Source organism: Elgaria multicarinata, chromosome 11, assembly GCF_023053635.1.
Source record: "Elgaria multicarinata webbii isolate HBS135686 ecotype San Diego chromosome 11, rElgMul1.1.pri, whole genome shotgun sequence".
Taxonomy (NCBI): domain Eukaryota; kingdom Metazoa; phylum Chordata; class Lepidosauria; order Squamata; family Anguidae; genus Elgaria; species Elgaria multicarinata.
Window position 1 is genome coordinate 27125067 of NC_086181.1, and position 71013 is coordinate 27196079.

Consider the following 71013-nt stretch of genomic DNA (forward strand, 5'->3'; position numbering starts at 1 on the left):
AGGACAGACTGGCGGAAGAGCCAGGCTGACTTCACTCTGACTGGAGAAATTGGGGTACGTCCCTGACTTCTCAGCTGCACATCTTCACCTCTTTGTCCCAAGATAGCTTCAAATCTGTAGCTGCGTCATATAACCGACGCAGTGCAGATTCAGAGCCAGCCCAAGGCAAAGACGACATCTAGACAGCCCCTTCATTAACAAACACTTACTTACAAACTGATGCTATGCATCTTTATTTCAAAGTCAGCACAACCAAATTAAGTAAGATTGATTTCCAAGTAAGTGTGTACAGAACTACAACCCTGTTTTGTTTTGTTTTTAACCGAGACTAAACCTATTCAATTCCTTCATCCCATTCTCCCAACGTTTGACTTCTGGTCCCTTTGTGCACAACCCACCAGTAAGTTCCCCTGCCCAAACTCCACCAACATGAACATTTACATTGTTGACGTGCCGTAGGTCTCTGATCCAGTTAAGATAGTCACATTACTTTCTGCCCCTGAAAACTCCACTTGGACCCCTCTTGTGCAGCTTTTAAGCTAAAATATTTTTATTGACCTTGCTGCTGGCCTTCTCGATAGGTTTTTAAATGTGATGTTGCCACTTTTTTAAAAAAAAAAAACCAACAACAACAATTTTTAACATTTTTTATTGTAAGTCACCTTACGAGGACTTGCCCTCAAAGGTAGTGTAGAAATTCAGTAAATAAATGTTAGGTGCAAGATTGCTGGGCTCCATGCCAGGGAACAGTGTGTGTAATCACACTTGCATCTCACATCAGAAACTAGTTGCTACCTGTCCAAGACCCCTTTTGGGGGGGGGGACATTAAACAACTTCGTATTAGGAAGAATACTCTATATTTACTCCGTACAGCACCATGTACACTGATGGTGCTATATAAATAAATAACAATAACAGTAATACTAACTCTCTCTTTTTTAACATATACAAGTTTTTTGAGTCCGCTGAGGTCATACAAACAAACAGTTCCATTTATAGATAGATAGATAGGAGGAGGAAGGAGGTCATTAATAATATGTTGCATGAAGTTCATATCCAACAATATGTTGGATGAAGTTCACTGGAAAGGACAGAAAAAGGACTATAGCCATGACTCCAGATCTATATCTGTTATATGGTTCAGCATTTACATACAAACTGTATTGATATAGAGCAGTGGTTCCCAAAGTGTGCGGCACCGTCCCCTTGGGGGCGGTGGGATTGCATAGGGGGGCGCTAAGAGGCAAGCTCTAAGGCAAGGCGCTAAGGGGGCACTTCAGGTGGTCTTTTCCGTACCAGGAGTTTTGGTTACAGAAGGAAATTTCTGATGGCTATCCTGCACTATGGAGAGTGGTTCAGAAGCTCCTGGTTGCATTTCCAACATCATATTTGGTGGAATGTGGTTTTAGTGTGGTCTGCCTACTTCTCTCCAAGCAAAGAAATTGACTCCAGATTACTAAACGTGGTGAATTAAGACGCATGTGAAGTGACTTTAAACCAGACATTGGGAAACTGGTATCACTTCATCAAGCCCATCCATCACATTAAGAATTTACAGAATAATGAGGTACTCTACCCTGGTTACTAAATGTGATATCTAATATTCTTGCTAAATGACTATCAGACTTTGAAAAGATGATATCACTGGACCAAGTTCATCAATTATGTTTAATTGAATAAACTAAAAAAATGTAATTGGATTTTGAATAAATATTCAATTAATTGTTACTGTTTTGAATTTTGTTATTATCTTCCTTAGTGGGTCGTTGAAAACTGCTATTCTGAATAATGATTTTTATAGGGTAGGGTAGGGGGCACTGGACATGAGTTTGTGGAACCAATGGGGCGGTGACCTGAAAAAGTTTGGGAACGACTGATATAGAGCCTTTCTACATGAGGCTTTTATTGTGTGCTTGTAATTCCTCACTCATGGCAGTTCGTGAGTCTTTTACACAACGTCATCCTCAAGGGCTTCTCCTGTGCTCTGTAACCATTTTAGTGATTTTTTTCATAGTAAGAAAAGTTTGGTATTGAGCTTTACTACTTGAGGCTTCTCACTCACCACTTCTGCTTCCAGATTCTTCGTCGAATTGAGATCAGCTCCTTTCCTCTTTTTCTTTTCTGAGGGTTTTCTTTCTCTGCCTTTCTACATGTTTTCATAGCGCCATTCACAAAAAAACACCAAACTTTCCTTGTTAGGAAAAAACAACAACTGCAATAATAGATGCAAAGCACGGAAGAGGCCCTGGAGGATGAAGCCATCATGTAAAACACCCACAGACTACCGTGAGTGAGGAATCATAAGCACACAATAAATGCCTTGTGCAGAAAGCCTAATTATCTCTGGAAGGCAGTATGAAACCCAGTGCAGTTGTGCAGTTCTGCTATACCACAGTGACACCTAGTGGTTGTGTACTGGAAGATATAGAAAGGCAGAGAATGAGAAAGGGAAAAATGGAGGGAACGTGTAAAGGAACTCATCTTAATCCCACAAAGCATCTGGAAGCAGGAGCCTCAGTAAAGGTGTGGATCAAAAGCCTCGTGTAGAAAAGCTCATAAGCTCTGTCCATGCAATCTGGAAATGGAAGTAGGGAAGTCAAAGCTTCAACATGCTCAAAGTGGAAATATTAATTCAGGAATGCAATATGCCCAATATCGCCTTCCTTGGGGGCAAAGCGATTTTTATTCTGCTTATTGTGGTGATTCATTCAAAGCGTAGGGGCAGCATGTTTTGAACAAATCACAAGTGGAAAACTCATCCGGCCAAACACAAGCCTTGTGCATCACACTTTGAGCATCATTTTGCAGCTTTGCGTCTGTCCAACCATGTGGGTTTTATTCATATAGCAGGGGGGAGGGGGCAGCGATCACAATCCTGTTCCCTGCCTCTTCCCTGCCTGCCTGCGTACACGAAGGTTAGATTGCATTAGGATTAGACTTTAATTTCTTTGGCACCTTTCCACAAAAGCAAATTCTGTTCAAGGTATAATGCATACACCAGGCTCAGTGCCAACACACATCGTCATTAGGCAAACTACTGACATTGCAACTAGACTGAGTCCTTCATCTTCCTTCCTTTTTTTGGCCATCAGCCTCCACTCCATGAAACTGAACCAGCTCCTCAATTTTCCCTAGGTCGACTGGTTTAGCAGCAAAATAACGATGCTATAGGGAGACACTTTTCTCCCTCTCTCAAAATACTCGAACCCGAGGTCATCCCATGAAGCTGATTGGTGGGAGATTCAGGACAAATAAAAGGAAGGACTTCTTCACACAGCACATAGTTAAATTATGGGATTTACTACCACAAGAGGTAGTGATGGCCACCAATTTGGATGGCTTTAAAAGGGAGTAGGATAAATTCCTGGAGGAGAAGGCTACCAATGGCTTCTAGTCCTGATGGTTATGTGCTGCCTCCAGCAGCAGAGGCAGTAGCCCTATGTACACCAGTTGCTGGGGAACATGGGCAGGAGGGTGCTGCTGCACCATGCCTTGCTTATGGGTCCCTGTTCAATAGCTGTTTGGCCACTGTGAACAGAGTGCTGGATTAGATGGACCCTCGGTCTGATTCATCATGGTTCTTCTTATGTTCTTACGTTCTAAGACTTTTGTGTGTGTTGTATTCTCAAGGGACAGCCCATTCACCAGACCATAACACACTTAAAGTGAGTTTTTAGGAAGATCCATCCATATCACTCTAATGCTGCACACACACACACACACACACAGAGAGAGAGAGAGAGAGAGAGAGAGAGAGAGAGCATTGTGGTTGTTCTGCCCCTGAGCACTCTTCTTCCATTTTATTTATTTACAATATTTATATAGCATTCCCTATCTAAAATAGATTCTGGAGTGGTGCACATAGGTATAAAGGTAGTAAAAAGAACGAAGGTTTTAAAAGCAAACTAAAACTGTTCAAATAAAAACAAAGGACCAGTAAAAACAGTGGCTAGTCAAAGGCGTTGAGGAAGCAGGATATAACACTATGGAAGTGGTATGAAAGCTGTATATGGTGTGGTGTGTGTCAATGGCCCCAACAGTTATCAGAGCACTCCAATACCGCTATAAAGCACTAATGTGGCTCCTGCCTTTTATATACCGCTTTCACACCACTTTCATAGCGGAATATCCTGCTCGGTGTAGATGAGCCCTAATTGGTAACCTTTGTTCCGGAAAGCCTGAGGGGGTAGGAAGAAATGAATCTGGGGGAAGGGTGAATCTAAGGCAAAAGAAGGGCAGCTTTTGTCTTGGGAAGAAGATCACTGGACAGCTGAGGGGAAAGCAGGGTTTGCTTGGAGTTGCGCTGCTGAAGGCCTTCATCCTGAGCACAGTGTAAATAAACCGTTTAATAAAACACCACAAGTTTCCAGTGCTCTCCTTCTTGGAAACCGAACTCTGAGTGCTGAAGCCTCTGCAAGTTCACCCCTCTCAGGACTGGGGTGCAGCAGCATAACACTGTTTTGAAATGTTAGAATTTTACTGCACCAATATTAAGTAGTACCAGTCCTCCAGGATTGTACATTGGTTTGGATGGAGATGGAAGGGGCAATTGCATAAAATGCAGCATTCTGGAATTTTGCTATTCAGTCATTTTGCTCCTCATAGTCCTTGACACCAGTGCTATGGTAACTTTTCTAGATAGAGGTAGGTCGTTTTCCATGTTGTGCCATTTCATTTTTATTTATTTATTTATTACATTTTTATACCGCCCAATAGCCGAAGCCCTCTGGGCGGTTCACAAAAATTAAAACCATAATAAAACAACCAACAGGTTAAAAACACAAATACAAAATACAGTATGGTGAGATAGGGTGACCCTATGAAAAGGAGGACAGGGCTCCTGTATCTTTAACAATTGTATTGAAAAGGAAATTTCAGCACATGTCATTTGTATATATGGGGAACCTGGGGAAATTCCCTCTTCATCACAACAGTTAAAGCTGCAGGTGCCCTGCCCTCTTTTAAATCTGGTCACTCCAGTGTAGCTCCTGCACCTTTAACTGTTGTGATGAAGAGGGAATTTCCCCAGGTTCTCCATATAGACAAATGACACCTGCTGAAATTCCCTTTTCTAGGCAACTGTTAAAGATACAGGAGCCCTGTCCTCCTTTTCATATGGTCACCCTAGGTGAGATTCTGCTATCTTTGCTTCTTTGTGTAGAAGCAACGGTCAAAAAAGATGCTGTCCCTTTATTTAAACCAGGAAGCAAATGTATTTATTTTGAGTGATCAAGGCATGATGTAAGCTCTCTTAAAGACTGAGTTTGTGAGCTTATTTTCTCTCTTCCTCTCCGGAATCAACTGCCCTTCACGGAATACAATATTTTCAGGTGTGTCCAGAAAGAGCCAGGTAACAAATGTTATGGCTAGCAAAGAATGCTTGGAGAGGGGACGCATTTGCAGTGTTGAAGACGGATCAGTAACATTTAATAGGGAGAGAGGATGGCCAATGGGGTGTCATCACGGCTGTGCTTAGTGTGTGTGCTTATTCTGAAATCAACTCCCACTATGTAAAACAATAAGTTTAACGTTTCCTCTGTATGAAGATTAAACAAATATCATCTTCAGGTTGAATATTAAACAACTTATCTGCTGCACAGGGAGGGATCAGAAAGCAGTTATCCAGAAGTTTGTTGCTTAAGGGTGGGAGGAATATGAAAGGCAGGGTCATGGGTTCTAATTCTGTTTGGGAAGTAGTATATTTAGTGGTTAAAGCACCAGGCCTGGGAGCTGCCCCAGGTGCTCCTATTTACCAGAGACAGTTCCTATTTTGGAGTATCTCTCCTTTGAAAATCAGAGTCTCTGTTTTGTCCCTAATTTTTCTTGTGGGGGATGTTAACATTTTTAGAGTGAGTTGCTAGCCATGGGCAGAATCCAACAGGACACTTACACCTCCATCAATTCTCTTGCGCCTCTCATATTCTGTTGCACACTTGGGGCTCATCTACAGCAAGCAGGATATTCCAGTTTGAAAGTGGTATATAAAAGGCAGGAGCCACACTACTGCTTTATAGTGGCTTTATAGGTGATGTTTGCCCTGTCCTGGACGGGGTTGCACTCTCCCTAAAGGATCGGGTCCATAGTTTGGGGGTGCTCTTCGATCCAGAACTGTCACTTGAGGCGCAGGTGGCAAAGAGCACCTTTTATCAGCTTAGGCTGATATACCAACTGCGCCCTTATCTGGACAGTGATAGCCTAGCTACAGTTATCCATGCTCTGATAACCTCTCGTTTGGATTACTGCAATGCATTATACGTGGGGCTGCTTTTGAAAATGGTCCGGAAGCTTCAGCTGGTACAAAACAGGGCAGCCCGTTTACTAACAGGAACTGGCTGGCGAGATCACATTACGCCAGTCCTTTTACAACTTCATTGGCTGCCAGTCCAGGTCCGGGCCCGATTCAAAGTGCTGGTATTGACATTTAAAGCCCTAAACGGTTTGGGGCCAGGCTATTTGAAGGAAGCCTCCTCCCATATGTACCTGCCCGGACCTTAAGATCATCTACAGGGGCCCTTCTCCGTGAGCCCCTGCCAAAGGAAGTGAGGCAGGTGGCTACTAGGAGGAGGGCTTTCTCCGCTGTGGCACCCCGGTTGTGGAATGAGCTCCCCAGAGAGGTCCGCCTGGTGCCTACACTGTACTCCTTTCGTCGCCAGCTGAAGACCTTTTTATTCACTCAGTATTTTAACACTTAATTTTAACTCAAATTTAAATTATACTGTTTTAACTCTGTATTTTAACCTTATATCAATTGTGCTGCGTGGTTTTATCCTGGTTGTGCTTTTTATATTGTATTTTGTATTTGTGTTTTTAACTTGTTGGTTGTTTTATGATGGTTTTAATTTTTGTGAACCGCCCAGAGAGCTTCGGCTATTGGGCGGTATAAAAATGTAATAAATAAATAAATAAATAAATTGAAATGCACTGACAGCTGTTGGGGCCCATGACACCAAGCAGGATATAACACTGTGAAAGTGGCATGAAAGCGGTATATGGTCTGTGTCAATGGGTCCCAACAGTTGTCAGTGCACTTCAATACTTCTATAAAGCAGTAGTGTGGCTCCGGCCTTTTATATAACGCTTTCATAATGGAATATCCTGCTTGGTGTAGATGAGCCCTGTACTTGCTTGTTTCTTTCTTTCCCAACACCAATGCACGTGGTGCTTTATAGCACAATGTAAATAAATACACTCTTGCCCCAAAGAGCAGGCTATCTAAGTTTCTCATGGAGTAGGAGAGACTGAAGTTCTTTTTCAGTCTTTCAAAACGGGTATAGCGCTGTCCCACATGCAATCTAGAATCCTGGGAAAGAAAAAAGTGTCTTTTTAGGAGGGAGGGAAGGACAGAGGGAGGTGGCAGTGTGAGGGATGGAGATCAAGGCCAGATCTACACAGTAGTGTAGATAACGGGCTCAAGTTAAAGGAAGCCAGATTCCAGCTGGACATCAGGAAAAACTTTCTGACTGTTAGAGCAGTATGACAATGGAACCAGTTCCCTAGGGAGGTTGTGGGCTCTCCCACACTAGAGGCCTTCAAGAGGCAGCTGGACAAGCATCTGTCAGGGATGCTTTAGGGTGGATTCCTGCATTGAGCAGGGGGTTAGACTCGATGGCCTTGTAGGCCCCTTCCAACTCTACTATTCTATGATTCCTGCACAGTTGCAAAATGGCCAGCAAGGAGAAAGTGCAGATATATCTGGAGGAGTAATAGACTATTAGAATGCTAAAGGTGGTAGGGGCCCATGACAAATCATTTACACCAAGCAGGATATAACACTATGAAAGTGGTATGAAAGCAGTATACGGTGGTATGCATCATGGGACCCCTACTGTTGTCAGTGCGCTTTAATACTGCTATAAAGCAGTAGTGTGGCTCCTAGCCTTTTATATACTGCTTTCGTACCACTTTCATAATGGAATATTCTGGTTGGTGTAGATGAGGCCTTGGTGGGTCCCCACTGACTCCATTGCGCAAGCAGAACCGCTGCTTTCACAACAGAGATTTCGCACGTCCCTGAGGAAGCCCCCAAACATGCAGAAATGCTTGCTTCTTGATCAGGACAAACTAGCAGAGCTCACCTATGCAAGCTCCACTGACCTGCCCCGTTCCAGAAAGGAGTGTTTTTGCTCATTTCTGTTTCCCCCTGCCCCTGTCTCCGGAAGGTCTAAATCTTCCAGCATGGCTCTCCTTATGTTTTTATCTAGAAGGGCAGTTCTTCAATGCGTAGGGGATTCATTTCACCCCCCACCCCTGGAAAATCAGCCTTAAGGGTGCCTTCCAGAAGAAGTTTTTATTTCGCCATCACTCTGCCTCATTCACTGAATTTTACAATGCAGGGGGGAGCTTCCAGACGACTCCACTTGTAATCTTCCATTCATAACCTGCCCGTGTTTTCCCACCACTTCTTTCCTTTTTTTTTTTTTCTCCTTACCATGGAAAAGTGGTTAAGAAAAGATGGAATCACTGCCCCGTGCCTTGCGGTTGTTAACACTCAGACCGCTCTGTCTCGAAGCCGCCTGCATTCAAGAGGGCGTTGGTTTTTCTTTTATTATTTGAAAGCTCAGTTGCGTTCATGTGCAGATGCATGCAAAGCAGATTGCCCAACTCAAACTCGGCCGATTAATCAACTAACCCTTCCTTCATCGACCATCCCTAGTTCCTCTGTGCTTCGAATCGCTGCATGGGAAACTGACAGGTGACGCTATCCCTCTATCACACACCTCTATGCCAGACGTTTAGATTGGTTGAGCTTTCTGTAGGTATTTTAAGGAAACAGAGCCAAAAAGTTGACAACACTGGGACTAGGGGCGGGTGAGGGAGCACAGGAGGTCTCAAGATTGTTGGAGAGAGCCAGAATTTAGGATTCTGCTTGGAGGCTAGAAGGTTTCAGGAATTGGCACTTTGAGATTGCATACTCAGATTCACGGAAATACCACAAGCCCTACCCTTTCACCTTTGGTATGAAATTTTATAGCACTGATACTGAGGTTGGAGCATTGCCTGAAACTGGCTGGAGCAGAGCCACTCGGACGGAACAGGGCTACAGAGGCTGAAGCTGGGGGAACGATGCCGGTGGTGCCTCCTCGATTGGCGGTGTGGCTGCTGCACCTGACTGTGCTAAACGGTGATGGGTAGTGTGGGGAGATGCGGAGGGGGCGAGGGAATGTGGGGACGGCAACACTTTTCAAGGATATTAAAAAAGAGGAGGGTACAGAAAGGGGCCTTTCAATACTAAGTCCAAGATGCAGGAGAGAAAGGGAGATGATTTGTGTAGTAAGGGTGAGCAAAGACGCCTCTTTCCTCATGCCATGTTCCAGGACTTAGGAAAAACAAGTCTGTGATGGGAGGAAAGCTTCTGCATGGTTACATCTTCTCCCCGGCCTCTTCCCAAATTTAAGGGGAGCTGGTTCTGTTGTGGATCTACCATCTTAGGCAAGGAGACACTCTGTGCATTCCCAGTGGCAACCCGGAAACAAACGGTGGCTCAGTTCAGACAACACAATAACCAATTGTGGTTTAAGTCATCAACAGTTAGTTGAGCTTTGGTTATTGTGTTGTCTGTCAGGCAAAAACCTCTCCACGGTTGACTATTTTCCCAAAATAACCAATGGGGAAAACAGCACTCTGCGGAATTGACTAGTCACACAATTGTTGGTTAGCGTGTTGTCTGTCGGGCTCCATGGACTATTTTGCACAGTTGGGTGGACGATTTCAGCTGCCTACAGAGTTCTCCAGCAAGAGTGACTAAAGCAGCAGCTGCCACTCTAGTCCAGCCAGCAGAACTTGCAATGGCTGAGGGGATACCAGCGGGAGGACTGAGGTGGAGAGAGGGTGGGGGATGTGTCAATCAAACAGACAGTTGACTAACAGTCAACTCAACACTGGGGTTAATCCACTCCACTGATTATTATAATCATGTCGTATGGGGAGTACCCCCTTGATAATCAACCCTGGAGTTGACTATTAACCCACCATTAGGGTGACCATATGAAAAGGAGGGCAGGGCTCCTGTATCTTTAACAGTTGTATTGAAAAGGGAATTTCAGCAGGTGTCATTTGTATATATGGGGAACCTGGTGAAATTCCCTCTTCATCACAACAGTTAAAGCTGCAGGAGCCCTGTCCTCCTTTTCATGTGGTCACCCTACCTACCACTGACTATTGTGTTGTCTGAACGCAGCCAGTGAAAAGAGACAGACGTGAGCAAGTGGTAGAAATAGTTTTGACATACATTTGTTGCATTCCAAAACATTTGTTTTCAAGGTAGAGAATTTGGAATGAAAATCCACGCACTTAAGAACCATGCCTACCTTCACCCGATACCGGAGCGAAACCTGGTTGAATTTAATACTTGCTTTAACTGTATTGTATGTGTAGGCATGAAAAAGTTTTGCCTTGAAAACCCAACCCTGTTTTGTTTACCGGTGGTGGGGTCATCTCTCTAGCAGACAAAAGAGGGGGGGAACACTCCTCTATTTCCAAGGTGATTTCCTTATTATATTTATATTTTACCTGTCTTTTATGGAATGTAGCACTGGTGATCTCACTGACCACACCCAGACCAGTTTGGCCTGAGCAAATGTACAGTTACATATACCTTTGAGTGATACCTGGGGAATATCCAGGGTTGTGGGAAAACTTTATAGATTTTTGGACCCATATATCCCTTATTAAAACTTCAGGACTTGGGTCTAAGGAACTCCCTGCCACATTTTTTATCTATTGGTTGAATTTGTATTTATTAATTTCATAAAAAGAGAGAAGAGCCATGCTGGATCTGACCAAAGTCCATCTAATCCACCACTCTGTTTACACAGCGGGGCAACCATTTCTATACTGCTCAATAGCCAAAGCTCTCTGGGCAGTTGACAAAAATTAAAACCCTAAAATACCACATGATCAAACATAATATAAAGCATTTATAAGTTCCAAACAAAATAAAACCAAAGGAAAAGCCAGAGTAAAATATAAACATCTAAAAATAAAAAGTTCTTCTCCTCGTGCCAAAAAGACCACAATGCAGGCACCAGGAGGGCTTGTCTAAGGAAGACTGCCTCAACTATAAAACCTTTTACTCCTGCCACCAAAATAAACCCTCTACACCTTTTAAAAACCCGGTTCCGGCATGGGGCTGACACCACCACTAGGGTGACCATATGGAAAGGAGGACCTGCGTGCCACAGCAGAGAAGGCCCTCCTCCTGGTAGCCACCTGCCTCACTTCCTTTGGCAGAGGCTCACGGAGAAGGACCCCTTGACTCATGGAGTGTGTGTGCATGATCGTTTGCTCGTTATTGTAACTCTTGAGCTGGTTATGCTAACAGTTCTAATCCATAAGAAATGTTGTCCATGTTCCTTAGCTACCAGGGCGATTGCCCATCTGCCTCGCCTCATCCATAGTGGAGAATGTGCAGCCACCGCCCGTGTCTCTTATCTGAAATACCTTCTTTTTCTTTGTATTCCCCAGGTGCTGCTAGCTCAGAAGCAGGTAGGTGATCATATTGGAAACCATTTCTGCACAGGAATTTCTCGAGCACGGGAAAGAGAAAGGGGGATTATTATTTTTTTAAAAAGCTGAGTCTCATAAAATTATAGGGCTGGTACAAACCTAAAGGCCATCCAATCCAACCTCTGTTCTAGCCTAAGACAGGATCCTCCTTGAACTATACCACATCTTAATGCCCTTCATTTAAAAAAAAATGGCCTACAGCTCTCAGAATTTCCCAACCAGCTGCAGATTATAGGCTCTTTTCTGTCTAAACATGCATAGGATTGCACCCCATAGCCACTGTAACATGATTAGTGGAACTGAAGTCAAGGACAACAGTTCCCAGGGGGAAACTATTCAAAGGAACAGCACCTAGCCTCATGGCAGCTTCCACTTTCAGTTTTGAATAAAGCACGAGTTACAGGCCTAGCTGTTGTTGCATCCTTCTATTTACACTTTAAACAGCCACTATTTACCCATATTATGCCGATTCTAGAATGTGACAAGCAGAGAGTAGGAACAAATGAGATGTTCCACCATCCTAGATGTGGCTGCATGATTCCAGAAACTGAGTTAACTATCTACGGAGTTACGGAGTCAAGCCTTGATTGGAGGCTTTATTTTACCTTTGGGGAAATGTCTTCCCATTCTATCAGCAGTTGAAGCAAGACCCAAAGAAAAGAGAGGGTGGAGCAAATCTGAATTTGCATCCTGTTCTGGTGACAATTGTTATGGGTAGAAAGGGCCAGGACTCCTGGGGTGCCTCTTCATTAGTCTGGAATTGCCATGTTTCATTCACTCACTTTTTATGGGGCATCCACACAGCAGCATTATCTAAGCGTTGTCCTCTGAGCTTTTCCCTGCGGTTGCAAATCTTCTTCTTCTTTCCTCCCCTTTCTTTGCAGGCTGTGGGCAGCCAGTGATATCTCCACGAATTGTTGGAGGGGATCCGGCTTCCGAGGGGTCATGGCCCTGGCAGGTCAGCATTTTGTACAACAACCTGCCTGCTTGTGGAGGTTCCCTCATAGACAACCAGTGGGTGTTGTCTGCAGCTCACTGCTTTCTCAAGTGAGTATCTGATAGATGTTCCTGTGAAGCTGTTGTGCAGCTTTGCTCCAGAGACAGCTGCAACCCTGGGCTAATAGTCTTGATTTCAACAAGGCAGGGCAGGGGAGATCAATGAAGAACATAGTGAGAAGGAGCAGGTGGTTGGCCGGCAAGCAGGAAGAGAGAAAGAAGGGAGTTCCAGATCTGGAGGCAAGTTGGGTGCATTCAGTCAATGAGGACAGCCAATGGTTCAAATGGAGGAGCCCAGCCAAAGTCAGCATCTTTATGGGACCAAGTGGAATGCCATTAGCCAATGGTATCACATGACATCTCCTGAATTGTTATCTGCTGCCGTATCACCCTCTGCCCACCTGATGTGGTGATACAGACATAGAGCAATAGAGCGGAAGACAGCAGCTCTCTTGTTAAAGAGAGTAAGGCACTCCATTTGAGAGGTCAGCAATGCCAAGGCATAGCAGCTCAGAGAACTGAACCAGTCCAGCTCGTGGTCTTAGCAAGACAGGATCTATGGGCCATTTCTACCTGAGGCTTTTATCCTGCACTTTTACCAAGGCTTCTCCTTCCGGATTCTTTGCAGGATTCAGATCCGCTCCTTTACACATGCTTTTTCCCCCCGGGTTTTTTTCTTTCTCTGCTGTTCTGTTTGTTTCATTATGCAGCCACTAGATGGCACTGTGACATAGCAGAATTGTGCAAATGCACACAGCATTTCATAGCACCATTCAAGATATAACAAACTTTCCTCAGTCTAAAAAAAAAAAAACCCATGATAATCGTCGCAAAGTGTGGGAGAGGCCCTGGAGGAAGAGGATGTCATGTAAAGGACCTGCAAACTACCGTGAGTGAGCAACCACAACCACACAATAAAAGCCTCATGGAGAAAGGCTCGAGGTCTCAGCTCTCAAGAAGCTCAGAGCTCCCTGCTTTGGTTACATTTCTCTCTTGTTCTTATACTTCCAGTGTTCAAGACAATTATGAAGTGCAACTGGGTGCCTTTATGCTTGACAACCCCTCTTCCAACCTGAAGATATCAGCCGTGGGACAGATTATCCCCCACCCTGACTACAATGGCAAGGATGGATCCAGAGGGGATATTGCTTTAGTGGAACTGGCATCCCCAGTGAATTTTACGGACTACATCCTTCCCATCTGCCTGCCGGACTCTTCCGAACAGTTCTCCCCAGGAACACTCTGCTGGGTCACTGGGTGGGGACAGATTCGCGAAGGAGGTGAGGAAAAGAGATGGGGGCATTTTGTTGTTGTCCTCACTTAGACTCTGAGAGCTGAACTACATGAGACCTTATTTACATTCTTTTTAAGGGTAAGGTAGTCTTCTCCTCCAGGAATGTATCCAATGCCCTTTTAAAGCCATCCAAACTAGCAGCCAACACTACACCTTGTGGTAGCAAATTCCATAGTTCAACTATATGCTGTGTGAAGGAGTCCTTTTTATTTGTCCTGAATCTCCCACCAATCAGCTTCATGGGATGACCCTATTGGCTTCTAGCATTATGGGAAAGGGAGGAAAATGTCTCCCTTGGCATTTTCTCCACACCATTCATAATTTTGTAACCATCCTGAATACTTTCATTTTGGAGAAGAAGTAGCTGTGAGCTGCCAATATGGAATGTGCCTTCGATCTGGATCAGGGCTAGTACCGGTTTTATGCTGAAACCCCCTGTTTACTGCAGGGCCCATAGCATTCAGGGAGGAGGGATTTTTCAGCAGAAAACTAGGCCCGCAAGTGCGTTTTCTCCAAAAGAAAAGTGTCGAGGCTAAACATGCTTTATTTTAAAACATGAATAAGACCTCATATAGTTTGGCACTGAGCTTCCCCTATTTTTCTTTATAGCACACACAAACACACACTATCAATGTACATGTGACTAAGGCCGTAGCTAGACCTAAGGTTTATCCTGGGATCATCCAGGGTTCGCCCCTGTCTGAGCACTGGATCCCCTGTGTGTCACCTAGATGAACAGGTTTGACCCCTGGACGATTCAGGGATAAACCTTAGGTCTAGCTATGGCCTGAATCCAGATCAATCATATTTAGAGGAGATCCATTGAAATCAATGGGATTTCAGTTAGCTATGAGTAGCTTAAATCCTGTTGATCTCAACAGGATACAACCCATGGGGCTTTACAGCATACAGGGAGGTGTGGGGGGATAGATCCCTCTAGGAACTTGTAATCTACAGCTTGCCATGGTTGGGGTGATCCAAGGTCACCCAACGAAGCAGAAGGGTGGAAGATTCAGGACATACAAAAGATAATGCTTCTTCACACCATGCAAAGTTAAACTAAGGAATTTGCTACTACAAGATATGATGTCCACCAACTTGGACAGCTATAAAGGGTGATTAGACAAATTCATGGAGGACAAAGCTATCAGTGGTTACTAGTTCTTATGGTTATATGCAACTTCCAAGATCAGAAGCAGCTGAGGTGACCATATGGAAAGGAGGACCAGGCTCCTAGATCTTCAACAGTTGTATAGAAAAGATAATTTCAGCAGGTGTAATTTGTATGCATGCATGCAGCACCTGTGAAATTCCCTCTTCATCATACCAATTATAACTGCAGGAGCCCTGCCTAACATGACCCGATACAGAAGAGAGCCGGATTCCTGCAGCTTTAACTGTTGTGATGAAGAGGGTATTTCACCAGGTTCTCCATATATATAAATAGCACCTGCTGAAATTCCCCTTTCTATACAACTGTTAAAGATACAGGAGCCTGGTCCTCCTTTCCATATGGTCACCCTACATAATGGGTGGGAAAGTGGAAGAGCTCAGAGGTGTTTGAGGAAGCAGACCTTGAGACAGAAGAGAGTGGAGAAGCAAAGTTCACAGGCATAGATAGACAGATAGATAGATCTCGAAACAGAAGAGGTAATTGGAGGGCAGTGGGAGATAAGACTATGGAGGGTTTTGAGGGTATGGAGGAAGAGTTTGTGCCTGAGCCAGGAACAGAAAGGAAAGCCAGTGTAGGGAGTTAAGGAGCAGCATTAGAGGCAGTCCGTGCAACCTACCACCACTACATAACCATTGGAGCTTTTAGTGAGGGTAAAACCTGGAAGAACAGGTTTCTCCTGAGCTCAGTCCAGGGGAGAAGGTTGCATGGTTGCTCCAAAGGTGACAAGTTTTCTTCCACACCAGGCTCATTGAAAAAATATGTACGTTCATATGCACCCAAAGCTTCATGTCCCTGTATTTCTTGTAAGCAAAGCTCTCTAATTTCTATCTTCTGCAGAGAATTTGCAATCCCCAAAAATTCTTCAGGAACTCCAGGTGCCAATCATAGACCGAGATCAATGCAACGAACTCTATAATATTAACCCATCAGAAGAATATGGCACTAATCCTGTCAAAGATGATATGATCTGTGCTGGTTATCCAGAAGGTGGGAAGGATGCCTGCCAGGTAGGAGGCTCCATAACCTACATAAGTTCTGGCCTAGCTTTATTCATAAGGATCAACAGTCCAAAAGTGTAATCCTGCTCAGAAAAGGGAGCCCTATTCAGACCTCCTCACTATTCTGAGAAGAGACCAGGAGTTAAACTGGTTGTGTGGATATAACCATTTCTTCTAACCATTTCTTTCTGTCTTTGGTCTAGCTGGGAGGGACCATCCTCCAGTCCACAAGTTCCTCCTGTGCTCCACTGGAGAAATCATAATAATAAATAATAGGGTGGCCACCTAGTTTAAGAAAACTTAGTCAGTAATCATGTGAGATTCGGAGCTTCTCTAAATGAGCGATTTATAGCATACTCGTGAATGGCCACTCACGGACGTTTGTGGGTCCATTACATGACATTGTCATCATCCAGGGCCCTTCCAACGCTATCCCTGAAAATGGTGGGGTGTTTTTTTTGGGGGGTGGGGGAAATAGAGATGTGAGAATATCTAGAAAATCATGCAATCTCACAGTGAGTAAATTCGGCGTTGCGCTAAATTATGCCACTAGATAGTGCTTTCTCATTAAAGAGAATGGAGAACACAGAGAGAGGAAGTATTCAATTTTTAACTACATGGCCACCAGCAGCCGCCTGTATAATGGTGCTGATCGTAATCCTAAAAAGAAAACAGATGCAGAGAGACCTGGTAAGGCAGCGTGGGTGGTTTTTTTACAGAAACCCCCTATCAACGAATTGATTAAGAGATCAGAGTCTGAGGCAGGGGCACAGGATACTTGGGATTCCTGGATCCGAGGCTGGAGACAGCACTCTGACCTCAGACCCAAGAGTCTGAGCTCCCCTCCTCCTCCCTCTCACAGCCAGCATGGAGAGAACTGCACTGGCTATCTTCACAAGCTCGCAAATGTGAATTTGGAAAGGAGAGAAAGGGGGTATTTCTCTGAGCGTGGAGAGTTGGAGACGGGGGCAGCTGGCTTACAAAGAATCTTCCGGTCGTCCCAGACTCCTTCCCTGCTGCTCCACAGAGCCCTAGCTACATGGGCAAAATCACAGGTCAAGTGAAAATGCAGGGCGAGAGGAACACGGAGGCCATAATTGCTTCCGCACATCTCCTGCCCTGCATAAATGCTTGTCAACCTCCGAGTTCAGAGGCTGATGGGCATCCAGATAGGATTATATCCTGAGTTATTAATTAAGTCTGCAATTAGCTGCCACTTGCGCATCACAAAGTAGTTTGCATATCATTTGCTTGTGCTAATTATATGCATAAATGCAGATTTAGAAATAATCATTAAAATGTTAATAGAAATACAATAATCTCACCCTAGTGGAGAGTCCTGTGATCAGGAGGTAACGTCTGTCCCCTCTCAATCTGCTATGTAAGTGCTAATTTTGATGGGCAACTTCTCTGTTCTCCCTTCTATTGTGTCTTTATTTTAAAACCAGAGGTGGACTGGACAGCTCTTGAACTGATAGGGGATGCCTTAAAAAAAAAAAAGGACAATCCCCTGACATCCTTTCAAATAGAGAACTGCCTTTTGTAAAGTAGGATATACAGGGTACCCAAGCTGCAATCCTATAAATACATACCTGAGAATAAGTAGACACAGATAGGATTGTGCTATAATGAGTAGACACAGATAAGTAGGACTGAGTAGACACATACTAAGGAGACACTTTTCAGTAGACACGTAATAGGATTGTACTATAAAATTTATTTATTTTCATAGGAGGAAAAACCACTGCTTCTAAACGAAAAGCCTGGCTTGCTTGCTTTTTAGCTGATGTGTGCATGTGTCACAGCAGATGTCTTCTTACAAGAGGCATTCTCCCCTCCCTCTCATACAAGAGGAAATGCATTTTATGAAACTTATTTTTAATAGCATTATCATCTTGTGCTGACTGATTAATCCGGGGCAGCTTTTTAGATTTCAGAATGTAACTGATTAAATATATCCCTCAGAGTGTCTCTACACCAGTGATATATCACATATTCATGATTGGCCACTCACAGAGGTTTTCAGGTCCTTTAGATGATGTCGTCAACCTCCAGGATGTCTCCTGCTCCTTCCGCCAGAAATCTCGCTCTAAGATATTCCAATTCTTCTGAAATAGCACGTTTTCCTGGCATCTAAAATCAAAGATGCACTATAAAGCAGCCACTAGATGGTGCTGACCCATTCAAGGCTGTGAACACCGAAAGGAGGGAAGTTTTCAATTACAAACCACATGGTCTCCCCTGTCTGCCTGTGTAATGGAGCCCATTGCAATCACGCAAATGAACAGCCCTGGTAAGGCAGCGCAATTTCCCCTAATGTAGAGACCCTCTCAGAGTATAGTAACAGTTAGTTTTTATCTAGTGTCTTAGACTATTCAAAGTATTTTACATTCAAGCCCTTTTCCTGCATTCCATATGTGTTAAGAAGGTATACATGTGGGGCTAATGGGATTGTTTCCCCTATCCTCCTCCCTTCCACACTGGCATGCATACCAATCTTGTTACCAGCCAACTTACACATTTAGCCTCATTATGCAAGAAGCCTACATGTGTACAGATGTAGTCCATGGGGTTCCCTTCACATGGGTGGAACCCTAGATAGTAGGACCTCCAATCCACCTGAAGGGAGCCTTATGCTGAATACGTGACTGGCTAGGGCATGGCCGACGTGCACATTTAAAATGGAGTGGGTGTGGCTAGCAGATGCAATCCATGTACAAAATGAGTGGAGAGAGCTCCATTATCTCAGCAGAGTTTATAATCCAGTATGGCAGGCTGTACTGCACAAGTGTTACTCCAAATATTGCAGATATTATAGTGGCTTGCCAAAGGGCCCCTTGTGAATACCAGGCTGAGATAAGACATGAACCTGATTCACAACTCCCCCATCTAACCCGTCTTCCAAATCTAATCTCGGAAGGTTTCCCATGACCACAGGCTGATTCTCGCCTCTCTTCCACAGGGTGATTCTGGAGGACCCTTGGTTTGCAAACGTGATGGATCTTGGACCCAGGCTGGGGTTGTGAGTTGGGGGGACGGCTGTGCCGAGAAAAACCGTGTCGGTGTCTACACTTCAGTGCCTTACTATGCCAACTGGATCCAAGAGACAATGACTGGTAATGGTGGAGAGCAGAACGGCAGCGTGCACAAGACCTGCATTGTGACACTCCTGATGTCCCTTGCATTAGCTCTCTTATGAGATAACCATCTCTCTGCCTTCGGCCTGACAGCTACAGGGTGGAATATTTTGGACTCAGTTTAAAAGTGTCCAGAATCAATTCATGCAAATGGCTGGAGTTTCTGGTACCTTGATTTTACTCTGGTCAAATTCATTTGAGCACATCTGAGTTAGCCATTTCAGTTGTATAAAAACAATTTAATCATGATTTAACTCCGAAGGACTCTGGTCACTGTCACTTGGAGATGGTGCTGCAAATTTTCATCCTACCATAGACTTTGGTTAGGAGTGATGATACTAAAGACATTATGACACTGAAAGTAACGTTTATCATCCATGCTTTAATTTTTTAGGGGGTGCTTCCAGACAGACAGCTGTGAGCGCTACCAATCAGAAGACATTGTGAAGCTCTTTCCTTCCTTAATGGGATTTCTTTGGTAAGGAAAAATGATGGAAGCAATAGTAGGAAAACACAGCAGGGTTTTAAATGGAAGACACACACACACACACACACAAACAAAATGTTGTGAATGAGGCAGGGTGATTACACACACACAAAAGGCCTTCTCCGGAAGCACCCAAAGAAAAATCCTTTGAGATTTCTAAATGATGTGCCAAGAAACGGTGAATAAATTAAACATTTCAACCACGTAATCCATTTTGAGATGTGATTCGATGCAGTCTGTATTTATTTGTAATACTTCAGATACAAGATTTCTGTGTCTTCTATACACAATGCTTTTACATCATCAGTACATTGCTATATTCATACACGTTGTGTTCCTTTAACATTTTGTATGCTTATGCAACCAGTGCATATCTTTTCCTTACCACTCAGGTGCAAACCTAGAATTATTAAAGGCTGACCAAAATGGGCAATTGGACCAACTTCCCAACAGTATTTTGGAACAGTTGTTGTTTCAGTCACTGCTTTTGAGAAAGTGCCTTGTTTTGGAACTTTTAATAACATTCTGTGATGTGTATTCACAAGGCATTGTGGTGTTCTTGACATGTCACAGTGAAATGTAAGGAAGGACCCTACACTTTTATCATTTCCTGGGCCAGTTCTACGCTAAGCAGGATATGACACTTTAAAAATGGTTTGAAAATTGTAGATGGAGTCCTGGACCACAACAGTTGTCACTACTGTTATAAACTGTTTTTAAAGCAGTAGTGTAGATCCTGCCCTAGTTATTGTGTGTTTCACCTCTGATGCATTCCATTTCACTGAGATAACCCCATGATCTTTGTTCTCTAGATCTGAAACTAAATCGATCCATACTAAGTTGTGCGAATTCCCTCCAGCATTTCACAGATGAAAGTGACACTAAGGCCACAGCTAGACCTAAGGTTTAACCTGGGATCATCCAGGGTTCGCCCCTGCCTGAGCACTGGATCCCCTGTGTGTCACATAGATGAACAGGTTTGACCCCTGGATGATCCAGGGATAAACCTTAGGTCTAGCTATGGCCCAAGTTACATATTGGCCCCGTTCAGAAGACACATCAAACCATGACATTAGTAGTAGTAGTAGTAGTAGTAGTATCCTGCCTTTTGCCCAATACTGGGCCTCAAGGCAGCCTTACAAAATTTAAAACATACGCATTTTAAACCTAGGAAAAGAAATGTACAAAAATTAAAATTTTAAAAATACAATATTATAACATTAAACGTTTAAAACACACGACAATTTTACAAGACCTTAACGTAGATGGAGGACCAAATTATTCTCCAAAGGCCTGTCGGAACAAACAAGTTTTTGCCTGCTTCCGAAAGCACATCAAGGAGGGAACCAGCCTACCTTCCCCAGGAAGAGAGTTCCAAAGCACTGGAGCAGCCACCGAGAAGGCCCTCCCCCATGTTCCCACCAAGCGTGCCCGTGAAGATGGTGGGACGGAAAGAAGGGCTTCTCCAGAAGATCTCAAAGCATGGGCAGGCTCATAAGCAAAATTCACCGTGGTTAAAAGCCATGGTTTAAGGTGTCTTCTGAACGGGCCCATTGCTGATTCTCTTTCCCCCACTGCCTCTGTCTGCTATATCCTGCATTTGTTTCCACTGCAACAGCCAGTCCTGCACAGACTTCTAACACAAGTGTGCAAAAGACATCTCCAAAAACAATTAAGGAGACCGGGGAAAAAAATAGTAATTGATCAGGTACCAGAAAATGTTGGCTGTCCCAGGGCAATTCAAGCATATGCGGTATATTATTTTCTGTTGGGTGTTGGCATGTTACTGGCTGTTGCTCCTGTTGGAAGGGCTGCAGTCTTAAAGTTCTAGTGCATATATTTTCCTCCCCTGATATCGTTATACTCACATGCATTGCGGAGAGAGAGAAAAGAGCACACTAAATGTCTCCAGGAGAGGGCAATATTGCAAAACATGCCGCTTCATATCTTCAGTTTCAGAGTGTAGTATTTCAGTTTCTGTCTTTCTCTGTTCCATTCACAGAGAAAAGTAAATAAAAAGTCTTGTATCAGTGGGACTCTGATGCTGTAAATGCGTGGCAAATGGAAGCAGACATCTGAAGGCCAGTTTGCAACAAATGGAGCAGTGTCCCATAGAACCAGCTGCAAAAGAGCTCAAAGCTCCTGCACCATTAATAATTGTGTAGAAGAGGGAATTCCAGCAGTTGTGACTTATCATGTAGACAACATCTCTTGAAATCCCCGTTTCTATACATCTATTAAAGGTGCTGGAGTCCTGGCCTCATTTGCCTAATAATCCACCCCTGCTGAATTGTTCTATTGCTACTATGTTACTTTACATGGCACTATGGAATACTAGGGTTTCATGCCACCATTGACAGTTATACTAGGCTTTCTTCATTAGGGGAAAAATTGCTAAAATGGTTCAAAAGAACAGGAGAGGCCCTGGAGGAGGATGGCATCATGTAAAGGACCTGCAAATTACCATAACTGAAGAATCATGAGTACACAATAAACGCCTCATTTAGAAAGGTTCGTGGTGGCGATAACAGCAAGGACTGTGATATGGATCAACACCTGAATTTCTGGACCCGCCTTGGGGGCATGGCTATGGGGATTGTCATGATGAGCACCCGCACTTCAAATGTTACCACTACATCACAACTAGCTATTGAACAACCAGTGCTATTGATAAAGATGGCAGAGATCTTTCAGACGGTGCCGAAGCTCTTTTGAACGTTGCCTACTTAAAGCTCAGCCTACAAAGATCAATATTTGTCCCTCCAAAGCTCTCGCAGACATTGATCCATCTTGAAACTGAGGAGGACAGCTCATTCTGCACCAGGATGGTGCAGTTCAGTGAGGCTAATGTGGGTCACAAAAGGACATTGGTCAAGGCCAGGAGAAGGAGCAAGAGGGTATCAGAAATTGCACGACCACTGGGGGCTACATTCTGCTCCATCGTGTGCTGAATCCAATTCATGAAGGAGGTGACCCGGGTGTAGATTCCAGGTCGACTTGGCTTGGCACATTCAAACCCAAAACTCACTACTCCAGCCAGGTACCAAGTGCCATTCAACTCGCAGACCAGGGGTCCCCCAGAGTCACCCTGCAAGGAAAGAGGAGGAGGAGGAAGAGACAGGGCCATCACTCTCCTGGGAAGCAAAGAGGTGTTCAAATGAATTAAGAATGTCTGAACCTGAAATTAATTGCATGAACCTATTTATTTATTTGATTGCATCTGAAATTGATTACACCTGAAATTGGTTGTAGCTGAAATTGATTGCACCTGAAACTGATTGAATGAACCTATTTATTTATTTGAATCAATATACCCATTGATTGCATGGCTTATTTATCTATCTATCTATCTATCTATCTATCTAATACACTCATATCTTGTCTTTCTTCCATCATGAAAGTCAGGGGAATACCAGTGGAGCTCCCAGGCAGCCTCTCAGGCTTTCAGATCTCACTTCATGCAAACATTTTAGGGGCAGGGAGCAGTAATGGTATTTTCCAGGACTGGACAGACACTGTTACTGAAAACTATTGATTTAGCCCTGAAGAGTGCAAATTGACAGCATTCCTGCAGTTGGTACAACAGAGAGGTAACACATTTAGAGGCAAAAACTGTTTCAGTCCAGCTGAAAATCTGCCATGAGTCTTATTGTACAATATAAGAAAATCCAGAAGTGTCGTGCGATTAATGGCAATGAAAAGAGAAATTAAGATTCTCCCAGATTCAAAACTCTGGGCTCCTAATACACGCAAATCCCTCTTTAATGCATCCCCAAATTGGGATTACCAGCACACACATCCCTGCATTCTTGCAGGATCGCTGTGTGTTTATCAGCTGTGTGGCCAGGAGAAATCAAACAGGCAAAAAATCTTCTCCATCGCGGCATATCGATGCTAGGAGAAAAAAGAATTCCTACTGGATTTTTGCCTGCTGTGCAGCAGCTGGTAAAGACACAGCAGCCCTGGCAGGGGAATAAGGTGGCACCTAAAGCTGAGAAGTTAATTTACTCTGCTCTACACACCACATTGTTTTCCTGCCCCTGGGGCTTATGAGCATTTACCAGATGGGCCCCCTGACTCCCAGCGCCCCACCTGCCCAAACCTACTAGCCTCATTCCCATCCAAGGCCCCTCCGTCTTTTCGCAGATGTTTTGAGAAAAGCAGACACTGCTGCTGGGAACAAATGTTGCTTTTGCCCCAAAGAGTGCAGATTGTCAGGGCTCCTGCCATCCTAGCCTCGGGATGCTCCCCCACTTTCCACCCCTCAAAATCCCTACGCTGCTCAGCTCTACGATTCTTACCTGACAAGTGTCCTTCTTTCCCTCTGGATACCCAGCGCAGATCATGTCTTTGTAGATCAGCCTGTAGCCCTCTGGCATAGCGTAGCTGTCGCTTTCATTGTGGTACATTTCATTACATGCCTCCACATCTATTATCAGCACTTCCAGTTCTTGCAGAGTCCGAGCCACCATGTTAACTGGAAAAAGAAAAATGCTCTGAGAGCTCAGGGCTTCTCCATACCAGGCTTTTTATCCCACAATTTTACTGGGGCTTCTGTTTCCTTATTCTTTGCGGGGTTATGATCGCCCTTTTTCACACTTTTTTTTTTTTTTTAAACCTCTGGGGACTTCTTTTATCTGCAAGTTCTATATGTTTAATTGTACAACCACTAGATGGCACTGTGGTTATAGCACAACTCTGTCATTACGCGTGAGATTCAAATATCTTTTTTTTAAAAAATATAGCTCATTATCCTTATTACAAACAAAGCTGCGGAAATTGTCACAAAGCACAGGAGAGGACTCGTAACATATGAGCCAACAGTGCGATATGGCTGCAAGAAAGGCCAATGCTATTTTGGGCTGCATTAATAGAAGTATAGCTTCCAAATCACGTGAGGTACTGGTTCCTCTCTATTCGGCCCTGGTTAGGCCTCATCTAGAATATTGCGTCCAGTTCTGGGCTCCACAATTCAAGGAGGACGCAGACAAGCTGAAGGGGGTTCAGAGGAGGGCAACCAGGATGATCAGAGGTCTGGAAACAAAGCCCTATGAGGAGAGACTGAAAGAACTGGGCATGTTTAGCCTGGAGAAGAGAAGATTGAGGGGAGACATGATAGCACTCTTCAAATACTTAAAAGGTTGTCACATAGAGGAGGGCCAGGATCTCTTCTCGATCCTCCCAGAGTGCAGGACATAGAATAATGGGCTCAAGTTAAAGGAAGCCAGATTCCAGCTGGACATCAGGAAAAACTTCCTGACTGTTAGAGCAGTACGACAATGGAATCAGTTACCTAGGGAGGTTGTGGGCTCTCCCACACTAGAGGCCTTCAAGAGGCAGCTGGACAAGCATCTGTCGGGGATGCTTTAGGGTGGATTCCTGCATTGAGCAGGGGGTTGGACTCGATGGCCTTGTAGGCCCCTTCCAACTCTGTTATTCTATGGTTCTATGATCTGTGAGTAACCAATCTCAATCACAGGATTAAAAAAAAAACATTTGAAGAAATTCTGTTTTACAACCTCTCAGAAATACCTGAAACCCCTGAATTCCCAAACACATTCTTACCATCCGGAGAGATCTGGCCCCAGCCAGTCACCCAGCATGCCATCCCCACCGGGAAGATGTCAGGGTCGGAACTATTTGGCAGGCAAACAGGCAAGATGGTTCGGGAGAAATTTACCGGCTCCTCCAACCTCACCAGTGCAATATCGGCACTCAGCCCATCTCCAGCAAAATATGGATGCACTATGATCTGGTTGACAGCAGATGAGACCATGCTGGGCACGGGTTTGGGCAGATCATATTCCCCCAGGTTGATTTGGTACTCGTGTAGATTCAGCACCCTATGGAAGATAAGGAACAATGTGTATTGTACTGTGGAAAGGCCTGTGTTCGAATCCTTGCTCAGCACTGGAGTTCAATGGGAAGCTTTTGGAATGACACTGTACTAGTTCACATGATCACAGCAGTCCGACATGGCTTATTTCAGCCACAGAGGGTTGCAGCATATGCTGACGGCCATTTTAAATATTCAACCCCCAGTGAGGGGCTGCCATTGTTTGCAGCAGCATCTGGACCAGGACAGCATGGCTTGTTGGAGAGGGAAACAAACCCTCCAATAACTCTACAATAGATTGTGGATTATTGGAAGGTTGCTTCCCCCCACCACCAACAAGTCATGCCACCCCAGTTCGGACGACACGACAAGCCACAGCAGTGACTTGAATACTGATCGTGAAAACCAGGTCACTGTCTCTCAACTTAATCTACCTCACTAGATGAACATCGACTATAGTTCATCCCCCTATCCACTTTCTCACCATGCATAATTTTAAACACCTCTATCACGTCTACCCTCACATCAACCATAGTCACCTGTGGACAGGTGAGCTGTGAGCCTGCAGTCTAGATGCTATCTCTTGATGGGCACCTTTCAGGCCCCTGTCTACCCATTCTTATTCTTTATCTTTTATCTTTATCTTTGGACTGGACAACCCTTCAAATGAAGAGGGGACGGCAAATCGAGGACTTCCATTAGACTGCCCTTCAAATAGAAGACTGCCCTCTGTCAAGTAGGACACCTGGCTCAATAATGCTTATAGGAATCCTGTATGGTCAGCTAGCGTTCTTATCTCCAGGTAGAGAGTAGCTTGCATGTCCATTAATTCCAACCGAACTGAGACTTGATTTCCCAACGCCCATATTCTGAACCATAACACAACCTTCAGGCTAAGCAAAAAACAAGGAAATGCTGCTTCAGGTGCCAGGGTGGTCGAATTAACCCTGCAATTGAGGTGGAGGAGGAACCAGTGGAGGATGGAGGTTATCGGTGGAGCAATGCTGCTATAAAGACTTCAATGCTGCTATAAAGCAGTCGTGTGGCTCCTGCCTTTTATATACCGCTTTCATACTGCTTCCATAGTGGAATATCCTGCTTGGTGTAGATGAGCCCTGAGTTGGGTCCTGTCCTCTGACACTGTCCATCTAGCTCCCCCTGGTGGTGCCCTGAAGTCTGCATTTTATTTATTTTATTTATTACATTTATATACCGCCCCATAGCCGAAGCTCTCTGGGTGGGGTTTACGAAGATTCACTTCTGAAGCGAGCCAGGGGATGTCTTTTCAACCCAGTCTTTTTTCCCCCCACTCACCCTTCGAAGCAATGAGCAGCTGTCAGCACCCACTGCGATGAAATCAAGCTTCCGCCACATATGTGTAACCTGTTCCTTCGGATGCTGACTTGCCACGGCCATTCCCCTTCCTCGGCCTTCTTGCCCCCGATGATCCGAGGGGAGAACACGTGGGGAAAGCCACAGGCTGCAGAGGACAGGGAGAGGCGTGAGATGTGGGGCGGCGCAGGGAGGGGGGTAAAGTTGGTGATGATGGTTTCATTACCATTCTATGGTAAACGCAAGCCTCACAAAAATGCTGCATCTACATCTTTAATCCTCAAAGGAGAAGGCTGCACCAACAGCCCCCTTGGATGTGGGACGTGCAGACACACGTACAGTTGCACACACAGGCAGCAGGATGTTGCCATTTCACCACGGGACAGCAACAAAGTCAGGGTGAGGGAAAGGGATTGCAAGGGGGAAAATATGATCAACTAGGACAGAATATTTGATCCGCCGATTAGACAGGCGGACAGCATTCCTCACTTTCTGTTCCAAATGTACTTAGAATAACCTGCCTGATTTAAAATATGGGTTGGGACGTTTCCACAACAGATCAAATTGCTTTTCAATTGGCAACGCCTAATCCTCATGATACACACCATAGTGACCGAGGTATTGGAGAGATATTGGAAGAAAGGGAAAGAGGCAGGAAAATGTACGTGTGTGAAAGGACGGATAAATGGACCAACAGGCAAAAATACCTGGGGGGATCTACACTACTGCTTTAAAGCGCTTTATAACAGTTTTGACAACTGTTGGGGCCCAGGACACACTGCATATACAGTTTTCAAAACGTTTTCAAAGCGCTTTAAAAGCAGTAGTGTAGATCCCCCCCTGGTGCACCAAAAATGCATGGTGAAATGCAAAAGCAGGAATATACTGAAGCAAAGATGCCAACATTTTATTGTGAAATCACCCTGCCCTCATTCACAGAATTTTAGGTGGGGGGACGGGACCAGAGGATGGTGTTTTCCAAATATAACTCTCCCATGTTTCCCAACGCTTCTTTCATCTTTTCTATTTTAACCATATAAAATCGAGGAAGGGCCCAAAGATGAAATAGCTGCACAATGCCTTTTGATTGACAATGCTAGGAGCTGTCCGTCTAGAAGCATTCTAAAAGGCAGGCCAGGTCACCCATGTAAACAAACTACATCAAAACAAAATTAAAGGTAACAGCAGGTACTGTGGGCACACAGAGGTACGGACGGTCTGTTGGTGGGTGAAATGAGTGGACGGAGTGAGAATTCAAGGCGTATGTTCAAAATTACGGTGCATACAGTAACTAAGGACTTGGATGGAGAAATATTAGCATTTATGGATAGCAGCAGAACTTGCAGGGAAACTTAAAGGGCTTCTATCCAGAGGTATTTGGGAGCATTGGGCATGTACATTCAATGCACCCAAGATCTATAAGGTGCACAGCTTATATTTTTGAATTTCCCCTCCTTTCTATATAGCAGATGTGTGTGGAGGGGGGGGGGGAATTGCAGGCATCCACACAAGGGAATTCTTTGTATCTGGGTGTAAGGGGGTGAGGACCAGACACATTTTGAAACCCTTTTCTTATGCTTCCTTCTCCTGACTTTACACTAAGGCAGCCTTCCTCAACCTGGGGCGCTCCAGATGTGTTGGACTACAACTCCCAGAATGCCCCAGCCGGCTGGGGCATTCTGGGAGATGCAGTCCAACACATCTGGAGCGCCCCAGGTTGAGGAAGGCTGCACTAAGGCATGAAATCCATGGAATTATTGGGGGGGGGGATATTTCAAACTGGCAAAACCAGATTGCACCAGCTGTACCACACCATTTTCTCTTTATTTATGAGTTTGTTTTTAAGGGCAGGGGGCTTCTTCCATGCTGGGCCTGTACGGCTGAATCTCTACACTCGGCTCCGTCACAGGGCATCCATAGAGCAGCATCAAATCTTTAAACTCCTGTGTTTTCCCAATGAGGCTGGAATCCCTCAAACTGGTGAAACCACCCCCATTTTCTTTTTGTTTATGGGGGGGTTATTTTATTTTTAGTAGGAAAGAGTCAGAGTCGGAGCAAGAAACAGAAGTCTCAGGTGGTTAAACTGGGAGGGATCACCTTGTGAATACAGGGAAATAAAAGCAACATTTCTACAAAGCACCCTTTCGAGATGGATCCTACCCCATTTTGGGGTCCGGCTGTCCCATGCCAGGCATTTTTCCTCACCTTTTTGAGCAGAATGGTTTTCAGCACCTGCGAGAGAAAATGAGATGGCAGTGACATAATGCCAGACTGTGCACGTATTAGAAGATGGAAATTGGATGGTATGGTTTCGCCCTGGTGAACCAAGCACTTTTGATCATCAGCCCACAAGAATTCCAGACATGGTCAGTGGTTGAAATGCAACCAGATCAAGGTAGGCCACTAAAAGCAAAACAGGGATGCCAAAAAGAGAGATCTTCTTCACCACTGCATTGGATCTGTTCCTGAGGGGTGTGATGGTAAACAAAGCTCCAGTCTTCCCACCAATGCATTATCTAAATGGAGACAAACTCCTGATGACACATATAGAGGCAGAAACTGCAGAGAATTTCCAATGAGGTTTATATAAGGAAATCCAGAAATGTCATGAGTTTAATGGCAATGAAAAGGGAAATCAAAATCCTCCTAGATTCAAAACTCAGGACTGCTAATACATGCAAACCCCTCCTTAACTATACATGTATCCCCAAGTTGGGGCTACTACCACCCCGGCATTCTTGAAGCAACGCTGTATATTTATCACTATGTGGAAGGAAAGGAATTAAACAGGTAAAATCTTCTCCTTCACAGCATATTCATGCTAGGAGAAAAATATTTCATACTGAATTTTTGCCTGTGGCGCAGCGGATGAGAAAGGCACAGCAGCCCTGGCAGGAGAATAGAAGAAGAAGAAGAAGAAGAAGAAGAAGAGGAGGAGGAGGAGGAGGAGGAGGAGGAGGAACCTAACGCTGAAGAAATAATTTGTTTTGCTCTGGGCAGCACATTATTATCCTGCCCCTGGAGCTTCTGAGCATATTTACCTGATAGACATTCTGACACCCAGTAGCTGCCTGCTCAAACCTACTACCCTCATTCCCACCCAAAGCCCCTCCATCTTTTCACAGAACCCAGGAGTGCTGTTTCCCTTTAACAGTGGGAGTCCAGGCTCTGCAGCTTCTAGGGCTCCTTTGTGTGACCCGCTGCTGCCCTCTCCAAGAGTCCTTGTTCCTACCACCTCATTCTCTCCCCCAAACTCTCCTCCCAGGGAAACCAGGAATCCTGGCTCTTTCCTACCAAAAGAAGATCAGAACTAGCAACTTAGGCAGGATACAGAATAATAATTGCTCACTCCAAAAGGATTGTTCCCATATCCTTAGATGAAGCGCAAGTGCACGCACGAACACACACACACACCCTGATGGCTCACCTCTCAGCAATAGGAGGAGAAGCACAATCTGAGAACAGCAGAGACTCAGCATGGTTCAGGCAGCCCAGGATACTCCTGCTCTGTTGCCAACTAGGGAAGGGGAGAGCGAAGAGAGCTCTGGGCTCGTTTCATGAGGCCAAGCACCCTTCGGCAGGATGGGTGCATGACCAAGAGGGCAGTGGCTTGGCATTGCCAAGTACAGAAGAGGCTGCCCCAGAGCGAAACCTAAGCTGCTGGGCACTGTTGTCCGCACCACACCCTCAGTCACCCACCAGGGCCAGCTGAGCTGCTTGCTTCCACCACTGGGAAGGCAAGATTCCCTAACCATTTGCATCCCTGCCTCTGGCAAGCAAGTCGTGGGTTTAGACCAGAGTATATGTAAGTTTGCAGGGGGTGGGAGAGAGAGAGGAGGGAGAGAGAGAGAGAATTTGTAGGATAAACCAGGCTTCCTCCAGATGTCGTGAGACAAAACAGGAGTATTGGGACAAAAAAAGAAAAAGATGTTCCCCTGTTTTTGAGAACGGTAAATCTAAATTAAATGGAACACACAGCTGCCTTGAAAGACACATAAAACTAAACAGTTGGTTGGGTTCAGACTATCAGCACAATCCTATACAAGCCTACCCAGAAGTAAGTTTCATTGCTTTCAATGGGGCTTACTCCCAGGGAAGTGAGTGTAAGATAGCAGCCTAAACTTAAAGGGAGAACCACAATATACACAAAAGAAAATAGACCGCCTGTATTCAAAGGCTTAGAGTGCACTGTTGGGAAGTTACTTCTATGCATGTGTTGTTTCTTGTTTCAAAACTTCAGAGCAATAACACTGTATAACGAATTGAACTCATAGCCCTGTGAGTGGGGCCAGTTGCACCCCATAACGTTTTCCACTTATGAAGAAACAACAGATGAGGAATTGACATTTGAAACTGATATGAAGAATTCCACTGTCAATGGTGCATTATGGCCTGCCCTTTAAATACACATGGCCACATTGTGCATCATACTAAACAGTGCTTGATATGTTATGGAACTGAATGAATGGGCCATTCCAATAGGTTGGTGGATTCTCCAAAACAAACTGGCTTAGGTTTTCCTAATGTCCTGTGTTTGTCTGTCAGTTTCTGCTCTCAGGCTATGGCTAGACCAGGCGATATCCCGGTGATTGCCCGGGGATCATCCCTGTGCGTCCACATGACCCGGCTCCTCGCGAGTCTCTCCGTCCTTATGCCTATTTATCTTTAAACTGTACTCGGATTGGGCAGGCCTTCAAATAATAGAGGATGCCTTCAAACAGAGGACACTCCTCTGTAAAGTAGGACACCTGACCACCCTAGAAAAGAATGATAAAGCTAAGGAATAATTTTGTCTATTGAAAGAACTTGCAAGAAAAATTGACTTTGAAAAAGGCCAGAAAAATAAAACCTTAAAATAAGAACATAAGAACAGCGATGCTGAATCACACCAAGGGTCCACCCAGTCTAGCATTCTGTTCACACAGTGGCCAACTAGCTGTTTACCAGGACACGGGTGCAACAGCACCCTCCCACCCATGTTCCCCAGCAACTGGTGTATAGCTTTTCTGACACCGGAGGTAGCACGTAGCCATCAAGACTAGTAGCTATTGATAGCCATCTCCTCCAGATGTATTAATGTTAACAACTACAGTGGTCCATAGGAACAAAAATTAAAAAATGAATAAAAGCAAAATATGGTCAGGATACCTTTCTTAGAACAAATCCCAAAGCCACAAAATAATCTACAAGCATTGTAGGAGACTGGAGCTTATGTTAAATAAAAACTGCAAAAAAATGGGAGGGAGGCCTGGTGGGGGTGGAAAAACAGTGTGGGCCACAGTGTCATTTCAGAAATGTAGAAAATGTTGAATTAAGATAGAAACCTTTCTTTCATGACTCATGTGGCTGTATGTATGAGATGGGGTTGTGGTGGTATGTGTGTGGGAGGCCTTTGTGACAAGTTTATAACTGGGTCCAGAAAATGACGTTTGGTCCCTGCCCAGTTCTCTGCACTGTTGATACACACTCTACGGTGCTGCCGCCTCAAGCAGGCAGGGCCAGCCCTGAGGTAAGACTCCTTTCTTTACCAGCTGCATAAAAACTTAGCCAGTCAAATCGTGCTTTTTTTCCATACATCCTTTCTTCGCTCCATTTTACAAAGAACTCAACCCATCTCTCCATTTTACAGAGTATCCAACCCAGGTTCCCCTCACTATCACCACCACATTTGAATTCAGACCAGATTTGTAGCAGCTTCTTGGGGATGGAGGGTCTTGGTCTTGAATTGCAGTTACAGTACCAACTCATCTAGCGTAGAGCAGCAAAGTGCCATTGAGGTTTTTCAGGGCTACTGTCTCTTTAATAAATAGCTTCCTTCTGAATAAATGTACAGTAGGGTTTTGCCCGTGGGAATGGGCACTGCTGGAAGTTTTTATTCCAGGGGAAAAGGGCTAAATTAAATATCGTGTAAAATCAATCCTTTAGTTCCATTTCCAGGTGACTGAAGAAAAGGAATACCTCCGCAGCACTGAAGGGCTGTAGGGTGGAAGCAACCATTAAGATATAAATTTACAGTAACCAAATATCACTTACTTGTTCCAGCAAAAGGTATGGAACTAACAGTGTTATGCTATACATGTCTTCTCAAATCCTATTTAGTTCAATGTGGCGTACTGTTAGGTAAGTGGGTATAGGATTACAATCTAAGAATTGCTTCAGTTGAAGACTGCTTTCACTGCAGAAAATCCAAATAAACTTGCCTAAAGGCGCAATTCTCTGCATGTTTAATATAGAAAAAAAGTCCTACAATTCCCAGTATTCCCCAGCCAACACTGCTGGCTGAGGAATGCTGGGAGTTGTAGGACTTTTTCCTGTCCAAACATGCATAGGATTGCACCTAAGATGCACATGGTACTACACTATATTTATTTTTTGTCTGTAGAATATAGCAAAAGGCAACCCTGTCTGAAATAGCAACTGCATATCGAAAAGAATTGCGAGAGACATTACTGTGCAATTTCACACCACAAATTGCAGCAATGTGTGCTTTCAGTACTTTCAGTTGCTAAGTCTGCAGGAGCTACAATTTCTTACACCCACAAGTACAAACCAGTGGTGGGGAGTCCTCTTTGTGATATATCTTTCTCTGTCAGTAAAGGGGAGCTGTGAAATGGCACATGCATTTGTGAGCTGTGCTGTGCAGGTCACAGTGAAATTTCCTGGGACTGAGCTGGGCACTTGAGAAACCAGTTGAAGACTGGGACTGCTGGCTTTCTTGTCATCCCTCTCTCTCTTTAAAAAAAACACCTCCCCTTTTGATTCTACAGAAGTGGTCCAGGGAGTTATCTAGGCAACATGGAAGAATGCTGAAATCCTGCCTCTCCAGGCGTCTCCTTTCAAGAAAGTTGAGGGACAGCAACTCACCAACCCATCCCCACATTCCCAAGGCATTTCTCTTAGAGCTCCTTGCTCCATCCACCTGTCAAGAGTTCTCCTGCAATTTCAAGACACCTCTTCTCGATGTAGATGATCTGGGCAACAGAAAGGAACCGTGGAGTTTCTTCCTGGTCAAGGAGGATTCCTTGAAAGCGCCTCCCTGTGCCAGGGACCCAGAATGAGGGCCGTCAACAAGGGCCCTGGAACACATGGCGGGAGCCTGAGAAGCAAAAGGCACAACAGACAACAAGACCACCAGCAGCTCATCTACCTGTCTCCCCTGCCTCCAGTTCCTTGCTCTATCTGCCTGTCAAGAGATCCCCAACCATTTCAAGACATCTCACCTCAACAGAGAAGGCCGCAGTGAGCTCAAGGTGCCCTGAGAATTCTCAAAGGCCTCAAGCTGCCCTTGTTAAAACTCCATCATCAACCCTGGCACTAGGGAGACCTGTGCATGCTTTGAGCTAAGCCCTAAACATCCCCTTAAGAACATCAGAAGAGCCCTGCTGGAGCAGACCGAGGGTCCATCTAGTCCAGCACTCTGTTCACACAGTGGCCAACCAGCCATCAGCCAGGGATGAACAAGCAGGACATGGTACAACAGCACCCTCCCACCCATGTTCCACAGCAACTGGTGTGCGTGCATAGGCTTCGTGTCTCTAATGCTGGATCAGAACATCAGAAGAGCCATGCTGGATCAGACTAAGGGTCCATCTATCAGATATGAACCCAAGATCTATGTTGCTTTTTTCACCAACCAAGAACATTGCTCCGTTTGCCCCTGGTTCTACTCTCCCAATGAAGAAGTTTTACTGCCAGTTTTCAGGATCAATCCCTCCCTCCCCCACTCTCCTTGCTGTCCTGGATCTTGGACTCCCCTGCAGGTCACACAACACTGCTTTGTTCCCCATCATCTCTCTAGCACTTGGTGCCTTGTGGCCTTGAATAGGAGGGAGACACCCACCAGAGCAGCAGCCATGGGCCAGGGTCTGGATTCACTGCATGTGGTCAAGTGAGGACACACATACGGCTGGAACTCCACAGCATTCATGTTTTGCTCAATTTTTACACCCCACCACCATCACCATCACCACCACCTTTTCCTTTGGAGAATGCTTTTTAGGATGTCTATTAGAAATCGAATTGCTTGATAGACTTACATGATTGCTCTCAACCCCATTCCTGTTTTCTAAGACCTTTTCTGAAACTGAGGCTGAAGATGCCTGGCTTTTTGTCTGTGTCTCAAAATGGAGTCAGGACTGTTCACTCAAAAGAGAGCTACCTCAGTCAACATCTTCTTTCTGACCTTTCCCTTGATCTATAATCCATCTTTTCTCTAAAGAAAACACATCTGGAGTTGCATATGAGAAAGAGAGGTACTTCTAAGTATGTACAGACAGACTCAACCTCACCCCCGAGCAACTGGGGTCTGTCCACATGCAGTTTAGAAGCATCCCAGGATCCAGGTTTAATCACCATTTCCCTTTCTGTGACTGATCAGATCGCCATGACCACAGTTCATTCAAACCTCAGACAACTTTCTTTATAAAATTATTTGCACGGAGCTGCCCTAGCACAATTAAATAATTCATTAAAATCTTTCCTGATTTGGCATTGTTCCCAATGTCAGGCATTGCTTTGTCTGTTCCTTAATGAAAAGTAAATTAGTGGTACAATATATAGCAAGATAGTGCTGTGAAAAGTCCCCTTTCACAAGCTAAGGTCAGACATCACACACTCAGAACTGTGACTTGTTGCAAGCAGAAGTCACACATTATGTGAAGACCACAAAGCAGAAAAAACAGTAGAGAAGGAAAGCAGCGATCACGGTCGTAGCTCCTGCACTGTTAAAACAAAGATGGAGGTGCTATCATTCCATTTCCAGTGTTCCGGAGTGAGCGCCAGCACTTGTGTAGCTAAAACAGCAGCAAACGGATGCAAGAGGGTAACAGCAGACTCAGAGAAACCCCAAAGCGTGCAGAAGTACAAAACTATTTAAGAGAAACATCTAATGGGAGGATCCTGAAAAAAGAGCCCAATGAGGGCTGAGCATGCTCAGTGGCTACAGAATGCTGGCTATTGGGGGGGAATGGGGGGGAGGATGGAACGGAATGTCACGGAGGAGTGCATGGCTGGCTGTGTGAAACACTGAACAAGAGCATACTGCTACGCTGCAACATTTTGTTGGAGAGACCCCTTGATTGGACAGCATTGCACCTGCTGCCTCCTGGTGGTGAAATTCTGAGAGTGCCTTGGACTGCAAGAAGATCAAACCAGTCCATACTCCAGGAAATAAAGCCAGACTGCTCACTTGAGGGAATGGTATTAAAGGCAAAACTGAAGTACTTTGGCTACATAATGAGAAGACAGGATACCCTGGAGAAGAGGTTGATGCTAGGGAAAGTGGAAGGTAAAAGGAAGAGGGGCCGACCAAGGGCAAGATGGATGGATGATATTCTGGAGGTGACAGACTTGACCTTGGGGAAGCTGGGGGTGGCGACAGCAGACAGAAAGCTCTGGCGTGGGCTGGTCCATGAAGTCACGAAGAGTCGGAAACGACTGAACGAATAAACAACAAAACAGACTTCTTGTAGCAGTTACATACCTGCTTTCCCACATCCCCAGTGGATGCTTCCAGATAAGGCTTTAATTGTGCGCCCATCCTGCCTCATTCACAGAACTTTACAGGGAGTCCAGAAAATTATGTCTTCAATTTGTAGTCCTCTCCATGTTGTTTCACTACTTCTTAAAGTATAGAATTTGCTACCGATGTGAATGGCTTTAAGGGGTGCGGGGTTAGACACATTCATGACAGAGAAGGCTATCAACGGCTACAAGTCCTGATGGCTATATGCTACATCCAGTATCAAAGGCACTACACTTATGTACACCAGTTGCTGGAGAACATGGGCAGGAGGGTGCTGTTGCTCCATTCCCTGTTTGTGGGTTCCTGGTCAACAGCCGGTTGGCCACTGTGTGAACAGAGGACTGGACTAGATGGACGCTTGGTTTGATCCAGCAGGGCTCTCATGTTAAATCCCAATTCTACACAAAACTTACAGGTGCAGGTGCCTGTCCTCTTTTGTATCTGCCACACTAGAATGAAAGCAGGCTGGAGCCTGTCTGACAGGTTCTGGGGTGCACCTGTCCACCACAGGCAATGATGTATGAAGAGCAGGCAATGGGACGTGGCTGGGAGGGTGCTGTTGCACTCATGTCCTGCTTGTGGGATTCCCATGGACAGCGAGTTGGCCACTCTATGGACAAGATTTCTGGACTAGATGGACTAGTTTGATCCAGCATGGCTCTTCTTGTGGAATTGCTACACAACGCTTTTTTTATTGTTAGCAATAGGCACTCCACCTGGAAGCACTCAATGACTCTGTTCAGGCGATACACTAAGCTGTAGTGGTTAAGCATTTGGAGCGAAACATAATGACTTACTGTGTTGTGTGAACTAGGGATGTGCTCCGCTTCTAATCGGACCGGCGAATTAGAAGCGGAGCGGGGGGCTTCGCCTGCCCTTAAGGCGGAGGCGAAGAGGATTGGGGGGCCGGCGGAGCATGGCGAAGAGGATCGAGGTGAAGGCGGATCCTTCGCCTCGATCCGGAGCTCCGCCGGAAAGGTAAGTGGGGTTTACCAGGCCCTGCCGCTGTCGCCCATGCGGCGACAGCGGCAGGGCCCAGTAAACACACACCCCCCCGGCCCTCCTCTCCCTTACCTGCCTCCATCCGCGGTCCGTCGGCGTCTTCAATTGAGCCCGCGGTTCAACCAGGAAGTCTGGGCCGCTCAATTGAAGACGCCGACGGACCGCGGACGGAGGCAGGTAAGGCCCCCCCTCCCCCTTGGTCCCTTTCCGGGCTCTGCCGCCGTCGCCGCATGGGCGGCGATGGCGGCAGGGCCCGGTAAACCTCCCGCCCTCCTCTCCCGGCCTTACCTGGCGCCACTCCCCTCCACTGCGGAGCTCCGATTCGGAGCCGGAGCTCCGCGGCGAAGAGGAGCGGAGTATGGGCGGAGCGGGCCGACCCGAAATTTTCGGATCGGCCCGCGGGGCGGGGCGGGGGGTCCGTGCACACCCCTAGTGTGAACCATGGCTTAGCGTGTCGAGTGAACCATTCCTAACCATGGTGGCTACATAACCATGGTTTAAACACGCTCACTAACCATTTGCTGCAAAAGGGTTAGCAACCTAACCATGTCGTGTTGCCTGAACAGGCCCATCGTGTTCAATACTGTGTGTGTAAAAAAAGAAGAGTTAACTACTATAAAGCACTTGGGCCCATTTGTTAGCTTATGGATGTATACTAGGACCTGAAGATCCACCAACCAGAGTTTGGTGCAAAATACCTACACAGTGAAATAAAGAGCAGAGTGCCTCTGAACATACTCCTAACATACTCCTAGTCCAGGAATTTGTTTTCATTACCAGAAATGGTAATGATAGTTTCATTACAATCCTTCCACACACAAAAACTCCTACCCCCTCCCTCTCTTCATTTATGCAGTATAATTAGGGGGTTGCCACTTTGTTGCTGCTATTATTAAAAACAACCGGGAGTCAAAAAATACTTCCTGATTTACCTTCTCCCCACCCGTGGTATAGAGAACGGCTTTGTTCTCTAACCAGCACACTAATCCCAGAAAGATGACAGGATCCCTGTCATTTGGGAGCCACCGCTGCTGAGCCAGATCCTTGTGTCTATGGGCAAGGAAGCACAACGCTACAAAATGGTGGCCTTTACCAAAGAAATTAAAAACAAACAACAAAAATACGCCCTTCTCAAAATGGCAACAGTTTCAGCCCGGCGTCTTGTACTTGACCGTCTCATCGTTGGGGAGTTTTGGGGGCAACGTCCCTCGGCCATCCATGCGAAAGTGACCTTCCTAAGATGGCTGCGAGCTAAGGCCGTTCCTGTCTCTCCCCTCCAGTCAGGCCGTTCTCTCGCTGCCAAGGCGCAGGGTGAAAATTCACAGAGATACGGATTATATATGTGCCTAGAGGGAGGGAGGGGGGATAGAGCACGACAGTGACTTTTGACCTCCCCAACATGGCGGACACTCCTCGCTGCCATAGAGATAGGGAGAGACGCTGCGTTACAAAATGGGGGTTGGGAGGAAGCGGGCGTCTAAGCGCGGGGACCTTCTCAGCGTGGCTGGCTTTTAACGCGCCCTTCTCGAGATGGCGTCCCGTGCTTTCCTGCCTTCCTGTCTCTATGGTTCCTCCCCCCCGTAACTCCCTTCTTCCTTCCTCGCTAGGGCCTGGTCCCCTCAGTTAAAAAGCCACTGGAATGGGTAGGACGCATGCGCTCTTCCAGTGAACCGGGCTGGGCTGTCCCGGGGTTTGCGGTGCATGTTGGGATACTGGGGGTGCGCCTGCTTTTTCCTCTCTGGGGGGTCTGGGCTGAGGCTGCAGCTGCAGAGATGGTGAGTAGGGGAGGGGCACGGACGACGGAGGGAGGGGGGGTCTGTAATGGCAACAATGGTACCAATAACAACGGCAACAATTAATAATAATAATAGTAGTAGTAGTAGTAATAATAATAGAGGTACTAATGAAGGCTCTTTCCTTCGCACTTCCCCCTCCCCTCAGCCAACCCTTTATCTTTTCTTCTCTTCCCCCCCCGCCCGTACCTCTAAACAGGTAAGACCCCCCTCCTTTACCTGGCTCCCCCTTCTCCTCTTTTCCCCCACCCCCTCTTTCACCTCCCTACACTCGGGCACTCTTTTCTTCCTCCCCACGACCCCATAATCTTTCTCAGTGGCAACCATCTCCCCCCTCCCACCGGCGCCACCTACCCGTTTCTCAGCCTTTCCGTTTCAAAACACCGACAAAAGGTATCTCTGTGTTTCGTAATCTTTCTTCCCCCCCCCCCCCCGCATGTTCTCTTTCTTTCCTGTCTTAACATTGGGTCGTGTCTCTTCCTCCTCCCCCCGCCCCAACATGCAAAGCTTTATTTCTTACATGTTTATCCTGCCCTTCAGTTCCATGAAGGCCAGGGCAGTGTATATGGGCCTGCCCTAACTCCTACTTGTGTTAGCTTCACAACAGCCCTGTGAGGTAGGTTAGGTTAGGAGAGGGCGATTGGTGGAAGACCACCTAGCAAGTTTCGAATCCTCTTCCTCTTTGGAGGAAGGTGGGTCCCGCTGGGGCTACTGTGACACTCTAGCCCTGGGGTGGGCAGCCTGGTGTCCTCCAAAGGTTTTGGACCACAATTCCCATAATTGGCCATTCTGGCTGGGGCTTATGGGAGTTGTCATCCAAAACACCAGCTTGCCTACCCCTGCTCTAACCACTGCACCATGCCCATGTCTGCCCCCCAACTTCGTGTGGGGACAATTGCCTGGTTACAGGTCTTCTGTCTGTCCCAAAAGCTTGCCTCAGAATTTACTGTAACTCTTCCTGTGATGGTAACTTGGTATATCACAAATGCATATGTTAAGATTAATACACCACGATGGTGTACACTGGGGGTGTGATACACAGGTGAGCTAAGCTGGATTCAGCATTAGCAATTAGGGAAAGGGGGATTCCTATGTTGGGTTATCTCTTATCTAAGGAAATCACGAGTCAGATGACACTTAAGCCTGGCTGCGCATGCTGCCTTACGTTGACAAAAGCAGCAAGAAAATTTGGTGGACAGTAATGGAAAGTACACTAAATTAAAGGGTATTTCAGGGCACAGGAAATGCACAGAAGGATTGGAGGAACCTCGGTAGTTTTAACCTCTTAAGCAGCCTCCCCCAATCTGGTGTCTTTCAGATGTGTTGATCTGCAAATTCCATCATTCCCAGCCACCATGGCCAATGGGAGTTGTAGTCCCAACACACCTGGAGGGCCCCAGATTGGGAAGGGCTGTTGTGGGGCATGATGGGGATCGGTCTTCCCAAATATAAAAGTTGCTTGAAATGGGATGCCACCGACAACCACTTGAGAGTTGGACAAGAGAAAACTATTACCATTGTTTTTTTGTTTACAGAATTTATAAACCATTCTCTTTCAAAACAATAGCTGACTGGTGAACAGTAAAGAGAAAACATTCACAATAAAAAAATCAAAATATTTAAAATCAAATAGTTTTATTCCCATGCTTACTTTAAGGCATTGGTCTTGAAGTGGTCAATTGTGACTTGCCCTGCTCTGAACTGAGTCACATTATCATTAATTCCATAAGGAAGAGGTTTAAAGGTGGATTCTTTGCCTGGAAATGTTGAAGACCATTGCTCTAAGGAGCTGGAGGAAACATACATGGGTATTTCTTCCCCATGCTTTTAACCTTACAACAACCCTCTAAAGTATGTTAATTTTTGTGAACCACCCAGAGAGTTTTGGCTATTGGGCGGTATAAAAATGTAATAAATAAATAAATAAGTCAAAGGAGTGCAGGTTACTCACAATGCAACCTTATGCTAATTTACCTGGGAGTCAGCCCTACTAAACTCAATGGGACTTACTTCCATGTAGACAGGTATATGACTACACCATCAGTGACCTTATTGGCTAAGGGGGGATTTGAACTTGTATCTTCTGACACTTGGTCTGCTACATGTACCCTAATGTCATCAGTTTTGGATAAAGACTTCCTTATTCCAGAGACAAACCAAGCAAAAGATTCTAGTAGGTGTCTGTAAAATGGATTGATTAAGCATCAGAGAACAGAGATTTCCTTTCATGGAAGAGGAGATTAGGTGATCTTCCAGGGACCCTGCGATTCTAAACATGAAATCTGCAGGTCTAAAAACATGTTTTAGTTCTGGTAGGAATAGAGATTGGTTTGTGCTAGTTTTACCTTCTCAAAACGTATCCAGCATTCTGTGTCTGCTGAGCACCTTTGTGTTGTGTTCTGAAAAATGGTGGTTAAGGCCATAATAACAAGGGCTGCTTCACAGATAATTCACCGAAAGGAGATTGATGCCATCTCTGTACCCATGGCATGTTGCACCTTGTGTCAAAAGATGTGAAAGTCCTGGTCTACACATGCAGCAGAATGATGTGATTTTACTCCATGTTTAAAAACAACAACCCACATGCAGCAGAATGATTTTACTCCTTGTAAAAACAGCAATGCTGCAAATGGAAAACTAGAATGTCTGGAAGAGAGTTTCTAAGCTAATTCTTTTCCTGATGTACTTAGTTTTCTATGTATCACAAGAGAGTATTTTTTTAAAAAAATCGCCTGCAGTTTGAATGGTTCAGTCCATTCAACCGCCTCATTGTGAAGGAGACACCTGTGCCTAAACACAATTCTTGTAGTCTTATCTGGGGCCAAGGTTGGGTGTGTACACATACTACTTTCCTCTTACTTTGGGGCAGTCCCTCCACTTTATTGTGTCTTGCTTTACTGGAAAGAAAGATGTTAAGGTCAGACCATTTGGAAGGGACCACAGTGTGGTGGCGAAGCACTTGCTTTGCATGCAAAGGGTCACAGATTTAATCCCTGGAATCTCCAGATTAAAAATGATCAGGGAGCGCTTCATGTGAAAGTCCCCTGCCTGAAACCCTGGAGAGCTACTGCCAGCCAGATTAAATAATATAGGGCTAGATAAATAGTCTGAGCTGGAACTGGATAGCTTCCCATGCTTTTACTCCAGCTTGTAAATAGCCATTCACCTGGGTACTTACAGTGGGTAAAAAATGCTTTCAGGGAAGAAGGTAAAGATACTTCAGAAAAGTTGAAGGTTTTTCCTTATTTCCCCCCCTTCCTTTTTAGGCCTCAAATGGGACAGACTACTAAAAAAGATTGTTGTGGATTACTAAATGCTGTGAACTGGTCTAACTAATCCATCTCTTGCCGGTCTCCCCTCCCCCAGGACGTCTTTCTAATGATCCGACGTCACAAGACGACCATCTTCACAGACGCCAAGGAGTCCAGTACGGTGTATGAGCTGAAAAGAATTGTGGAGGGGATTCTTAAGAGACCCCCAGAGGAACAGAGGCTATACAAGGTATGGGGTAAATGCCCCAAGTTGACATGGTGGGGAGTGTACCCTGCAGGACCCTCTTCCTGTGGGCTGGCAACTCCTTCTTGGCAACTTTGAATGCATGTTTGGATCAATTCAGACTTTTAATTCTCAGATACATACGTGTGGATCTTCAGATGTATGCACATGTCACTTAAGAATGTTATATATAATAAGTATTTCTGCATCTGGGCAGTGAAATTAATACATTACAGCCAAGAGGTGATGTATACAAGTAGCTGGACACACACGCCTTTTGAAAAAGACCCGTAGGCCTCTGGCAACCACAGAGGCACCGTTCCTCTTGATCTTTGAAGTGTCAAAAGAGCCCCCTTTTAAGCAAGCGATATGTGAAGAGGTTAGCAAGGGCTCAAAGATTTCTTTTTAGGCCCAACCAATCTGCTAACCTCTTATGTATTTCTGCTGTATTCCCTCCCTGCACTCTGGTCAGATGGGGGCTGAGGCCGGATGGGTCTCTGTAGCCCTGCTGTTCTATCTGCAGAACTGTATCCTGAACTCCATTTCTTGGCCACACTAGAGATGGAATCAAAAAGATAAGTAACAAAGAACGGGGTTCAATGCCTACCATTATTGCAATATGGCACTTGGCAGTGGACAAAATGCTTCGTAATCCTTACAGCTTCCATCTCTTGCAGCCCCAGGCTCATTCTCGAAGTTGGGATTTCAACCTAGGTCTCAGGGGCTGAAATCTAGAGCAGTATTTCCCAGGCTTTTGAAACCTGGGGGGATGGATAGTGGTGCAGCCAGGTAATTTGGGACCCTGGACTTACCGATTTTACGATGGACCAGGCCGGGGGGCGGAGAGGGCATTAGGTAGCCGTGTCCCTGTTCAGATGACATGCTAAGCCACACTGGTTAACCATTTTGAGCTAAACATTACGGCTTAGCGTGTTGGGTGAACCATTCCTAACCATGGTGGCTACATAACCACAATTTAAACATGCTCACTAACCATTGCTGCAAAAGGTTTAGCAGCCTAACCATGGTTTAGCATGTCATCTGAACAGGTCCCATGTGTATTACTTCAGTTGTGAAGCACGCCACTAACATTTCTTTTCTCTCCCCACCATGGCCATTCTGTGCTTTATAACTACTACACTCTTGACACATTAGACCAAAAACAAGCAAAACCTCTGTTTACAAACCCTGATATAAAAAAATGAGAGAGAAATACTCTTGAGTATGTACAGTTTTGCACTGTAAACTCATATCATAGCACCATCATGAACGAAATGAATTTTGTTTCTGCTGCCCTGATAGTAAACACATTTACTTGGGAATCAGCACCGTTGTAAGAAATTTAATATATTTGTATTATAGTAAAAAGTATATTTTTAAAGTAAAAATAATAAAATTAACCTCTGTGACCATGGACATGCCAAGCCCCTCACCCCCTGACTAACACAAGAAGAAAGGATGCTATGCTAAGCAACGTCAGCCCTGACATAGAATCATACAATAGTAGAGTTAGAAGGGGTCTATAAGGCCATCGAGTCCAACCCCCTGCTTGATGCAGGAATCTACCTTGAAGCATCCCTGACAGATGGCTGTCCAGCTGCCTCTTGAATGGCTGTAGGGTGGGAGAGCCCACCACCTCCCTAGGTAATTGGTTCCATTGTCGTACTTCTCTAACAGGAAGTTTTTTTCCTGATGTCCTGCCGGAATCTGGCTTCCTGTAACTTGAGCCCATTATTATGTGTCCTGCACTCTGGGATGATCGAGACAAGATGCCCATGTCCTGACATTGGAGCAGTGACAAGCAGTCCCAATGAGTAGCCACTCTCTGAGTGGTGATTTTGGGGGGTGGGAAGCATTGGGGGCAACCCTAGCTGTTCAACTTGAGATGGATGGATGGTTGGTTGGTTTTCCTTCTATTAAAATGGGAGGCACAGTTCACTATTGTGCCCAGATATTTTTTTATCATCTCCTACAACAAGGGAAAGGCACTTAAGTTGTAAGATTTGTCCACTTAAGGTTGTCCTCCCAACATCCCTTTGGACTCAAGGTGGAGGCAGAGGCGATCGGACAGTGCTTTCTGTGCAATGGTGACGCTCTTGGGATTCCCCTGGTCTGTCAAGGAATCCCAGTTCATCCTTAGTCCCTTCTTCAAGGTGATGACAATGCCCCCAAATTGGCAAGAAACTGGAGGGGGGTGGGGTTGAAGAGCAAGGCCTTCCTACTCTGACAAGCAGAGCGTGGTGGATCACCAAACATGGCAGCCTAATTTTCACCTCAGCCTCTCGCAGCATGCTAGTCTGTGAAAGAGCAAATCTGGGAATAATCTGGTCTCGCCCTAGACCCCGTTGATGCACAGTATGCACCCATCCCGGCCCTGCCTCCCTTGGATGCAGTTTGTCATGGTGACAGAGTGTGCATTTGCCTCCTCTTATTCCGGGCGACTTCCTGGCTGCCCACACGGAGGTGGTCATAGCAAAACCTCTCTTTGCTGCTCCTTGTGTGTCTTGCTTCTAACCAACTTGCCTCCGAAGTCCCTGCCTTGAACTGCCAGTTGAGAAAAACCTTGGCGCGGTGCTAAGCCTTCTCCCACTTCCCTGTGCGATTGTCTCCACCCTCCAGGACGACCAACTGCTGGACGACAGCAAAACCCTCGGAGACTGTGGCTTCACCAGTCAGACAGCGCGACCCCAGGCCCCAGCGACGGTGGGCTTGGCTTTCAGAGCCAGCGGTGAGTGGTGTGTCGCTTTCGAGGTTTAGTGCAGAGTGTTACTTCTCTCATGAAATCCTAACCTGCCCTTCAGTATATTTTCCTGCTGGCTAAGAGTTAAAATACATCGGTTTTGAAAGAAAAGCTAAAACAACAAGAATAAACTAGATGAATCAAAGGAGGATAAAGATGTTGCAAAAGATTAAAAACCTGTTCCTTGAACAGTAAGAATAGGTGCTGGCTGAACCTGCCTGAAAATGTTCTAGAACAAAAGGTGTTGAATGTCTTTCAGCCCAAGGGACAAATTCAGTTTTGGGAAAGTTCTTGTGGGGGAGGCTGTTTTCCAGGGATGGGAGGGGCCAAAAATCCCTGCATGGTGTAGCTTAAAGCTTTTACTGACAGCAACAAAGCAGAGGCATTTTAAGCTTTTACAATGGGGAAGAGATTGCACAAAAACTTGAAAACCACCAAATGATCAGTAGTCAAAGGAAAGGTGGTTGGCCCAGCATGAGTGAGTGTGGCCATCTGGGGAACCCCCAAAGAGTCGGATTTAGTGGCTAGGCTTGTGAACCATCCAGAGAGCTTCGGCTATTGGGCGGTATAAAAATGTAATTAGTAAATAAAAGAATAGTTCCCCACAGCTCCTATAATGGGAGCTGCAACCAAAAAGCCCCCCCTCTGCAGTCTTCTCCCTCCCTCACCTTGGATGGCAGGGGCACCCATCGTTTGCTCTGAAGATGGCATCAGTCCATGGGCAGGTTGATGTGGGAATAGGCAGGACGTCCGTCCTTCAGGTGCCTGCACCCCAAGCTGCGTAACCCTTTGTGAGTAAGCACCAGCTCTTTGAATTGTGCTCCAATATGATCCGGGGGGCAGTGGAACTCCTTAAGCATGAGAGAGGTGTTCCTGTCAACCAATCCCAGTTAGCAGCCTACCTGGGTGTATTTTGATTGAATGACCCAATGTGTCTGACCCTTCAGCCCTTTCTTATTACCCTTTTGAAAATTAACTGTTGGTTTTATTTATTTAGCATGTTGCTTTTTTCTTCAGTCAAAAATGCTTCCAGAGCACTTTACAGATCAGCAAGAAACAAGACTGTTCCTTTCCTCAGGCTTACAATCTAAAAGACACGACCGACACAACAGCTCTTAAAGTTATAACTCTTATAATGACCAGCCAGGATGGGAACAGTTGCAGTAGCCTGATGGAATGGCTACTAGGTGACAGTTAAGGGAGCCAAAGGTAGATCTTCTCTCAGCAGAGCCTGTGGCATAGCCCTGCCTCCCTTCTTTTTCTCTGCTGCATCATCTCTGAGGGGAGTAGCAGACAGCTGCTTCCGCTAGGGAGAAAACTTTCTCATAATGCAAAGGAATATGGGATAGCTGCTACATTTTTTATTTTGGTTTGGGGGAGGCAAAGCTCACAAATGCTGCAATCATTTCACTCCCAGCCAAGCATCCGTGCGAACAGTATGGAGGTAAAATCCTTCTTATGTCTCGAGACTGATGTGGGAGCGAGCAGTACTGTTGGAAAAAGCAGGTCAAGCTGGTTAACTGTATGGTATGGTTCAGATGATCACGGAGATAAAAGAAAACACTGTGGCTTCTTCCCCCACCCGTGGGGGATGCGTGGCCACCATTTGCATAACTACTTGCGATGCAGCGTGGGTTGCCATGTTGTCCGAACCCGGCAGTGGGGGCAGGGGTGACGTCTTACCCACCCTACAACCCACAACTTGAAATAGGAGTTGTAGGATGGGTAAGAAGCCACCCCCTGACACAGCAACCCACGCTGCATCGTGGGTAATTATGCAAATGGCAGTTGCACATGTGGGGGGTGGGGAGAAGCCACAATGGCTTCTTTTGCCCCTGTGGTCATCGGAACAACCTCTTCATGATTCGCATCGCTTTCTGCTTACAGTAAGCTTGCGAAAAGAAATGTTTAGCTCTTTGTGGTTTGTGCAGTTTACGATTCCGGCCCTACAGCAGAGAGCAGCCCCAACACAAATGGACCGTGTTGTCTTCTGTCTCTTTCTCCTCCACAGAAGATGCCTTTGAGCCCCTCCGCATTGATCCCTTCTCCAGCCCCCCGGAGCTCCCAGACGTGATGAAGCCCCAGGACTCCAGCAGCAGCGCGAATGAGCAAGCAGTGCAGTGAGAGCCAGAGGGCAGCGGAGTGAGCTGCACAACCCATGGCGCCCCGCCCTGCCCCCCCCTTCCTCGATCCCCCAATGTGGAGAGAGACATGGCACTGCCCCTCCCCTCAGGTCGCCCTTTTACTCTGCCCCTCTCTAAGCAAGACCACACACCCTCCCAGCCTCCTCCCCACTCATCACAGAGCTATGTTTTCACTTTGTTTTTGAAAACAATAAACGTTCAGCTGGTTTTTTCCCCCCTTTTTGTCTTGTGTGGTGGGCCTCTGCGGTGAAAACGCAAATGGACCTTGCTTTTGGGGGTGGGGAGGGGGGAGAGGAGGGGAAGGTTTGTTGTAGCAACTTGTTTGTCACAATAAATCGGTTCTGGTCTTCAAGGTGCTTCAAGGCTGCATGTTTGCTGTAACCTTAAAGGCTAAGAGAGGCTACCCCTGTGGAACGTATGTGTTGGAAATGCTTGACGATCAACGTCTTCTAGGCAGAGGGAGGATGGAGTCTTCCTGAGCACTGACCCGCTAACCTTGCCCAAGCTTAGGGAGGGAGCCTACGCTGTGTCTTGCGCGATGCTTAACCCCCATCGAAACATCTCCCCATGATCACTGGTCATCACGGCCACAATAAAATTAAGGTCTGACTTCAACACGTGACGTATCCCACCAGCTCTCCTCTCCTTCACTAAGTTCTGCATTAGCGGATCTCAGTTTGAGGAGACAACGGGAATCCTTTAGAAGGCGTTGATGGCCCTCAGAAGACACCGGCCGTTTTCTGCATTTCCTAGACGTAAGTTGGAAGAAGGCTGCACTGAAACTATTAACTATTATCTACACAGAATCCATGTCATGGCTCCATGGTTCTCAAAGAGCCCGGAAATGGTGATTTGTAAAGAGGTTAGGCATAACCAAGCAATTCTCAGTGTGCACAAATCCTGCCAAGAAATTGCTTGGAGCAATCTAAGCTTTAGGAGTTCTTTCAGTGTGTTGTGTTTGTGGTAACCCCAAATGTCTCAAGGAAGAAAATCCAAGTCCTTTGACAAGCTGTTGAAAGAGCTAGGTAAATTTAGCCTAGAGAAGAGAAGATTTAAGGGGAAACATGATGGCTGTCTTTAAATATTTGTTGTATAAAAGGTGGACAAGATGTTCTCTTTTGCGCCAGAGGGCAGGATTAGAACAGGTGGGTGGAAATCGCAAGGAAGATTTCAGCTGAACGTTGGGGAAAACTTCCTAGAGTTTGACCGTGGGACAGACAGTCCTTCGCTGGAGTTATTTAAGCAGAGGGTGGGATTCCAGGGATCTCGGTGATTATCTAGTCCAAGCGTCCCCCGACCTTTTTGGACTCGTGAGCACATTTGGGAATTGGAGAAACTGCGGTGGGCACTAGCACAATATGGCTCCTGTGGAAGATGTGGCTAGTCACATAATGGCTGCTGCAGGGGCCTGTCTGGTCAAGGTGTGGAGGAGAAATAGCGAGGGAGGGAGGGGAAAAGGAAAGAGTAGCTTCCTGGCCTGCCCAATCGTCTTCTGCCCACACAGACCCAGCTCCATGTGTGTGCTCTCTCTCCCTCCCTACTCCTAGACTCTAGCCTGGCTCTTTCTCTCCCTTCCCTGCCTCAAGCCCCCTTCCTTTCCCTTCCCCATCCCTAGCTTTGTTCATTCTTTCCCATTCACCCCATATGTTCCTGTTTCTCTCCCCTCCAGCCGCAACAAGCCTCACTATTTCTCTCCCCGCCACCTCTACCTCTCTGTTTCTCTCCCCTCCCAAGTCTGTAGCCTCACTCTTTCTGTCTCCTCTACCTCTTTGCCTTGCTTTTAATTCTTGGCCGCTGAACAGCAGCAGATTCAGGAACACAAAGGAAAACCTGGCAGCCTAATGTTTTTCAGTTTTTATTTTTCGAAGGGGGCAAGGAATGAAGAGTGGTGTGGGTGCCACTGGTGCCCGTGGGCGTTGAGGACTCCTGATCTAGTCCAACTCTATGATCCCATGTAGTCTTTGAGCAGCATATTTCATTTCCCAGGTAGACTTTAGGACAGTGTTCCCCAACCTAGGGCCCTCCAGAGGCGTTGGACTGCAGCTCCCATAATTCCCAGCCATCATAGGCATTACGGGAGTTGCAAACCAACACATCTAGACGGCATTAGGTTAAGGTAGGCTGTTTTAAGAATTGCCGTCCAGTTTGCTGGAAGGCTTTCTGCTATTTATTATTGCTTGCAAGTCCATAGGATCCCGTCATTTGATGCAATCTCCAAAATTCTGTACCATGTGACTTGCATGAATGTGTAGGTCGGCTATGTGCAGTGAAATGGAGTGAGCTGCCATCAGCCCTCAGAAGGTGTTTGGACGTTTTCATTCTTCTGATGGGCTGCCAGTTCTGTGTCTAAGGATACCACCACCTTTTCTCTGTGTGTGTTAAAATGGGTGTAAGGTAAGGAAGATGCCACTAAAAATAGGCACCTAAAACCTGGCCAGGAGGTGGCTCCACCCACCTCTGGACCTCTCATTCTCCATCTGTTTAGAACAGCCCAGACATGTACTGCAGTTGTGAATTAAGCTTTGCAAGACGAGAGCTGGTTCCCATCCTACAAATAGAGGCCGTTCAACCTGCTGAAAAGAACAGCTATTCGATTTACATTTTTAAAAGTTGCAAAACTTCTTACGCTTTTTAACATCTTGCATGTGGAGAGGCAGGGGCAATTTAGCAAAGTATTTAGAGGGGGTTTGGAGATCTTTCGTAACAATATAAAAACACCGCTTTGATATTTAGTGTAGGAGAGAAGCCCAGGGTAGCTTAGAATTAGCCCACAACATGAACCCTCAACTGTTGTGCAATCATTGAAGATCCTCAGCCCAATGGATGTTGGCTGGGAATGATGGGGATTGCAGTCCAACATATCTGGAAAGCACCAGGTTGAGGAAGGCCGATGTAAATGAAAGTGGCGGGGTGAGGGAGAGGAAAGAGGAGGCAGCATTTTTTGGAGGGAAGGAGGAATAGCCGCCAGAGGGCACTCCACACTTTTTAAAAAATAAAAGCCATTTAGTTCTTGAGGATGGAGTATACAGCTAGACTCAAGGCCCAGCTTGGTCAGGAAGCTGACTGTATGACCTTGAGCTAAATGTTACCGTTCAGATCAAGCAAGCTATTGCCCTTGGAGGCCCAAGAATATCCCTAAAGAGGGATATTCTGCAGGCAGAAGGAATGGGGAGCAAAAGACATTTTTGTTTTTAAAGGATGCATGCGTACGTTGTACCTTTCTCTTACAAGAACGTGTGCATGTGTGTAAAGAGAGAGAAGGGGTTGCCTTTTGTTGATGATATTTGCCGTTTCCCAATTTTAACGGTTCATGTCTTAAAATGGGGGGTAGGCAATCTGGCACCCTCTCACAATCCCTGGGCATTGGCCATGTTGGATGGAGTCTACGGGAGTCATCATCCAAAATATCTGGAGGTCACCAGGCTGCTTATTCTGTCTTAAAATAATGCCTTCTAAGTCTGTTGCCCAATTAAGCAGGATACCTTATTTTTAGCTGATATTTCTATTTATTGGTCATTCTTCCTCCAAGGAGCTCATTGCAACATCTATGGTCCTCCAACTTCCATTTAATTCTTGAAACAACCCTCTTAAGCTAAGAGAAGGTCACAAGCCCACTGTGACCTTCAGGACGGAGTGAGGATTTGAACCTTGCTCTTTCACTCTAGGTCCAACATTGTAATCCATCTTCCCCCAGCTTGGATCCTTCCAAATGTTTTGGACTGCAACCGCACGGATTCCTAACCACTGGCTGTGCTGTGGCTGATGGGACTTGAAGTCCAACAAAATCTGGAGACCTTGTTGGGGATGGCTGCTCTAACTTGTACTGAGTAAACCATACTGCAGTAGAAGGCTGCATAGCAGAAATACGGGGGATATCTGGTGCCTTGTAAAGATTGCAGTGTGGCTTGGTTAAACGCCCCCCCCCCATCAATTTTACTCACGTATAGAATGGCAGAGGAGTAGGTTGTTGTCCCCCCCCCACCCCCGGCCATATGTGCTTTAGGGTAAATGGGTTTCTAATCATTGTATAGAACTGGAGTACATACTCTGCATGAATTAATACCAAACTGACAGAGTGGCACAGTAATCTTGCCTATTTTGTGTCCATCACAGCAGTCACATGTATATTTTCATTGCTGGGTGTCTGTGGCAGAATCTCCATCCGTTTAAGCACTGCCGTTGGTCGGCGATCACGTGAACAAGGCCTGGTTTGGGTTTGAATCAGCCACGTCATGGAAAAACTGACGTGGGAGAGCTGTCCTGGTTGGGTGGCTGCAGTCTACTGGGAACCGCTCTGTCTGTATGGAGGAAGATTTGCCACATACTGTTTGCACGATCTCTGGTGCGTATGTGTCTAAAAGCGCAGCTGTGTGACCACGGCTTTGTGCAGCTCTCCAAAAAGCAGTTGCTGCTGTTGTGTGAGACAGAATGATCTGCTGTGACTCTGAGCCTTCAGTGTACTCATGACTAAGGCTGCAATCCTGTTCACATTTACTTTGGAGTAAGCCCCGTTTGAACACAGTGTGCCTATGTCCATGTGAACATGTATAGGATTGGGCTGTAGGACTGGAGTCCTGCTTAGGGATGAGCTCATAGTATGAGATTTTGTTCTGAGTGTAGAGCTCAGCAACTCACCATTTATTTTTTAAGCAAGTTCCTAGCCCTTACGCCTAAAAACCTCTAATTTAACTTTTAAAAATCAAAACAACTTCCTAACCCTTAAGGCTGCAAAGCTAAATTGTGAAAGGTAATGCTGGCTAAAATATTTTAGCGGGGAAGATTTCCAGGAGCTATGGGGCAGAGTTCAGCTGACAACATCATATCGAATAATAAAATGTGAGCAGATGTAGCTATTGAATCCCGGTTGCAGGAGAGAGTTGTGATCTCAGCCTTCCTTTCAGTGTTGTGGGGTTAGGAAAGTGCCTCCAAGCTGCTTGAAAAAACGGACATCTGCTAACTAAGACTAACAAATACTTAGAGTCAGTGCCTTGCAGAAAACCCCAGGTTCAATCCCTGGCATCTCCAGTTCGAAGGATCAGGTAGCAGGAGCTACGAACAAGTTGTGCCTGAGTCTCTGAAAATATTCCCTGCCAGTTAGAGTCGACAATTCTGGGCTAGGTGGACCAGTGGTCTGGCTCAGGGTAAGGCAGCTTCATATGTTTATACTTAAGGTCTACAGTCTCTAGAGCAGAGACACAGAACCTCTTTCAGCCAGACGGCCAAATTCAATTTCTATAAGCTTTGGGTGAACCCCATTCCAATGATGGTCTCTGCCAAAGGCAAAAGGGGTGAGGCCGAAAATACTAGCCTATGACACGCTAAGCCATGGTTAGGCCGCTAACCCTTTTGCAGCAAAAGGTTAGTGCAGGGTGACCATATGAAAAGGAGGACAGGGCTCCTGTATCTTTAATAGTTGCATAGAAAAAGGAATTTGAGCAGGTGTCATTTGTATATATGGAGAACCTGGTGAAATTTCCTCTTCATCACAGCAGTTAAAGCTGCAGGAGCTATACTAGAGTGACCAGATTTAAAAGAGGGCAGGGCACCTGCGGCTTTAACTGTTGTGATGAAGAGGAAATTTCACCAGGTTCCCCATATATACAAATGACACCTGCTGAAATTTCCTTTTCAATACAACTGTTAAAGATACAGGAGCCCTGTCCTCCTTTTCATATGGTCACCCTAGTTAGTGAGCATGTTTAAACCATGGTTATGTAGCCACCATGGTTAGGAATGGTTCACGACACGCTAAGCCATAATGTTTAGCTCAAAATGCTTAACCACCATGGCTTAGCATGTCATCTGAACAGGGTCTATGTTAGCTTACAGATCTTACTGCCAGTAACTAAGCCTTAACAGAGACATTTCAACCTTTCAAGACTGCACAAAAACCAGGAAACCACCGAATGGTTGATGGTTGGGGGAAAAGGGGTGACCAAAAAGGAGGGGGTGGCCATCGAGCCTGAATTTGGATCCCCACGCCGAAGGTTTTGCACACCTGGTCTAGACAGTATTTTGACCAGCATACTTTCAACATGTTTCTGAGAAGCTTACAGCAAGGGCAGCATAGAATAAATATGCAGGGTACATTTCCCCCTGGCTGTGATACTACAACTCTGCATTTGTATAATGAAAATTCTGTATGATAGGCCACTGATTATTATTTATTAGATTTATATCCTGCCTTTTTTCCTCCAAGGAACCCAAGGTGGTGTACATAATCCTCCTCCTCTCCATGTTATCCTCACAGCAACCCTGTGAGGTGGGTTGGGCTGAGAGTGTGTGACTGGCCCAAAGTCACCCAGTGGGTTTCTATAGCCGAGTGGGGAGTAGAACCCGGATCTCCCAACTCCCAGTCCAACACTGTAGCCACTATGCCACACTGGCTCTGCCCATATTACAGGTGGAATAAGCAGTTTGCATAAGACTTCATAGGGAATTTGCAACAGAGGCAAGATTAGAACCAGGATCCTCCTGGGTCTTACGTTACAGCCTGATCCTATGTGTGTCAGCTTTGAAAACTCTCCTACTTTATTCAGTGTGTCTTGCTTCCAAGTAAACAAGTTACATCCTTTGCCACATGATACGACGAATAGATCTTGGTGCTCCTCTCCTCTATAAATTTGGTGCAGCATCTGGGTTATTCTGGCTGCCAGGGAAGAGGGGGGAGGTGAAAAGAAATAGACAAATTTTGAGGTTGAAAGGAAGAGAATCGGCAATGGGGACCCTGAACCATTTTGGGAGATCGCCCTGGAAAGCAGAGAACGGGTTGAGTTTTTTTTATTATTATTATTTATTTATTTATTTATTGCATTTCTATACCGCCCAATAGCCGAAGCTCTCTGGGCGGTTCACAAAAATTAAAACCATTCAAAGTATAAAACAACAGTATCAACCATGATATAAAATACAATATCAAAGCAGAACCAGGATAAAATCAGCAGCAGTGCAGAAATACAAATTAAAAACAGCAAAGTTAAAATTAATTTATAGTCTGTTAAAATACTGAGAGAATAAAAAGGTCTTCACCTGGCGTCTAAAAGAATATCGTGTAGGTGCCAGGTAGGGAGCTCATTCCACAGCTAGGGTGCCACAGCAGAGAAGGCCCTCCTCCTGGTAGCCACCTGCCTCACTGCCTTTGGCAGGGGCTCACGGAGAAGGACCCCTGAGGATGACCTTAGGGTCTGGACAGGTACATATGGGAGGAGGCGTTCCTTCAGATAGCCTGGCCCCAAGCTGTAGCAATAAAGAATAAGCAACAATAAAGAATCTTTGTTGGCAGAGTAGCTGGTGGCCAGCTGGCCGGCCGTTGCTGACCTCTAGAAGACTCCTCTGTCCACCTCTTCAGATATTCTTGTGTGTCATTGGCCCCTTCTTTGTCCAGCTCTTGACTTTAAACCTCTCTAGGTAAGAACTTACTTAATTTCATAGTGCTAGTTAGAAGGCACCAAAGAGTTTGGGAAGTTGATATGTTTTTCTAGCATTCGCTTGATTTTAAAAGAAATGCCAGGCAAGCTCTTGAAACATCTCATCTTCCTTGCAGAGCTTGCCCAACAAAGAACGATGCATTAGATCCAGACTTGGGTATGTTCAACTGGGCGGGTGGAACACGCTTCACTCCTCTTCCCCCATGGCAGCCTCTCTAGCTCCCTGAAAATACTACACAGAGGGGGGCTGCTGAATGGGGTAGGCTGTGATAGAGGAAGAAATCCCCCCCCCCAAATCAGGCAGAGGCACCTCCCAAGGTTCAGCTCTGCTCACAGAAGAAGCCTCCAGCCTATTTTCAGGGAGCCCCTCTCCCCCTACTGCCCTCCAGCTTACCCCAGAGTAAGGTGGGCAACTTGTGGTCCTCCAGATGGTTTTTGCCTTTGACTCTCCCAAAGCAAGCATAGCCCATGGTGAAGGATGATGGGGGTTGTAAGCCCAAATATCTGGAGGGCCACAAATTGCCCGCCGCTGGCAAACCTCATTCAACAGGGTACCCTGACTCACGTACGATCCACAGCTCACAACTCAACAACAAACACAGGTTCTCTTTGTGGGTTGTTCGACTTTGTGGGTTTCACACAACACAACAACCCACGGTTCAACAATGATCCACATTCAACCATGAATATGGGTTGAATGTGAATTGTCATCTTATGTGAACCAAGTCTCTGTTTAGCATTTGGGGAAGGTGGCTGGAGGGGGCAGGCACGTCTGTTTCTGCCAGTCTTGTATACATCTAAATCTCTATTTAGTCCTCTGTGAGATTTGAAAGGTCACAGAATCTTTGTAAGCAGCTACCATTGTATTTCTTCGGCATAATTTAATTCTATTAGTCATTAGGGGGTGGAAGTAGCACAAAGCTGATCGGAGTATAGAAATGCTAACTTTTTAACTACTGAAAATCTTTCTAGCTGCTTCTCTTTCGGCAAGGACTGTTGATGTGCTTATCTTTAAACAGGCCTGTATCCTTAACTTATTTTTGTACTGTTCCCCCTAGATAGGCAGGGTGTCCTATGACCTAAGAATGTGCTCATACTTTTAAAGGGTTGGTAGTAAATATAGGGGAGGGGGAGACACACCCTAAACGTTCCCATTCTTTGTCTTAGTTCATCAGACGAACTCTGTAGCTGCCATCCTAAACATTTACACACAGACCAGTAGGCCTTCCATGACATTCAGGCTGTGTTCGGTTGGAATGTGATTTTATGACCTTTGGTTACGAGACTGTAAAATGACTATTAATAGGAAAATATCGGCTCACGGAATGGGGTACTTCTCTAGCGGTTATGCAAGAGAGTGTGTTATTTGTAGATTGTTCATATGGGTTTTAAAAATAGAAGTACATAATACCGTGCTTACACACACATTCAGTGCAGTAATGCGGGGTTGTCTCTGTGCTCCGTGGCTCTGGATTGTATGGTGTAAGCAACCATTCTCTTACACTTTTTCTGTGGTGGATACACACACACTGGAAGTTGAAGGAAAGAGCCCTACCAGGAGAGATGCATCTAGAGTGGCCATTTATGCATCACCCACCCACCCCAAAAAAAGGACACAGGCTTGCATATACAAATGTAAATTTTCAATACTGTGCAGATATTTAAAAATACAGAAGTTAATTTAATTAGAACTCCAACAGAACTGACTATAGTGGTCATGAATGCGACCAGGGCCCTGTCTAGGTGGCAACTGTTGATGGACCAGGAGGGAGGCATCAAAACGAGACAGAATGCGATGAGAATGTATGATGTAAGAAAGCCACCATCTTTGAAAGGTGGCTTACCCTGTTTTCAGAATTTGCATGTTACAAAGTTTCCCTGACAAAGTAACTCTTGTTTCCAAAATGCATGGGGTCAATGATTCTTTTTCATTGGCACGTTTGAGAATTTACATTCTGTGCTAGTTGTGCAATGCCAAGGCTATTCCTCCTTATAGCTCTGCAAACTGAACTGTACAGCCCTACAAACAGGCCTGACCGCTGTCATAGAGAGCATCTGGCCACCCTAGTTCTATCCCAGCATGCTTTGCAGAGTGCCCAGGGATTCTAAGGGGCATCTCATAGATCACGTAACACAACTTGCATTTGGATCATCAAAATATCTCGGGCTTTTAAATGGTAAACTTCCCTATGAGAACAGCGAAGTTCGGGCCATAAACCAACACTATAACACCACTCTGTAATAGTATCTGAAAGTTGTGTAAGAGCTTAATGGTTATGCAGGATTACTCAAAGGTCATATGAACAAGGCAAAAGATTTATACAATTTGAAGAGAAACCAGAGCTGGAGATTTCGTTCTGGTATACGTGCTGATCTAGTTCCCCACTCGAGAGTTCTCAATGTATGTTAACGTGATTTTTATCTTTATATTCCATTTGCATTCATTATTTTCATTTTACTTTATATTATCCATTTTTAACTTATTTAACTTATTTATTTTAGCTTATCTCTTTGTTTTTATTATGTCGAATTGTGATGGCTTATCACTTTTAGCAATAAAGATTTCATTCATTCATATGAACAAGGTTGCAAGGGCCCCAGATACCGGATTCCCGAAGAGTGCTGCTATTCGGCACCATCTAAACTTCTTTCCCAATTCCTAGGCATCCAAAAAATTGGTGGAGGATATTTTTCTATCTCCCACACCTGGCAGGTGAATCATTCTCTCTCCCGTGTGGTGGGCAGAGGGTTCCAGCTGGAGCAAGCAAGTGCACAGCATACATGTTGCCTGCACGGGACTTCGGGTATGTCAGTGCAATTGGGAGGGCAGGTGCAGTTCCATCATTGTTTTATGAATTTGTATTTCTTCCGTTGCAGTTCTGTGTGGGGTTGTTTCTAGCTGCAAAGCCTGTCTGTTTCATGTTCGCAGGGCAGGGTGGGTGAGTGGGTGGGAGGGAGGGGTGTCTCATTGGAATCACGACTGATACCCACATGCAGTCTTATAATGAAAATAAAACTCTGTGAACCTACAAGCATGGCGTTGTGACAGTCCGCGGATTCCGGTGATCGCAAGGCAGCTGCAAATCCTCGGGGTGTAATTCATGGTACGTGCCATCTCTCACTGGTGGGGTGGTTGTTCCTCCCCAATGCCCGTGGGGCTTGGGCTCCAGCCACGGGTGCTAGGGAGGGGAGAGATGATGGAAACGCACAACGGGCAAAACACCAGGGAAGTTTCGGAACAGATCATCATGTCTACAGTACCCACAGGTGACAACTGCCCCTCCTCCACCAGCAAACACGTAACTAAACGTCTTTTTTGCAAGTAGCCGAAGCCACAGGCTGACCACATCCTGCCTCGCAAAAATGGCGCCACAGGCCTCTCCCGCCTCTGGCGTATTTCTGCCCATATAAGGCAATCAGTGCGCGCTACAGCTTACCCCCACCAGCATCATGGGAAGTCAATGCTCAGCACCCTAACAGGAAGGCAAACACACCCCAGCCCAAGGGGGAGGGAAAGAAGAATCTAGCATGTCAGAGCAAGAAAGGAAGGGGAGGGGAGCCAGGACGCCTGGGTTTCGCTGAAGGAAATGAGATGTGTCTAGGGAAGGGAGGGGGGTTGGTTATAATGAGGGAAGGAGGATTCAAGGGTTCTCCAGTCAAGAAAACCAAGCCAAGGCAGGAGGGAATAAGGATGAAGATGAGGGGAATTGGCAACTTGTACTTCTGTGCAGTGTGGCCTTATAGAAACTAAAGCTGTTGCTTGGTTTGTACCCGGAGTTGTCATGCTCATCTCAAAGCCCTTCCCCATGCCTTCCCCCTGCCCGGTGGCCCCTTATCGCACCCAGAAGATCAGTTCCATCGGGTGAGGGTGGGTCCTTCCTGTCTCATCTGCCATGAGGTTAAAAAGAAAACGCAAAACGAAAACCGTCAAAGTAGTGCAACAGTGACAGCCCATTCGCTTTCAAATACCAAAGAATACACCTTCCTCTTTAGGGCAAAAGAAGAAAAAACTCTTCGTTGCATACAAGCTGGTGGGTGAGGTCAAAGAATATTTTCCCCTCCCTAGTTTTGAACACTTTGTTCTGTAGGGAGATTGCATATTTCCACTGAACTCTTTTTGAACCATTTTTACTCAGTAATTATTTACTACTCAGGAACATAAAAAACAGCATTTTCTAAAGCCACACCTAGTCCAGCTTTCCTAACCTGGGGCTCTCTAGATGTGTTGGACTACAACTCCCATCATTTCTAATCAGCATGGCAATTGTAATCCAAAAGATCTGGACAGTGCCATGTTGGGGAAGGCTGACCTAGTTTTGGTTCCGACAACGGCCAGGCTTAAGAAGGAAGCAATCATCTCTGCCGCCTAAATCAGATCTTCAGAAAGATGGAGTTCAGATGGAGTTCAATGTATGAATCACCTTGAGTATTGTGTCCAGTTCTGGGCTCCACAATTCAAGAAGGACGCAGACAAGCTGGAGGGGGTTCAGAGGAGGGCAACCAGGATGATCAGGGGTCTGGAAACAAAGCCCTATGAGGAGAGGCTGAAAGAACGGGGCATGTTTAGACTGGAGAAGAGAAGACTGAGGGGAGACATGATAGTGCTCTTCAAATACTTGAAAGGTTGTCACACAGAGGAGGGCCAGGAACTCTTCTCGATCCTCCCAGAGTGCAGGGCATGGAACAATGGGCTCAAGTTACAAGAAGCCAGATTTCGGCAGGACATCAGGAAAAACTTTCTGACTGTTAGAGCAGTACGACAATGGAACCAATCACCTAGAGAGGTCTTGGGCTCTCCCACACTAGAGGCATTCAAGAGGCAGCTGGACACCCATCTGTCAGGTATGCTTTAAGGTAGATTCCTGCAATGAGCAGGGGGTTGGACTCGATGACCTCATAGGACCCTTCCAACTCTACTATTCTATGATTCTATGTCTATTAAGCACTGATCGACTAATCCTTTTAAAATTGTCTCAGCCCTTTTTGGATAGCTCTTTTATTTAAAAATAAAATTGGAAAGCAAAATGCCTTCCATCTTTACAGCATTTGCCCTAGGAGGCAGCTTCTGCATTAGATCTATTTTACAGATAACAGAAGCTGCTACCTCCAGGAGCAGAGGCAGTAAGCCTATATACACCAGGTGCTGGGGAACATGGGCAGGAGAGTGCTGCGGCACTCATTTCCTCCTTTTGGGCTCCTGGCAAACAGCTGGCTGGCCACAGTGTGAAGAGAATGCTGGACTAGATGGACCTTCGGTCTGATCCAGAGGGCTGTTCTTTTGTTCTTATGAGAATGAATGACTTACCCAAAGCTATGGCATGAGTCCATGGAAGAGAGGAGGGGCATCAAACCAGTTTCACCCAGATACAAGTTTAGTGGCACTACTCTGGCCTTGTGCTTTTGACCTGGAATATCATCCCTCCCTCAAATGTACAACATGACAAAAAAAAAAATATCCCAGGCACTCTCCCTTTGGCCTTTCCCTAAAATTTAAAACGGCCTCCCCCAAAATGGCGTCATCCAGATGTTTTGAACTACAACAACGACCAGCACGACCAATTCATTTATTATATTTTTTACCGCCCCATAGCCAACGTTCTCTGGGTGCTTCACAAAAATTAATGGCCAAGGATTATGGGAGTTGGCTGGTCTAAAGCGACATAGAAGCCAAACGATGTAATGCAGCTGGCTCTGGTGAGGATCCGAGCAAAGAACTACAGGGGCCAGTGAACAGAGGTCCGTCCCCTCCTCTTCTCAGTCACTTTCACATGTTTTGATCTGAAGTCCTTTCTAAAGAAAGCTGCGTTCTCCCCTCCACCTCACCCCACCCCCAGCTTTGAGAGAATGAGGAACTGAAGGGAACGGTATAACTGGAGAGGAAGCAGGTGGGTTGTTGGGAGGTGGGTGGAGAAGCTGCTGTAGCTGGGTCTTTTTTTAGCCCAGTCCATAAAAGTAGAAATTAAAGTGCCTGGGGTTTAGGGGCACATGACATCTCCCACCTCGACCAGGGGTGGGGGGTGATGGGGGGAATTGCTGAAGTAACTTTGTGCTGGCTTCTAGGTAAACTCTCAAGTAGGGCTTGATTGGAAGCCGTCTGAGTAATTGTGCAGCACACACATGCACATTGGTTATGTTAATTATTTGTAGACGAATTCCTACTCAAATAACTTTGCATTGGGGTATACCTCCCCCATTCTCAGCACAGGAGGAAATGCCTCTTCAGAAATGTGAGCCCCTGCAGCCTGGATGTGCTTCAAATATACAAAAGTCACAGTAAACCTAGTTTTGTTTGAGTGCAAAGGGGGGGAAAAAGGCATAAGACCATAAGAGCCCTGCTGGATCAAACCAAGGGTCCATCTAGTCCAGCACTCTGTCCACACAGTGGCCAGCCAGCTGTCGACCAGGGACCCACAAGCACGACACAACGCAACAGTGCCTTCTCTCCCATGTTCTCCAGCAGCTGGTGTATATAGGCTTAGTGCCTCTGATTCCGGATGAACTAGTCATTTCATCGATTTAAATATGGCTGTTTTAATTTGCTTACAGAGAAAGTAGGGAGGAAATTTTTAATAAAGCAAGTAACCTTTCTTTATTCATATGCCAGGCCTTGCTCTTAAGGTACGGCTATGACTGAGCCAAGAGCCGCCTCGAATTAAGCAGATGGTGCTTTCCTCATCATTTTACATACAGGCCCGTAACCTTCACTTGCTGTATTTCAGGCTGCATTAAAGGCACAAACATAAACCAAGTTCAAGTTGGCAATGCTTTGGAATGAGCACATTCTGGGGTCAGAATGTGGTGCCCACAGACCTCTCTGAGCACCCTGCCAGGCTCTCTGCACCTCCTGATTTTTATTTTGTTTTTGAAGATTTGTTTTAATTCTTCTTCTTTAGAAACTGGGAGGCTGAAACTTTCCTTAAGAACCGAAGTACAAGGCAGAACTCCAAAACACAAAACTAGTCTTTTCAACTTAAATAGTCGAACTTAAATAGTTAAACTCAGCTTCCAGCACCATCTTTATGTTGAAAAGAGTAGCTTTGCGTTTTGGAGCTCTGCCTTGTACTTAGGTTCTTAAGGAAGTTTCATTTCTTTTAGTCAAACAAGTTTGCTTTCTGGGAAATGAGAGAGTTTTGTGGCTGGCCATGCTCACCGTGACAACCATTTTATGAACAGGCTCACGCCACAGCCATGGCAGCCATTTTGTGAGTGCCCACAACACTCAGAATCCCAACCATGCCCATTGACTCAAAAGAGTTGGTACCCCTGAACTAGCTTTATCCCTAGGCCTGCTGCTCCGCTGGCCCTGTGTACCCAATGGCCAGCGGCATCTCAATCCCACCCTCTTTATTTCTGCGGGAAGGGAAGCCATAAGATTTTTTAAAAATCCAAAAGTAAAACATCACCATCAAACTGTGAGGTTCTCAGAATCTGAAAAAGTGTTCCCAAACCCACCACCACCACCTTCAGGGAGACAATAGGATAAAAAATGGCTAACATAGCTCACAAGGGAGGCTGGCAACACTAGAGGCAGGGCTGCTGGTGGTTTGTAATTCTTGTGGGCATGTATAGCAGCTTGAGTTTACACATGCACCCACCATCTTAAGGAAATGACACCACCAAGCCTGCTGCAGAGGCGACAGCCATGGGATGCAGTAGCAGGAAACCGATGCTGGGTAAATAAGGATGGGCAAGGGGGAAATGGAAACTCTGTGGGCCAGGACTAGGACTCAGAAGCTAAGGTCCCCTCCGCACCCCAAAGTCAAATGCAGCCCTCTGAGAAGTACAAGTTGCCAACCAAGAGATGTGTGGCGGGAGGGGCAATTGTGGCAACAGGACTGGCTGGCAGCCCACTTCAAGGGAGGGGAGGGGAAGGCTATCAATGGCTATTAGCACTGATGGTTGTGTGCTATCTCCAGTATTCGAGGCAGTAAGCCTATGTGCACCAGTTGTTGGGGAACATGGGTGGGAGGGTGCTGTTGTGCCATGTCCTCCTTGTTCATCCCTGGCCGATGGCTGGTTGGCCATTGCGTGAACAGAGTGCTGGACTAGATGGACCATTGGTCTGATCCAGCAAGGCTCTTATGTTCTCTAACCATCAGGAAGTTTTTCCTAATGTCCAGACGGAATCTGGCATCCTGCAACTTGGGCCCATTAAGCCAGAATCCGGTTCTGATTGGTAGCAGTTCTCCAGCATTTTAGGGAGACACGCTTCCCAGCAGCTACTAGCTCAGCCTTCCCTAACCTGATGTTGAACTGCAATTCCCATTATTCCAATCCAGGATATCCACAGGATGGGAATTGCAGTCCAACCCATCTGGAGAGGACCAGATTGGGGAACGCTGTACTAGCAGAGCCTCCTAACTGGAGATATTAAGGACTGAACCTGGGACCACTGCATATAAAACATGCATGTACGTTATCACCAGCTGTGGTTCCTCATTCCAAAGCAAAGTCCAGGGTTAAGCTACACATTACACAATGCATAGCGTACAGCTTTGCCTTGATGTAATTATAGGTGCAGGAGGAGAAATGTGTGTGTGAGGGGGAGAGGTTTATCCATTCCCTCCCGCAACATACATACAAGCACACACCCATGGTGCAACTAAAAAAAGTTCAGTGCCCCCAAATGACCACCCAAAGAGTGGAAGGTGATGAGGCATCAGGGCAGCAGAAACAAACGCCATTTTATTCCTGTAGTTGTGACAATTTGAGTGTAAAATACAAAACTGCCCATGCTCAGAGTATTATTTATCTTAAAGGGTGTGCAGGGTTCTTTTTGTTCATGTTCTAATATATCAAAAATATAGAAGCAGTTGTAAAATTTGAAATAATGGCGGGGGTGGGATTTTAGTTATGTGCTCTACAACTCAAGTAATACATACGGCCATTTAAAGGAGGGGCATAAGACCATGAAGTCTAGTCTAAACTGACAAAGCTGCAAACACACACACACACACAGAGCTAGTATTGTGTATTTTTAAAAAATCTCATTGGCACCAATACAAATTGTTTAAGCAACATTTCTAGTCACATAGTGGGGCGTGATTTTCATGGGGCATGGCTGAGGAAAGGAAGGATAAACTTCCTCATACACTGCAACTTCCCCCCATCCCCCCAAAAAATCCATCCAGCACCTGAAATTACCTAAAAGGGAATGGAAGTTGAAGTTGCATCATACACAGAGCGAGAAGTAAAGTTAATCTGCAGACTACTTGTAATATTATGTAACTTCAGACTCTTTGTAATGTAATCATAACTAGCCCAAGATAAATTCCACAAACGTATTACCATGCCTCCCCAGGCCACAGGCTTCCTCCTGCAAATGTAGCTAGGAAGCAAGGTTCTTTCTCCTGCTCTGGTAGGAGATAGAGACTATAGGTTAGAATGGTGGTGGGGGCTACCCTAAACAGTTCTTCATTCTTGCTAGCTCGTTTCCCTGTTTGAAGGCCAGGCTGCCAACTTCTTCCAACTTCCTAAAAGGAAAAGCAAGAACATCCCATTTGTTCCTCTTCCCCACCCCCCGCCCTCCCCACCAGAAATTCACAGCAGAGCGCCTGTCAAGGTCGTGACCTTGGGCTCTTGCAATGTGAGTGCAGGACGCCATATTGAGAAGCTGAAGTGGAGCAGCAGGAAAGGAGGAGCCACCACAGTGGCATGAGTCACAGACAGACAGATGTGTGAGCGCCTTTGGCTTTCTCTCTCATGCTCGGGACAGGATGTGGTTGTCCGTCTCTCTTCTAGAAAATGTCCTACACTTCCCCCTCCAAGACCTGCGTTGATATATTCTCAGCAAAGGAAACTAGAAAGAGAGAACAGAGTGAAAGGCTGGGTGACACCATATGCTCTAAGGCAGCCTTCCCCAACCTGATGCCCATCAGATGTGTTGCAATACACCTCCCATCATCCCCAGCCAGCAGGGTAGACCATTCCCCACTGTTGCTTCTCAGCGACTGGCACTAATCAGCATACAAGTATGAATTCCTTCAATCCCCCCTTTAAAGCCACCTGATCCTGGGACCGTCGCTCTTTTATGGCAACAGAATCCCTTAAGGTGTGGGTGAAGCAGCATTTTATGGGGGCTGATTTCCATCGACCGCCAAGGAGGCTCGTGACTTTGAGTTCTAGTGTTAAGGGAGGAAGAAAAATTACTCCACACCAGTCTTCCCCAACATGGCATCCTCCAGATGTGACTACACCTCCCATAATCCCTTAACAAGCTATGTGCCTTACACTTCTGGAGGGTGCCAGGCTGGGGGGAGGGTGGGCTGTACACTATGCACAATTGTATGACCCTCTATAATTCCTACATTTAAAAAAAAGAAACCACAGCTAAATTCAACCCCTAAACCTTTCTTTAAAAAAAAATATTAAGCAAGTAGTTTTGAAAAATGGAGGAAAGGCCTCATGAAGGTGTGTGGGGGGGGGGGATTGCAGGAGAAAGGAAAATAATGTGTCCCCCCTCCCTCTCCGCCAGAAGAGCCTGAACAGCAGTAGAAAGCTGGCTGGAGCCCTAAACATTACTCCTGGGGGGTGAAGGATGCACAGCAACAGTTACTCCTTGTTCCCTCTAACCATGTCCCCATTAGATCTGGCACTTACTGGGGCCCACTGCAGAACCCCAGCACCTGTACATGCTGCTGCTACTTGCTGTCCTTTCCTGTGCATGAACCCTGCACCAACATACTGGCCGTGTTCAGAAGACACCTTATACCATGGCTTTTACCCATTGTTAATAAGGCTTTTTGCATTATTCAGTGTGGTTAAAGCCGTGGTTTAATGTGTCTTCTGAACATGGCAGCGGTACAGTTTTAGCCCAGAGGCAGAGAGCAAGCAAGTGGGCAGCTGTGACAGTGATGAAGAGGGCGGCCTACCCAGGGTGGAGAGGAGCCAATTAAAAACTCGAGCACGCACACACACACACACTAGGGGGTGGGGCTTGCACCAGGGTCTGTCCCAGTCAGTAGCAGCAGTGCCATCAGGGTAGGATTTGGGGGCAGAATTCCACTCAGCAGAATGTAGGGTGACCACATGAAAAGAAGGACAGGGCTCCTGTATCTTCAACAGTTGCATAGGAAAGGGAATTTCAGCAGGTGTCATTTGTATGCATGTCGCACCTGGTAAAATTTCCTCTTCATCACAACAGTTAAAGCTGCAGGAGCTATACTGCAGCTATACTGTGACCAGATTTAAAAGCGGGCAGGGCACCTGCAGCTTTAACTGTTGTGATGAAGAGGAAATTTCACCAGGTTCTCCATATATACAAAGGACACCTGCTGAAATTCCCTTTTCTATGCAACTGTTAAAGATACAGGAGCCCTGTCCTCCTTTTCATATGGTCACCCTAGCAGAGTGAGTGTCAGGGTCCCCAAATGCACCACACCACATTGGGAAGTAAGTAAAGCAAAAGGCCTTTACTATCTAAAGACCCACCACCTCCCGCCATAACACGTTAAGACCAGAACCTAAAACTATGTAACTGCTCTCCCTGACCCTTAGAGGAATGAAAAAGGGCCACTCAGATAAGGTGGGGGTGGGTGGGTTGTGGGTTTCTTGTTACTGGGGGATTCCCCAAGGGCATAGAAAACATTTTGTCCTCAAGACCATCTTTGCTTTAAAATAGGAGGTGGCACAATACGTAAACAGCGCAAATGCTCTTGCAGCCTTCTCCAGCCAAGCATGGCCAGCGGTTCAAACCTCATCCTCCTTACACCCATGTGACAAAATCTGCTCACACTTCTCTCACCTCCTGCCTTCCCCCATGTGCACATTTTGATGGTAAGAGGGGGGGGTTTGTGGGGGGGAGGCTTATTTTTCTCCCCTTGTCTTTTGCTTATGCAAGTGCAAAACGCCACTGATTGAGGGCCCTGTTCAAACTCATTTTAAATATCAAGGTTGTTTCCCCCCACCTTCCCTTTGTCTGTAATTTGAATTTAAACAGCCTGCTCCCTAGAGCCTAGGCTCCTTTTAAAACAAGCACTGTTGCATATGAACAGCAGAGCGAAAGGAACAACCGAGAGCCCTTTTAAGAACCACCTGCAACCAGCAGTAAAGTTTAAAACAACCCTGAAAACTTCTGCAACTGTCACAGCTCTGTCCCACACCAAAGCGCATTGCAACATGCAGAAGGCTTCTTCATCAGAAGTCCGTAGCCTCTCATCCAAGAACAACAAACAGACAAACATCCACCACCACCATCATCTTTTGGGGGGTCCCTAGAAAGATTTTCCTGAATTGCTAACGCATTTTCCTAGTTATTTTATCTTTACTCTTCTAATGCCATTTTTTTAATGATTGTTTCTTATCTCTTTCTCTCACTCCCACCCCTAATTGTAAGCACTTCAAATACGTGCTGGAAAAGCAGGAAATTAACATGAATGTCTAAAGACAAGTCTTATGCCACAGGAGAAGGCAGGCAGCCATTACGCACCAAAATTCCCAGCCATTCTGGGGCCTGGTGTGGGAAAGACTAGTAAGTTCAGTGGTAGAGCATGCAGAGGGTCCTAGGTTTAACCTCCAACATCTCCAGGTACGGCTCCTGTCTAAATTCTAGAAAAGTTGATGCTAATAGGCAAATACGATCTTGAGCTAATTCAGCCATCCCCAACCTGATGCCTTTGCATCTCTTGGACTACCAACGCCCTGGCTGTGGGATTATGAAAGCTGTAGTCTAATACTTATTTATTTATTATTGCATTTATATCCCGCCTTTTTTCCTCCAAAGAACCCAAGGCGGCGTACATAATCCTCCTCTCCATTTTATCCTCACAACAACAACCCTGTGAGGTAGGTTGGGCTGAGAGGTTGTGACTGGCCCAAAGTCACCGAGTGGGTTTCCATGGCCAAGTGGGGACTAGAACCCGGATCTCTCAACTCCTAGTCCAACACTCTAGCCACTATACCACAGTGGCTCTCACCAATACTTCTGGAGGGCACCAGATGGGGAAGCTGAGCTAGAGGGACTTGGGCTAAAGCAGTTTCCTACGTTCTGACCTGGCAAGAAATGCTTTCTTGGCCCCAAAGCAGTTCAGCTTCTGAAGATGAAGCAAAGCTATTTGTGAGGGGGAAGGGAGACCCATCCCGAAAAACGGGAATGTGGGGGAGCCCAGCATTTTGAGGTGAGTGGAGATCTCCCTGACCCTACCAGCTTCAGTTGATGCCTCAGAACAAAACACATGTCCCAATGCTGTGTGGACCTACTTGGTGTCCTGTGCTCCCAGAGGGACTCCAGAATCACTTACATCTCATAAAACCATTGTAAATATCTGCCTGAAGCATCTTGTACAGCACCACTTTGAGGAGAAATAATTCATTAAAGAAACATTTTTTTAAAAAAGGAACAAAACACACCAGCATGATTTATTGTTTTGGCCCTTTCGAGATTTATAAGAAAAGAGGATAGGGTGGTAAGATAGCAAAAAAACACCAACACCAACCACTCTTTTAAGGCAAAGCAAATGTTGCATTTCCTCCCTTAGAACCGTATGCATTGCTTGCCTCTTATCTCAGAACAGGAAAAGGTGGAGAGAAGAACAGAAAGGACCGAAGGTGTCAGATAACCTCCATTAAAAGGGATTCATACAAACCGATTGCCTACCCAAGAAATGACTATGCGGGGTCACAGTGGTACATGAACTGGTGAACTGGGTTGAGAGGAGTGAGCAGGGGAGAATGCAGGGGAATACCACAAGTAGAAAGCACTCAAAAAACATATCTGTGGCAAATGAGTCTTAAACCCCAAAGAGGGACATTCTTCCTAGCCTGAGCACTCTAGCCATCTTTGGAACTCCTTGCTACCACAAGACTGGGGAAATGGCCGACCATATTGGTGGGTTCACGAAGGATTAAATAACTCAAGTGATAATTAATCAAGTTGAGGTTCAAAGTAGGCTTCTCCTGGCCAAGGAACTTTCATCAATTGGAAGATAAAAATGCTGGGTCCCCTGGGATGGTCACCAGCAGGTGCCAAAAGCAAGAGTCTTCCCCTTCTGCAGTAACTTCTCAGCAATAGGTATTTGGCAGCATATCACTTGTGGGCATGTTTAGCTATCGCAACTAACAGCATCACCACTTTCAAAGGTAGCATGCCACCAAAGACCAGTGTCGACAACCATCGCTGTAAGGATCCGTTCTGTCACCGCAAGACCACAACATTGTCCCCCATCCCTCTCCAACCAATTGCCAGGCGTCACCCTCTGCCCATCTCATCATCATCCGCTCTGCACGGCAGCCGGTAGAGGCCCAACCAAGGTGCTGTGTTTTCGTACGACACCGCAATTGCCTCATGAGGACCAGAAACTTGCTTTTGTTTTAGATTGCACACAGATGATACTTGGGTCACACAGTTGAATCTTTAATCAGAAAAACACTCCCAGTTGTCAAGAAGTCGAAATTTCAGCTGCATATGCACCATGTCTTGCTTCGCTAAAAGATAAAAACATGACCTCATTTCATCAGATAAGATGTTCTTCTAAGCAACAAAAGCCACAGTTAAGAAAAATGAATAATGTTATGTTGCCTAGGGGATTAAGGTGGGAAGGGGATAGATAAATAAAAGGTCTCGCTGGTGATTACATTAGGGAAGACAATAAAGACCTAAAGCTACCTCTAGCAACCTCGTGCCCTCTAGATGTTTTGGACTTCAACTCTCATCAGCCCCAGCCAGCACGGCCAATGCTCAGGAATCCTGGGAACTGTAGTTCAAAACTTCTGGAGGGCAACAGGTGGGGAAGGCACACCTACAGATTTCCTACCAGCCACCAAGCCTGTTTTTCCCAATCTACTTGAATATATACAAACATGAAATACATACAAAATGGACACTCCAGTTTCTTCAGCAAAAATGCCCCTAACAGCTTTTTAACTCTGGCAGTGTTCTCACCCACAGAGCAAGTTAAAACACAGTGTGAACAGACATATAGATTCCTGAATTATAGGTTCATGTGAATATTACGGTGTAGGGCTTGTTCCATCCTTCCCTTGAGTGCTCAGGTTTACCACAAAGAGGATCACTTCCTCTCCAGAAAGCAGAACCAAGAGCTGTATAACATGATCTCACTGAATATGGGAGCAAAGTAGTGGTTGGGTGGGGGGGACTTTTGCAGAGAGGAGGGGAGCAAGATGGATGAGGTATGAAGAGACCCAAGAACAGATCTCCCACCTCTTTAGATTTCTCTAAAAAACAAACAGTCCCAAACTGGATTGGCACTAAGGTTAACAGTTTCTTCCACTCTTGTGAAAGATAGGGATGTGTAGCGGTTAGAGAGCGATAGACTAGGCCTTGGATTCAAATCCCCACTTAGCCACAAAGATCCCTGGGCAAACATGGGCTAGTCACAGACTCGCTCAGCCTAATCTCCCTCACAGGATTGTTGTAAGGATAGACTGGACAGGGAGAGAGCTATGTACACTGCCTTGAACTCTCTGGGGAAGGATGTGATAAAAATGGAAAATCTTCCTTTATCATGGTAGCCTAGAAGAGAGCCCACCACAACACACACCAACGTTTGCATCAAGAAGTACAGGCAGAAGCTCTAGAAACCAGGGCAGAATCCAATTAACAAAACAAAATCTCAAGGATCCGAACGTAGGAAGCTGTCGGCTTGCGGTAAGTCAGACAATTGGACCATCTACTTACTCCAGGAGGGGCAAATGGTGGATCGCTAGGTGATTTGCAGTAGAACAGCAAGTTTCCAATTCCCAATTATTTATCAGCACCAACGAAGAGTCTTCAGTTCTCTCCACAAACTAGGCTGATCGGGGATACCGACATTTACAATTCCCTCTAATAGCAAACTCGGCCAGTGAGTGTGGATGAGTATGCGGCCAAAACAGGACCACTGAGAAACAAGATGGTTTGCAAAGCTACAAAAACAGCTTTTTAAATATATATATATCTATTAGAGGATAAAAACAAAGTGATCAAATCAGGACTGAACACACTCAATAATCGTGGAATGTTGAATGATAAAAGAAAATGGGGGAAACGGAATGGAGTATTCTAAAGGATACTTTATGGCTGGCTGGAAGGAATTCTGAAGAGGAGCACTCTGGCTAAGAAGAAAGGATACATGGCAAAGTTTCATTTTAGATCCCACTTGAACACTTACATAAACAAGTCATCCCAATATAT

The 71013-nt window shown here is 45.8% G+C and overlaps 3 protein-coding genes across 3 annotated transcripts; 2 read left to right on the forward strand and 1 right to left on the reverse strand.

Moving 5' to 3' along the window:
* Nucleotides 1-5303: 5303 nt before the first annotated feature.
* Nucleotides 5304-19167, forward strand: LOC134405633 (prostasin-like). Its single transcript, XM_063136875.1, has 7 exons — nucleotides 5304-5351; nucleotides 8973-9122; nucleotides 11465-11485; nucleotides 12391-12553; nucleotides 13514-13782; nucleotides 15808-15977; nucleotides 18931-19167. Exons 2-7 carry the CDS (start codon nucleotides 9065-9067, stop codon nucleotides 19165-19167), a joined length of 918 nt encoding a protein of 305 aa, XP_062992945.1. The 5' UTR covers nucleotides 5304-5351; nucleotides 8973-9064.
* Nucleotides 19168-22139: 2972 nt separating this feature from the next.
* LOC134406029 (serine protease 27-like) lies at nucleotides 22140-30368 on the reverse strand. The gene is made up of 6 exons (XM_063137263.1): nucleotides 30188-30368; nucleotides 28966-28992; nucleotides 26743-26908; nucleotides 25158-25435; nucleotides 23894-24069; nucleotides 22140-22680 (listed from the first exon to the last, which is right to left on the reverse strand). The coding sequence occupies exons 1-6, from the start codon at nucleotides 30237-30239 to the stop codon at nucleotides 22447-22449; spliced, it is 933 nt and encodes a 310-aa protein (XP_062993333.1). The 5' UTR covers nucleotides 30240-30368; the 3' UTR covers nucleotides 22140-22446.
* Nucleotides 30369-38901: 8533 nt separating this feature from the next.
* On the forward strand, nucleotides 38902-47673 carry ELOB (elongin B). Its single transcript, XM_063137278.1, has 4 exons — nucleotides 38902-39060; nucleotides 42445-42579; nucleotides 45193-45301; nucleotides 47325-47673. Exons 1-4 carry the CDS (start codon nucleotides 38938-38940, stop codon nucleotides 47435-47437), a joined length of 480 nt encoding a protein of 159 aa, XP_062993348.1. The 5' UTR covers nucleotides 38902-38937; the 3' UTR covers nucleotides 47438-47673.
* Nucleotides 47674-71013: the final 23340 nt, after the last annotated feature.

What these genes read in the sequence shown, in the direction of transcription:
- LOC134406029 (XM_063137263.1), bottom strand. Translation starts at nt 30,239, where the DNA reads ATGCTGAGTCTCTGCTGTTCTCAGATTGTGCTTCTCCTCCTATTGCTG. An exon ending in TCTCCTCCTATTGCTGAGAG is followed by an intron (nt 28,993 to 30,187) that starts GTGAGCCATCAG and finishes TTTCTCTCGCAG; the next exon opens with GTGCTGAAAACCATTCTGCT. An exon ending in GGGCCAGATCTCTCCGGATG is followed by an intron (nt 24,070 to 25,157) that starts GTAAGAATGTGT and finishes TTCTTTTTCCAG; the next exon opens with TTAACATGGTGGCTCGGACT.
- ELOB (XM_063137278.1), top strand. Translation starts at nt 38,938, where the DNA reads ATGCGCTCTTCCAGTGAACCGGGCTGGGCTGTCCCGGGGTTTGCGGTG. An exon ending in AGGCTGCAGCTGCAGAGATG is followed by an intron (nt 39,061 to 42,444) that starts GTGAGTAGGGGA and finishes CCCCTCCCCCAG; the next exon opens with GACGTCTTTCTAATGATCCG. An exon ending in AGGAACAGAGGCTATACAAG is followed by an intron (nt 42,580 to 45,192) that starts GTATGGGGTAAA and finishes TCCACCCTCCAG; the next exon opens with GACGACCAACTGCTGGACGA.
- LOC134405633 (XM_063136875.1), top strand. Translation starts at nt 9,065, where the DNA reads ATGCCGGTGGTGCCTCCTCGATTGGCGGTGTGGCTGCTGCACCTGACT. An exon ending in GCAGCTCACTGCTTTCTCAA is followed by an intron (nt 12,554 to 13,513) that starts GTGAGTATCTGA and finishes TTATACTTCCAG; the next exon opens with TGTTCAAGACAATTATGAAG. An exon ending in GTGGGAAGGATGCCTGCCAG is followed by an intron (nt 15,978 to 18,930) that starts GTAGGAGGCTCC and finishes TCTCTTCCACAG; the next exon opens with GGTGATTCTGGAGGACCCTT.